The 72,089-nt window shown below is 38.4% G+C and overlaps 1 protein-coding gene across 3 annotated transcripts; it reads left to right on the forward strand.

Annotated features, from left to right (window-relative positions):
* The first annotated feature begins 974 nt into the window (after positions 1 to 974).
* On the forward strand, positions 975 to 46,385 carry Vgll3 (vestigial like family member 3). Of its 3 annotated transcripts, none has more exons than XM_052740979.1 (4): positions 975 to 1,121; positions 13,014 to 13,296; positions 22,262 to 22,792; positions 40,620 to 46,385. In XM_052740979.1, exons 1-4 carry the CDS (start codon positions 996 to 998, stop codon positions 40,661 to 40,663), a joined length of 984 nt encoding a protein of 327 aa, XP_052596939.1. In that variant the 5' UTR covers positions 975 to 995; the 3' UTR covers positions 40,664 to 46,385. The 3 variants fall into 3 exon arrangements, with proteins under 3 accessions (XP_052596939.1, XP_052596940.1, XP_052596941.1); XM_052740980.1 differs by having other exon boundaries at positions 13,017 to 13,296; XM_052740981.1 differs by having other exon boundaries at positions 13,179 to 13,296.
* Positions 46,386 to 72,089: the final 25,704 nt, after the last annotated feature.

Consider the following 72,089-nt stretch of genomic DNA (forward strand, 5'->3'; position numbering starts at 1 on the left):
TGTTGGCCTGTGGGCACTCAAGGCAATGTTAACTTTCACTTTGGCTTATTTTTAATGTAGGAACTAATTCTGTATTTTAACCCTGGCCTGTTACAGAACTCTCTTTACACTTGGCCTCCCTTTGATCTTGTTCAATCATCATCCGGGCTGATGCTCCGTGAAAAAAAGCTCCTAGGACTTGGGCAACTTTGGCCCAGCGGCCAGGTGACCGAGACTGGGTGGGGACCCGCAGAGTTTTGTGGGCGCGGAGCCTCTCGCATACCAATCTCCTCCCACCATCATCGCTCGCCGGGAGGCGGGGAGGAAGGGCTGCAAACTTCGCTCCAATCCGCTGCCGCTCTCCCCAGGGTCCCCCTGCTGGGCGACCCGCCCGCTGTGGACTGGAGTTGGTGGAACTTTGCAGATAAACTGCTCCTGAGAGCTAGGGAGGGAAGCTCCCCGCCTCCCCACATTCCGGCTCCCCGGCCCCCCCGCCTCCCGGTCCTCGCCCAGCCGCCCGCTCTGGTGATAGGACGAGCCCCGGGCGTGCATTGTGTGTATGCAAAGCATCGCCGGGCTCCTGGGGCAGCTCGAGCCGGGGACTCGGCGGCTGCTGGGGCGGCTGCGGCTGGCGCTGGGGTGTATATATGCTGCTGCTGCTGCTGCTGCTGCCACGGGTGCCACCGCCCGAGACTGAGCCCAGCGCTGTCATGCTCCTGCCGCGGGGCGGGCGGCAGCGTCGTCCTGTCGCTATATAAGCGCGAGCGGAGGGGCCACCCGGAGGGGCTGAAAATGAAGGTGCCCGCGCATGGGCCGCCGCTGATTGCCAACCCCTCCCGAGCTCGCTCCCGGCGTGGAGCCCGAGGCCGCCGAGGACCCGCCTTCGCCGCAGTAGCAGCAGGAGCAGCGCCGACGCGGACAGCAGCAGCAGCTGCGGCGGCGGCGGCGGCGGTGGCGCCCCTCCCGCCAGCGCGCAGAGCGGCGGCGACTCCGGGGCCGCCGCTGGCCCCGCTGCCATGAGTTGTGCGGAGGTGATGTATCACCCCCAGCCGTATGGAGCGCCCCAGTATCTGCCCAACCCCGTGGCAGCTGCAACCTGCCCCACAGCCTGCTATCATCCGGCGCCCCAACCTGGCCAGCAGGTGAGTCACCGGCCGGGCAGCCTTCCGGGGGCGGGGACGAGGGGCACCCGGTATCGGTGTGGGTCTCTAACCGGGTCCCGCCCGGACCCGAGGCGCTGAGGATGCTCTGGGACCTGCAGGGAGTCACAGAAAGAAAAAAGACCAAAGGGCAGGACTGCAGGTGGCGGGGCTGGGATCCCTGGAGAGGCTTTACCTGGCCCGGGGCTGCTTTGAGCTGTGTCACCTGGACACAGAGGCTGTTAACTCCTAGCTGCGCTGGTCGTTGGGATTCAGTTCTCTGAAGCTCACCAAAGGCATCTGTCTTAGGACTGTGTGAGTAAACTTTTAACCCGAATACTTTGTTTCCTTGGGCAAGTAGGGTTTTTCAGCGTTTTCTGGATTAAGAGGTGGAAGTGTGTGCCATGGAGGTAGCAGAGGTTACCCGATCAGTGAGCTTCATGAAATGATCGTTCAGGGACTTTTAGGGTGGAACTGTGTGCTCTGATGGAAGACACATTCAGAGTTAGAACTTATCCATTGCCTTTCTCTCCGGGGCTGTGATTTAGATGACGGGGTTGCCCAAAAGACTCTTCATTCATTTTCTATCCCCAACAAAGCACAGAGCTTGTCTGTGTCCATCCGGGGACCGGGTGTTTCTCAGCCCAGAGGTAGCCTTGAGTATCAGCATGCCTGGGCCGCACCCAGCCAAGACATTGAAAATGTCAGTAAAAAGGGCCGAACATCTAGGAGATGATAAGAAAGAGTAGACACCGGAAAATGTGACACTGGGGATCCTTGAGTAGTACTTTGTGGCCACATAGCAAGCGCACCAAAACGTAGTTAGCACTATCATAAAATCAGGAAAACGTGCATGTGGCAAGAGACGGTACTGAAACAGAGTCCTTGGACTCCAAGGATTAGAGTAGGGCTAATTTTATTGAAACTTAAAAACTACAGCTAGATAGAGTTAGAAAACAATGATTTACAGATTTTATTGACTTGTTTTCATTTCTTAGGAACTGTATGTTTTATTCTGGCCTTCAGGGTTTGGCCCTTGGAGGAATCTGACCTTTGAATTCCTATTTTTCCTTTGCCTCTGTCCCTTTTCTACAAGTACAGGGTTACTCGTTGGGAAAGAGACTATTGCCCTCGGATTAAAATGTACTGGCTATTAAATTCAGCTGAATCTGAAAGGGTACAAATTCAGGATTCTCCATTAAACAGCCCCGTCTTAATGAAGACCAACAGGGCACACGAGAGAAGAGTCCACCTTCTCGCTAGTCTTTATTTATTTACTTTAATATTTGATAACTTTATCATTTCAAAGTGAAAAATGACCTTTGATGGGAGAGATGGCAAGCATTTTTCTAGTTTGTGGTCAAGGGTGATAACTGAAAACGTTTGGGCTGCTGATGTTTTCTTTGACATATACAAAACAGTAGTATTGTAAGTTCAAGGGAGGCAAAAAGATCTTGGATATTACTAACACCTAGTTCTGTATGAAACACCCTTTGCTCCATCTCTGATGCTGTAGAGGCCTTCAATTATCAGTTGCAATGTGGATGAGCAACAGACTGAGATGTTTCTAAATATTCAGAAAGACAACTTTCTCTTCTGAAATGTAAAGAATAGTAGAAGTTGTGAATAAGGTTGTTGCTTATGGAGTTATGAAATTAATTCCTAAAATAGGTGTCTATGGTAGACATCATCATTGTAACACTCTTTCAGCTAAAACAATCAAAGGCTGTTTTAGACAAATCAAAAATCAGTAGTCAGGAAAGCTAGTTTTCAATGAGAACCGACTACAGGTACTTTATCTTATTTTGTGATAGCCCTAAGTTTCAACCCCAAATTCCATTCTTTTGCTAAAACTATCAACAAGCTGACAAATGAATTAAAAATAAAACACCAGAAGAGTCTAAACTATCTATGTTGAGAAATTACACAATGTCCAGCTTCTGCTATATTCTGAACTATATTCTGTAGACTTCTTTTAAGTAGATGTTTGGCTGAGTTTCTTGGAAGGATTTAGTTGAGAGGTGTGCATGGAAACTTTCATACTTCTCTGGCTAATTGGCTTATTTGATATTTAAATTTTTCCCTAGTAAATAAACTGTTGGACTGTTATTGGTTGATGGACTAAAGAGACTTGACAGTGTTGCTTTCTTTGCTCTTACTGTCGGAGTTTATTTTGATGACCTATATTTTCTATTGGAAGAAAGAGTAAGTCAGGAAATTCTTATCAGCCTGACAACATTTTTAGACTATGCAGTGCGTGGGTGAAGTGGGACTAATATTGACTTGGCCCTAATACAGTCATCTGAGAATACATATTTTGGTTGTTTTTGCATTCCATAAGGTTTTATCATTATTGTCCACGAAGGTTGTTTTCTCAGTACATGGGATTTGACCCCTAATAACATCTTGCTTGGAAAGCAAAAATGAGGACTTCAACTCTTGCTGCATTAAAACACAAACAAAACAAAACAAACACTTGATTTGTTGATGAGGGGAAAAGAAAAGAAAAGGAACATAAAAAATGACAGTGTAATCAAAAAACGTAGTGGTCATTTATGAAGTAAGTGCCGGATGTGAGATTTTGACATTTAGTAACTACTTCTGCATTCAGTTGTCGTAATGTGTCCTTAGTTGTTCTCTCTCTTCAAAACTGGCTGTCTAGAGTTCTTGTACATTTGTTTTTATTTTTTTATTTTTCTGGAAGGAAAAGGAATCAAATGCAGAGTCTCACACGTGCTAGACAAGCAGTTTATCACTGAACTACACACACCCCTACCTCTGAAGTTCTTGCAAATTAGTATATCAAAATAGTTCATTATGATTGATCTTAAGCATGGGTGCACTTTCATTGTCTGAAAATTCTTTTTAGAAATGAAAGACCCTCATTTTCCATCCATATATACTACTACCAGCTTTCCCTCTAAATCTGAAAGTTTTAAGCTTAAGTTTTTCATTGAGCATATTGTAGGTGTAGGTAGGTAGTAGATGAGTGTTTAAAAAACCCAGTAATCTGCCTGCATACAATTGCCGCACTACAGGGTCTTATTCCAGTTAAACCAATCAAACTAATCTGCACGTGTCTGATGAGTAAATTCACGATCCATGGAGTTAATTCCTTGACACTGTGTGCTGGGCTCGAATCTTCCAGTGAACTTTACAGAGGCAGAACTTTGTGAGAGATTCTGAGCACCTAGTCCCCAGCCTCACCAGCTCTCCATAGCCTCCAGACAGCCCTCCTCCCTATCTCCCTGGGAGAAGCCTTGACTCAGTCTCAGCACATGCTCTAAGGCTGATGACACTGCAGAACGTGAACAGAAAGGAATGCGCTTGTAGTTGACCAGTGACAGTAGGAAACAGCACAAGGTTTCGAAATACGTGTCAGGAAAAATTGAGGGCAACGATATGAACTCACAGATTCCCTTCATACCCAGTGGACTTCTCATCTTAAAGGCAGACAGTCTGTTGTCTAAATCCTCTCCCATATTAAGAATGTTAAATTAGAAGTACACTTAAAGTCAGGCTTCTGGATGAAAGGACAAACAGACAGCAGTAGCTGAAACTTCCACACCTATATAGATTTTTTTATGGTCATTTTCGGCTTCTGGTAAGTTAGAACCAGTTTACTCTCTCTTCTTCAAGGATAGCAGCTGGGTGAAAATGCCCACAGGCCATCTCTAAAAAAAAAAAAAAAAGTTTCTTTGGGAGGGGAAACTTCTTCAGTAATGTTTATAAGGAGTTTTTGAAACTCATTGTTTGCCTGCTGCTACCTTGGTTCAGTTACAAAACGACCCTGAGATTCTGTTTCTCATATGGGAAAATCCTAGAGGGTGGGGAACATACTATAAATGGGAAAATTCAGGCCCGTGGGGTTGGAATTCCTGGCTAAAATTTCCATGCTCATTGGTAACAGAATCAGGACCAGCAGATCTCTTTTCCTGGAAGAGCTTCCTTCTGCCTTGTCATGCAGTTTCCCGTGCATTTCCCCCTCCTTATTACACAACAGGTTAATTTTTGTCTTTAGTACCCCAATCAAATTTTTTGATAAAGAAGATTAATATGCAGTAGATTCTTTGGCCTTGGAGCTTGATATTCTTTCCAAGTCCTTGGTAGTGTACTTTTTAAAGTTTAAAAATGTCAAAGCCTTTGTGCAAACTGTTGTAGTGTGCTAATGACTTTTGCTCTCCATGTTACATACTTTTTGAAAAAAATTGTGTACCTACTTAGCAATTGAACATTTGCTTATTTAAAATAAAATGCAAGCCATGGCATTAACTATCACATTTAGGTGCCTCAGTTTTATTGGTACTCAAACATAATATTAGATTCATTCAGAGGAAAGAACTCAATTTTAACCTAAATAGTTTCATTTACACAGTCAAATTATTTAAGGCTGGGGATTTAATTTTCTTGTAACTGTAAGCAAGGACTTAAGTATATTTGCAAGGATTTCTACCGGACTTCTTTGAAAAAGAGCAGCCTCTATAATCCCATGATACACAAATTAACTTGACAGCAAAGCTTTAAAAGCTTAAGTTGTCCAGAGTTTCATGTTCCTAGTAACTTCCCAGCAGAAGGAAGTCAGACACAGAAACAGTTAAGCTTTAAAGTAACCAAAGTATCCACAGGGCAGTGATTCAGAACGGAGATTACAATGATACCAGAGAGGGTGGGATTAAAAGCCACAAAAGTTTTACAGAACGAGGATGTATTCACCTAGCAATCAACCACTAGGAGATGGTAGGGTTAGAAATTTCATAAAAAAAAGTATTGGCCCAATAGGCAAAGAGCACCACTTCACCCAGCATTTGGTAGACACCCCACAAAGCTTGAAGTGGTGCAGGGGACTCCCATTCAAGGGAAATCAGAGAAAAAGCCCTGCTCCTTTGCTTGACATCTCTTCCAGTACTGCAGGTGAGACACTGAACTAACCCTGTTGGACCATCTGTGCAAAGAGAATTTTCCAAGAGATAAAAAGCAATTATGCACGTGATGCCTGGGGCAGGTCCTGCAGTCCAATTGTCAGGTAGAGGAATGTCATTCTAAAAGGTGTTGCTCAGCTGGATCTCATCCCCCACGAGCCCTGTTTCCAGTGAATTTCTTTATTTTTAAGTCTCAGAAAGCATACAATATTGTCTCTAGAAGAAGGTTCTAAATATTTTCATTTGAAAAACTAGCATTCTGTAGTAGATGAGATCCAGCAAAGGCAGTCATTTTGGTCAAGGCTCTGTTTTGAGTTTTTCAAAATGCACCTCTTCAAACAGCTGGTTTTGTGCTTTGGCGACTCATTTAGGCAGAGTCAGAAAGTGCCTTGAACTACTAGACCCACACAGCTGTTGTTAGATCAACTCATAAATGCCATATTTGTAGATAGTTTAGTGGATTCTAGACTTATGCCAATAATTTACAAGTAGAGTCTGACTGGGGAAACAACTATTTTTCACCCATCTCCCAAAATTAGCAGAAAGAGAAGATGACCCAAACTCAACAGGTATCTTTTCTTTTTCCATCTATCTTTTTTTTTTAATGCCAAATCACTTTTTCTTGAGAGCTGGAGGAGGGCTGAAAAGATGTATTCATCCTTTCTTGTTTATGTGGTGATAGATAAAAGAAGCATCCTAGCTAATTCCTAGGAGCTGAGCTAGGTGACAGCTGAAAAACAAATGAGGCTTCCATGGCTTGTAGATTTTGTGTTTTGGCTAGTATCCTGTAAATTCAGAAGATGTAGCCAATATAGGAAACAAAATCAAGTGTGAATGTGCCTAAAGAACCAACATGTTGCTGATTAGAATATATATTCTAATTATATGTGTATATATATATATATATATATATATATATATATATATATTATGAGACCTATAGACCTAATATTCACATCAGAATTCCCCATCTTCAGAAGTGGCAGCCAAAGGCTACCAGGTTCAGTTACTTGCTCAGACTTGTGGAATTACTTTTGTTCAAGTCATCTTTGTGATTTTGGTTTCTAGTGTTGTTTTTCTAAATGAACCTCCATAAAAAGTTGAAAACAATTCATGGCTAGCCTGATGTTATTGCCTTGCTTGTCTTACTTTCAAATTTTGGAATAGTAGATACTTGCAAAAATAATACAGTTTACCTCAGGGATAAACCACAGGGTCAGTCTCTATTGCTTCCCTAGCAAGGCTTTTCCCACCATGTGAGCAGATTCAGCTCTGGTCCTGGCTGAGCTTTTCAGTTTGCATATCTAAGTACTTGCAAAGTTACTGACACAATGTAGGAATGAATGAATGTATGAATGAATGATAATAATTGTAATAGAGATTGTATCCTAAGCTTAGTTAAAGGTTTATACAAATATAGCAGAAATTCCACATCGGAAATTTGTTTCATTCAAAGTAGTTGCCTTGAGAAAGAACACATTCCCTAATGATGTGATCATAGTTTAAAACATTTTGGGAATGCAAATTTTGAAATTGCTTCTAAGCCTGTGGCACATTTTTTTTAAACATCGTAAAAACTAGAAAATTTTCATTCTTAGAGTGGGTAGGTTAGATTTTTGATAATGACTAGATTTATTTGGGGGTTATGGATTCTAACTCTTATCAGGTTGAGTAATGATGTTTTGGGATTGCCTTTTCTGCTATTAAGAAAATAATTGAAAAAGAAAATAAGCAAATACAACAGACACAGAATCCTGAAGTATGACTGGCTGACTCTGTTCACATTTCCAAAATAGGATTTTCAGAAAAACTGGAAACAAATGTAGTATAAATGTTTCCAAAGAGATGGCCTCTATAGACATAGAAGTTAATTGTCATCTAGGAATATATATACATATACATATATATGTCATTGTATTAATTAGTAGTTATATCTCTGATACATTTTCACTTTTATCAAAAATTTTTTTTTGTGGCATCAGGGATCAAATCTAGGGCTTCATGCATTCTAGGCAAAGTGCTCCAGTTACATTTCCAGCTCGTTTCTTGATGTCGTACATAACTGTAGACTGTCTTAGTCAGCATGTGATGTCATATTGTTGGCTTCTATTTATTTCCTCAGTCAAAATAAATGTCCTATAGAGACTCATGCACATTGGCATGTTTTCTCAGCACATGATTTGGGAACAGATAGAAATTGGTTCTAATCCCTTGACCGTTACTAGTCAGGTGATCCTAGATATGGAAAGAAGTTTTTGCATTTGTATATTGTAAATAATCACACTGTAAAATATTTGCAAATGTGAGGAAATTAAGTGAAACAAATGATAGATGGGACAAGAGATGGCTTAGCATCTAAAGGTACTTACCTCCAAGCTTCATGACCTAAATTCCATCCATATTATACTTCCACCAACTCTTGTAAGACATCCCCTGATCTTCATATACAAAGCATGGCATACATTCATGAGAATACAAACACATACACATATACACACACAGGCACACAAACACACACACACACATGCACACACTTAGACACACACAAATGAATAAATGTTGGTTGAAAAATCTGAAAGAGAAGTTCTCTGTCATATTTTCTTTAAGCCAATCGAACCACATATTTCCTGGTGTACCCACAAATCTCTAAGATATTTTAAAGATATGTTTTACAAGTAAATTTTTAAAAAAATGATAAAAGATCAGTGGGTGATTTTATGGACTTAATGCTTTTGAAATAGACTAACGTTTTTTTCTACAAATTCTAACCTTTCCCTTTCTTCTTTTAACACAAAACAGTCACTTCATTTAAAAGAAATAGTCAGTAGAATTTTTGTTTTTCTTGAAACTTTTTTTCTAAATATCCAGTGATTTCAGTGATTCATTAAAATAGTTTTGTTTCCTTAGGAAGAAACTTTCCACACATACACAATAAGTGCTTGGCATTTTGCGGCTTACGCCTTGGGGAGTTAGTGGTATTTGGCTCCTGACCTGGAAGTCTTTCTCCTGTCAGACAAAATCCTTCCCCTGCACATTCCTGTTGAAGTTTGTTTCTGTTGTGCATGATGGCAGGCTCTGAGGTGATCACTAGGGTTTGCACTGCCCAGGCCAACTTTCCTTCCCTTTTCTACCTTTCTGCTTTGTGAGCTGGCCTCAACTCTGGCCATTAACCCCTTCATTGTTTCACCAAACTGGAATGGTACTACCTGGAGAAAATGGTTTCTACTGTGCAGCGGCACCGAAACACTTACTTGTGAATTATCTAAACCAACTTTCTTGTGTGTGTGTGTGTGTGTGTGTGTGTGTGTGTGTGTGTGTGTGTGTGTTATACAAATGTGCATGTGTGTATGTGTTCCAATGATTGTTGATGTACATGTGTGTAAGTAGGTGCTTGCGTGTACACACAAGTGTGTGTGTAGGTTAAATTTGAGTGTCTTCCTCCATTTCTTTCCCCCACCTTAGATGGTGAGGTAGGGTCTATTGCATGAACCAGAGCTCTTGTATTTGGTGTTTGGCTGCTCTAGCCCAGCCAGCTTTCTCCAAAGATCTTCTGTTACTGCCTCCTTGGTGCTGGGATTATAGGTTAGTTACTAAGCCCGCCCAGCTTTTACACAGATAACTGGGGATCCAAACTCAGCTCTTTAGGCTTGCTTGGCAATTGTTTACTCATTGTGTAATCTCTCCAGCCCAATTTTTTTTGCAATCTCGTGAGAAGAGTACAGACACTTATCAGATATTCGGATATATCCTGGAAAGGGATTGTATTTTGAAAAATACACAAACTGGGTGACATTTTGATCTTGATTCTGCAAATCTGTGCTCTGACACCTTGAGATTTCATCTCATCCTTAAGATTTATATATACTTCCCCAACAAAAACATGCATCACTGGGAGAAATAGCATGCAGGAATAAAGAGCAAGTGCAAATCGAACATAGCTAAAGTGTGCGTGGTGAGGAATATGTTCTAAGAAAAGGCACAAAGAACTAGTGTCTGAAAGCGGTTGGTGTTCGAGTCTGAAAAGTTAGGTGGTGTGATGGTGGCGTGTAAGTCCCGTGATGTTTAATTGATGTGTTTCTATTTCCTTCCTGCAGTCACTTAAGTTAAAATACTTCAGCAAATTCAAACTTAGCAGTTTTGGTAACTATGAGACCACTTGGATGTTTGGAGACTCTTCCTTTAACCAGGGATTATCTTGAGATTACATATGCGTTGGAAATGTAAATACTCAAATAGTTTCACTACAGAGTATGAAAGTTTCAGCAAACTATGGGGAGAAAGTACAAGTAGAATCATACACGTTTGTGTGTTCTGTGGTTGGTAGATCATAGGCTCACTTTGAATTGAACTACAGGCATCCACAATGTCAAAAGGGTATATTTTGTCATGCATAGTGACACATGCAGAGACATGTTGTTTATGTGTGGATATAAAAACACAGAGAATCAATTAGTAAATGCACCGACAAAAGAGTGATTTTTACAAATTAGACTAATGATGGTTATTTTGGCATAAGACTTAGCTTACTTCTTACCTCATTGCCTATGGATAAGGACGGGATTTTAAATATTAATTTATTTGTAGTTAGCCATTCCACAGATGACAGAAAAATCCCCCGTGAATTATGCGGCATTAACAAAGCTGTGCAACCTTAGATTGAAAAGCTATACTTTCAATTCAACTACCAGCAATTGATCTTGAGATACTTTATGACTGCTATCACTTACAACAAAGCATTTTTAAATTTATGTTGTTTCATAGTTTTTTTAATAGTTTGCTTGTATTTTATTTATTTAATTTAAGAGGTAGTTGCTGATAGCTAGCAGTGAAACAATTTCTTTTGTTTATTTGGCTAATTAACAGAATTTAAAAACTAAGGAAATGGAAGAGATATATGCAAAGCACAACTCACAAACTGAGGCTGTGAAGGACACTGACAGGAAAAATAAATCATTTTCGTGGGTGACGGTGAACACTCTGAACAGAGAGAGAAACTACTCTGTGGATCAGACTTAATTTCCTTTCAGTATAAAGGCGGTATTCCAAATAAGCTAGAATAGCCAGGACAGAGTTATGTATAGGTATAACCATGCAGGTTTCTAGTATATATGTATTCACCCAGAAAAATAACACTGTGATTTGACCAATAAATCATAGCATTTGTTTGATTTTATAATGAAATTTAAAACTGGAAGTCATTGAACTAAATTCCTGCATTTTGTATAACCCCTTTTAATGCAGTGTTTTACTTTTGAAGTCAAATTTGAACAAAACCAGATCATAAGCAGTGTAACCCGATAGCATTATAACTACCTATTCATCAATAAGATACATGTATTCACATGGAATAAATTATCTATTCATAAGAAAATACTAACTACATTGATGCGAATTTTAAATAAAAATGCCACATATATTTGTAATTAATGTTTCCCAAATAATAATCAGCTCCTCATCATATGCCCATTTCAGGAACCACCTGGAATAAGAACAGTATTATTTGTTGCTAGAAGAAAATGATTGATTAATTGAAGGTGCGCTTACAATTGGTGATTATTGGTTTCCAAACTAGTAATTATATTAGAAACATAAAATCTGAGTTATATGTTGCTAACACATGCAAAACTACTGAGAATTCTGGAATTATCTGTATTTGTTATTCATGCTCATTTTGCCAGCATGCATAATTTCTCCTGAAATAAGACAAATGATATGATAAGAAATTGAATTTTGCTGTTATGCTACTCCTATCAAATGTTTATGTGGCCTCCAGGAGTGTATTCTTATGTATCATTTACAGTGAAGTTGTTGGTCATCTTTAAGTCATACATGTTCAGTGAAAATGTTTGGAAAGGTTGAAAAGCAGGTGTGAGGAAAATAACAGTTAGCTACCAAGTTTCTATTCAGTAAAACAATATTGGTCATAATTACTTTGTGACTGTTTCCCCTATAGTAGATACTGCTTCCTTACCTCCCAATATGGCTTGCACATGAACATCTACACCTGCTTACTTTCCTAGGCATTGTCTCTGTCAGTCATATACTCTGTGACTGTTGGCAGCTTACTTAGCTTCTTGGTCCCTTGGTTTCTTTAAGATACACACAGCAACAATGACCATGTTATAGGAATTTACCTCCGGTCACGGCTGTGAGGTTTGAGGAGAGATTCTTGGATAATATGTATTTATGATCACTGTAGGTATGACTGTATCTTGACATATTTTAAGATATCAAATTCTGATACTGTTTTTATTTGAAGAGTTAATCCTTGCTAGTATTTTATTTTATTTTCAGTAAGCCACAATAAACCCTTTCTCCCCCTGTGTGATAATAGTAGTGAGTGGAACATATGGAAAACATGGTCCGTGTAAAATGGATCTTCACACAGGCTCACTCTGTCATTTCAGTTTGAGTTTTAAGAAATGAGTTCGGCACATCTGCCAAGTCCTTTTAGAAGATGGTGCATTCCTGTTTTTATTTTAGTTTATTTCATTTATGAAAAACTATTTTCCTTCTCCACCCTACCCTGGACAGTTAGTTCTCCTGTCTCCTCTCCTGTCCTAAAGTAGAATGTTACTGTGCATTAAATCTTTAAATGTAAATAAAAAATGAGCGTTAAAAAAATCTGGAAAGAATCTGTCACTTTAAAAAAAAAAACATTCATTTAGTATAGCTTGGTTTAAAACAAAAGCAAAAGAATAAAAAAGGGAAAAAAAATCTGTCTGACATGCTGAAATTATACAATTTGATAATAGCCCCCTTTCTTTGCCAAATTTGGAGTAACAGACTTTTTTCTTAGTGTGGGAGGGAGGTAACTGGTTTGGGGAAGGAAAAGATGGAATACAGCAGATGACGGAGAATCAGTTTGCAAACATATGTTAATATTTAGATTCTTTTTTTTTTAAGTGAAAAGTTAACTAGTTAACGCTTTTCCACAAACTGTCTTTGATACTATGTTTTGTTTATTCTGTCCCAGAAGTTAGCGGTATACAGCAAGATGCAGGACTCACTGGAAGTCACGCTTCCCAGCAAACAAGAGGAGGAGGAGGAGGAGGAGGATGAGGAGGAGGAGGAGGAGAAAGACCAGCCTGCCGAGATGGAGTACCTTAACTCTCGCTGTGTCCTTTTCAATTATTTCCAGGGAGACATTGGGTCAGTAGTGGATGAACACTTCTCAAGAGCTTTGGGCCAAGCCAGCACCTTGCATCCAGAATCTGCCATTTCAAAAAGCAAGATGGGGCTAACCCCCCTATGGCGAGGTAAGAATTCGAGAGCAGATGCCCTTCGGAGCACGCTGTTTCGCAACTGGCCTCTACCAGGCTCCAGCTGGAGGCTTGCCCCTGGAGAACGGATATCCACTTGCTTTTTAATTTTTAAGGACAGCAAGGAATTTCTTTCAGACAACAGCTGGATCAGTTTTGTCACATGTGGAATGCAGGGTTGAGAAGGATGCTCTCACACCCCTTAAATTCCTCATGGAAAAAGCAGTGATACAAGTGGCCCCAGTTTATAGTGGCCAGACTGAGCTCAGAGCTCCATTCCTAAAGCCCCGGTGGCCCAGTGTGGAGCTCTAAATAATAGGCGTGCCGGAACCAGCTTCTAAAAAACATATTCTTGCTCACCCCACTAGGTGTTACGTGGTGACATAGCTGAGTTCTGATTGTGATCCAGGAACACAGACTTTGAAAGCTGCCTGTGTTCTCTTGGTGGCTTTCTCTCTACTGACTTGCTGTGAGCAGGGTACGGTCCTCTCAGGTAGTGTCTTGATGACTTAATCCATTGTTTTACCTCAGTAAACAAGAAGTTTCAGACTGAATGAACTCTTCTTTATTTCCTTCTTTTTGGCGAGCCCAGTGATTTGCTTAGTTCTGTGCTCTAGCTTTAAAAAGTCAGTGGGTGAGTGGCATGCTAGAAATAGTGATTGACAGGGCTGGGAGGAAAAACAGTGCACACTCTAAAGACAGTTTCAGAGAAATGTTTCATATGCAAGTGTTTTGTTCCAAACTCACCTGACTCCAAGAAGGGTCTAGTAGAATTGTTATAAAATGCCGTCCTCACCAGGGAACCTTTTAGCAAGCAACGTTCTGGCGCCTCATCCAAGCCTTGTGGGATGAGAACCCGGTGTGGGTTAATTTGTGTTTACCCAGCCCTGCCAGGGAATGAGAACCAGGCTTAAGTTTGGGAATCAGTGACCTGAAGTCCCTGTTTGTGAGGATTCTATAGGGTCAGAACATCAGCAGGAAGGCGGAGGGAATCACCAGTAACAACGGTCTTGAGTAGTATCTGAGGAGGCAAGGCTGTCCACCTGCCTTGGGGTCTCGTAATCGGTGACTATTGGCTCATGTCGTGATCACAGGCGTGGCTCTGCTGTTGGTGGAGAGGATCTCAGCTGGCACCACTGACCCTTATCTACAGATACACTGTTCTTCTTCCTCCGCATGGTCCATTTTGTCATTCTGTCCCTTCTGCCTGCCTTCCTACTGTCCCTTCATTCTTCTCCTTTTCTCTTCCTCTTCCTTTCCCTCACTACTTTTTTCTCTTCTTTATTTCTTTTCCTTTCTAGCCAATGTATTCAATATGAAGCAGGCATTGTAAGAGGGCAATAGAATATAAACTCAAATAACAGAGGCTGGCTAGAGTAGTCACCCACATGACTACTGCTGAAGTGACAAGTATGTGCTGTGAACTTCGTTTAGGAACAGAGAGCCCTTCAGAGTTCACGATACTTACAGAAGGAGCCAATATTCTATTAGCTCGCTCCTGAGAAATCACATGAATAATTTGAAGAAAATTTCTGTGAATCAGATGGTTTTAGGTAAACAATTTTATATATCAATAATTAATCACACCAACATAATTGGTTCCAGGAGAGTAATGATACAGTGGTTCCTTCTTTCAGCATGTTGGCATATGTAATCCTGTGATGATCTTGTCTGGAAAGGAGAAAGTAGGATGCCAAATTACCTGGAGCATAAAGCCTACTATAGCGCCAAAGCCAGAAGACTTTTAGTGTGTGTGTGTTGACTCTTAAACAATTCAACTGTTCTACGTAGAAATTAGAATCAACAGAGGAAAGCTTTGTCTAGCTGTCTGATTTTTATACAGAAGGGGAGAATGGGAACCATGTTTTAATAGCTACTGCTAGCCTTGTCTTGATGTCATCTTAAATTTGACCTTCCCACATGTATGCTGACTTATTCATTGACATTGCCACCAATGTTTATTAAGCTTCTATTATGTACTATGTAATTTTCAAGGTCCTGGGCTCTATATTCATGGAGTTACTATTTTAATAGTAGAGACAAGTAATATACAAGGATACAATGAGTGACATGTAAGGTGTTACTTTACTGAAAGTGATGATGAAAGCCTTCACAAAGGTAGTTATATCTGAGCATAGACCTGAAGGAAATGAGGGCATTCCTCATGTGAATATTTCTGGAAAAAAAAGGATCTACACAGGACTATCTAGTGCAAAGCCTGTAAAGATGAGTGGAGCTTAGAATGTTCAATGAGAATGTTCAATATACATATGCAGGAGGAGTAGTATGCCCAACCAATGTCTCGTGCCTTTTTGTCTCTTCTCCCACCAAATCTACAAATACTACATCTAGTTATCTATCCATCACTTCCCTCACAACTCAAGGTAATGCTTTTCTATGTGAATATTCTAAGATAAATATAATTCAGTGATTAAGGAATGGAATTATGTGAAGAAAGTTCATACTGTGTATCAAATATTAAAAAAAAACCAGTCTTCACAGAAGCATTTTTTTATTAATCAGTTTTATGAAGTCTTTGGGTATGGTTTCTTTCATTCCCTTTTCCATTCTCTCCTCATCTCCTGCTCCTTCCCTCCCTCCTTCCTTCTTTCCCTCCCTCCCTCCCTTCCTCCCTTCTTCCTTCCTTCCTTCCTTCCTTCCTTCCTTCCTTCCTTCCTTCCTTCCTTCCTTCCTTCCTTTCTCCATCTGTATGTTATATGTTTCCCTGGCAAATGTGCACAAGTGTCTGCTGGTTTATGGTCAGAGGTAGACTTTGGGTCCCCTGCTCTATCAAGTTGTGTCTTATTCTCTTATGACAGATCTACTGTTTAAACCTGGAGCTGGACTGGCAGCCAGCAAGCCCCAGGAATCCTTCTGTCTGACTAGAGTGCTGGGGTTATAGGTGTGCATATTGATTGCAGTTTTATTATTTAAAATTAAGGCACAGGATCAAGTAATTATTGATATAAGGTTGGGCAAAAAATGCATTGTTTACTTTCCATTTGTGAACTGAATACTGCCATTGCTGCTTCTAGTAGCAAATTTCTTTCAAATCAGCACACAACACTTGACTAGGATTCATGGGGAAGCCACAAAATGATATTAAAGATATAGAAACCTTCTTAAAGAGGAGGTATAATGAATGAAATTCACATATCCCATGAAGAGAAGTGGTCATAATATAAATATTAATTGACAAAGCTATACAGGATTAGACAATTCAGTCTTTGGATCCTATTCATTATGGATTCTGGTCATCATCTAATTCCTTGCTGTTTGCAAAGTGGTATTGGAACAACAGCTTAAAATCTCTGTGAGGCCAACTTCTCCAACAATAGCATATTTTCATTACTACTCATTTTAGGTTATTACATAAAATGTATTGAAGAATATATAAATGATTTCATGCAGAGCTTGAACCAACATAATGAGTGAAGCAGATGCTTCTTTTTCCCTTAACTATTTCCACTTACTTGTAGATGAAAGACCAGTGTTGAGTCTTTACCTAGGAGCTTTGTTTTCTGGAAGCTCATATTTTTAGTATGAAGCCATATCTTCAATATAGTAAGAACTGAAGATTATTGATAATGTTAATGGAACCATAAGGGATAGTTTTGAAAGAAGCTGCTGGCCACCTCACCTGCATAAAATACTCTGGCTTGTAGCATGGAGTTATTACAGTCCCACTGATGTGTTACATATGAACTTACAGCTGGATTATATTTGAACAATGTATTTCCATAGTAAATTTTTAGACAAAGAGCATATATCAGCTAAGAGAAGAATAATCATAGTTGAATTCATGTCTTCTTGATAGGGTTAGGAAATGTGTTGTGACAAGTGCATCTGTTAGAAAAACAGTTAAAGTGAAGAAAGTTTTGTACCTTATTTTGGTACAATATCTTGTGAGTTATATCACACCTCACTTTGCATTTCAGTTAAGAAAACAAAATAAATCTGATTACCCCTTAATCCCATTTAGCATCTAGACTGAAACCACAGTTTTAGATACACTCATGCTTTGTTTGTTTTACAGAAAATGTGTGAGTCAGGGTGTGTGTGTGACTCTGTGTGAATCTCTCTCTCTCTCTCTTTCTCTCTCTCTCTCTCTCTCTCTCTCTCTCTCTCTCTCTCTCTCTCTCTCTCTCTCTCTCTCTCTGTGTGTGTGTGTGTGTGTGTGAAGAAGGGTAGTGGTCAGGTAAGATGTAGCAGAGTAGGCCTCTGAATTAACAACATTGCTCTATGGCAGTTACTGCCATTTATTTTTCTTGCACCTTCAAAATAAACTTGTTTGTCACTTAGCTGATGCTTAGCTGATGCGGTTTGGGTTTGCTTAGGAACTCAGCCACATGGGAATGACCCCTCAGAATGAATAGTACAGATCAAGCAGAGCCAAAGAGAAAGGGAAACAAGGGCTATGTCCTGAGGGAGTGCAGGTTCGGAGGAGCAGACTATCAAGGAAGCCCTGGAGGCTGCTTCTTCCAGGAAGTGCTAAAAGCAAGTGAGAGGAAGGTGAGGCCTGACTCACCTCATGATAGTGCCCGCAAGGGTTAGCTCTCATTGCAGTCAGGAGGCTGATTTTTGAGCAATGCTACAAAACCGGAACTGGAGGACAGACTTTGGATACCATGGCAATGCACAATTCCTGGATGACAGAAATGATTGAAGCACATGTCATTCTTTTTCTGACCTGACAGTTGGTTTCTGTAGGAATCAGAAGAAACCAGGGAAAGGGCCTTAAAAGGTGTCAAGAACCCTTAGGTTAAGAGTTGAGATTAAATAGTCTTCTTGCTTTTTTTTTTTTCTCTTTCTTCCTCTTCCTCCTCCTCCTTTTCCTTTCTGAGGCAGGGTCTTGCTCCCAGGTCTGCCTTACCTGGTAGATACTCTTAGCCCAGGTTTTCAGTGAATTTGCAGACTCCTCCAGCCTCTTTCTCTTTTTGAGTGCTGAAATTACAGGCATGCATCCCGATGCTCTAAGTATTTTTTTCTTCATTGTGAATTTTAAAAGAAAATGTTATGTTGGACACCAATATTTTTCATCTGTATTAACTCTAAGAATGTGTCAGCAGTAGATTATTAAAGATGACTTATGATAGCATTTCTCTGCCTTATTTTCCATTTAATATTGTTTTTATTATCTAAAAAAAATAGAATTTGAGCTTTTCCTAAACTGTTTCACAGTTTTTGTTCTTGCTTTTTCTTTCTTTCTTCGTGTGTGTGTGTGTGTGTGTGTGTGTGTGTGTGTGTGTGTGTGTGTGTGTGTGCAGGGTTGCTATAAAAAGTACCCCAGTATTATGACGTTCTAAAAGAAGTGCTTGGCCTCTGTCATCTATGTCCAACTCCTCTGTTTCTCTATGAAACATTTTTTTCCCTGAAAGTCAGATGATGAGATTACTGTCATGCTTTGGAAAGATGATATTGGACGACACAATTTGCTTTGTCTTTCAATTTTTAGAAAAAAAAATGTATTCCTAAAAGTGAACTCAACAAAAATCATATATAGTTTATTATTATTATTATTATTATTATTATTATTATTATTATTATTATTATTTCTGTGTATGAGACTATCAGTGCTGGCACCATCCGAATGCTAATATTGTATGAATGTTGAATAATGACGACTCCAGAATCCCAGTTGAGTCTTAACGTTATGCAGCTCTGAATCGTCCCCACTAACCTTAGAGGTAACATTGCATGGAAACAGCTCCCACAGCTTTTCATCTGCTTTCTTATCCACCAAATGTGGCTGTGATTAAGTACTCGTAAGCAAAGAGTCAGATAATGAAAAAAATTTACATACATATGAAATAAGCATGCTGTTGCCAGCTCAAAGCCCCTGTGTAGCATCTGTTTCTTTGTGTCACATTTTTTTTTTAAACAAGCAAAATACCAAATAGCCATCCTGAAGCAAAGATTTCTTCATAAACATGTTTTCCATTCAGTATCACTTCTCTTACGTGTAAAATGCGACGGTGTTTGTGGGAAAGGGCTGCCGAGATCCCTACAAACTTTATATTAATCTCAGGAGACCTTACACAGACTGGGAAAATATTAAGTTGCTTTTAATTTTATTTTTTCCCTGGGGAATTTTAAAGAGTGGTTCAATTTTTATTGAGTGCCTTTAAAAAAATGATAACATGTTCACTCATCACAATATAGTGCTTCATAAATAGGACAATAATACTTCAGTAAGGAATGTGTTCATTATGAGAATTTGTGCGTGCATATATACAACGTTTATACAGCTATAAGAATAAAAATGATTCCATCTTGGTAAGAATCAAGAGGAAGATAGATATCAGAGAAGTTAGGTATTATTTCTGTACTTTGGACATTATCCTCAGGAGGTTGAATAAGAGGAACTTTTGTCCCTTTCACATCATTAGGAATTGTTAGTTTTCATAATTCAGGTTCTGGTTGTGCCAGGAGATACAAATTATGAGAAGAATGGTACCAAAGATGGGAGGTGTGCCAGCAGAGTGGAAGATTGCTGGTTGGCAAGCTGCCCTACAATGCCCATAAGGCTGACTTGTAAGTGCTATCCTTTAATCCGCGGTGATTGTCAGGAGTGAGTCATTCATTGAGGAGATGACTGGGAATGAATGAAGGCTTCAGCAGCAATTTCTGTCCTTCTCCTCTTGAAGAGCATCAGAGGTTTCTTCAAGGGTTTTGAGGTCCATAGTAATGCTTAGAAAGAGATGATTATGAAAGTGTGGGTCCCTGGCCACAGGGTGAGGGGGTGATTCATGGCAACACTGGTGCAGATTTGAAGGGGAGAGAGTGGATGTTCATGCCCTGATAATACCAAAATCATTAGGGAGCTTAGAGAAGGTGCCAGAATATGGCAGAGATGGACTGATTTGGTTAACCTCATGATACATGTGGTAGTTTATTCAAATTATTTATTTTAAGGTTCATGCTCTGGAAGTGTAAGAAAAGATAAACATGCTAGATTAAATATTTCTAATAATGGGCACCTCTGAGAATACCCTTTGTTCAGTGGTAAAAATCTAGATTATTTTATATGTTGAACCTGGCATAAAAATGTCAGCAGTGCATGTACATAAGTAATGTCGAACATCAGCAGAAATAATCAATAGAATATTTGACAGAATGAAAAATATTGAGCAATATAGTTGCAAATGTATGAATTAAAGTGCTTTAATATTTTTAATGGAAGAAAGTGACAAAGAGATCAAGAAGTCCACCTATGGTTATAAAATGAGAAAAGACATGTCTGTAATGAAAGTGAAGATTCACAGGGCACAGCTTCTATAGATACACATTGTGATAAGAAGCTGACTATGGGGTGGGCAGAGACCTTTCTACATACACATCTGACCTTGTCATTCCCTAGATTCAAACCTTTCCATGCTCCCTGGGAGGCCTCTTATGATAAAGTTCATTTCAGTTCTCTGACCAGGAAGGCCACACACTTGTGAGTCCTTCATATCTCCGTTCTGTCACCCTCCCTCCCACCTCCCACCACTCTCTCTTTCTCCCCAAATTTTGCCTATTGAATTTTATCCCTTAAATGCTACTGATGCTGGTGGTATTGTTGTTGCTGTGTTTGGCGAATCTGTGTAGATTGTGTAGATGTGTTAATATTTCACCTGCTGGTCCATCAGTCTAGAACTCCACCTCACCCCTTCATAAGCCTAGCTCCTCCTCAGCCATTCAATTTTGACACAGTTATCACTTTTCTGGCTCATTTTGTGAGCTTGCTCTTGAAGACATTTGCACGTCTTCCTCCCTTGTGCGTCTCCTGGTGTGATTAACAGTGACAGGTGTCTACACAGCTCTGACTTTCTCTCTGACCCATGTAGGTCACCTGTAAACATTGAGACGAGACAGTGAATTGAGGGAGCTGATGGAGGAGGATGCTCCTTCTTCCTTCCCTGTCCTCAAGTGTGTACTATAGTTTCCCACAGTTCCCTAATATGGCCTGAAAAGTATAGTTCAACTTGAACTTTGCTGGTTATCAATTCTAAAGACTCTCCAAATCCAGGCGACCTGGTTGCAGTCATAATTGTTCCCTCTAGTGGCCATTTTGAAGTCTACCATCCTTTGACTATTGAGGCAGGGTGTCTGGTTTTGAAGGGTAGTCTTGTACTTGCCAACACCTTTTACATTTTCTCATGGGACTGGAGTGAAAATTCTATGAGCTCATGAGCGGCTTTTGGGCTGGTGTTGGACATTTGGCATTTCTCATTAAATGTAAACCATTGTTATTGCCAAGACCACAAGGCTCCTAGGTTTTCACAAAAGTAAAGATAAAATATATTCCTTTTAATGATCAGTGATTTGGTGGGGACAATCACATGTGATCTTACTGCCATTTCTTACTTTTGGCATGGAAATGTTATTTTTTTTTTGTTGGTTTTTTGAGACAGGGTTTCTCTGTAGTTTTGCGCCTTTCCTGGAACTCACTTTGTAAACCAGGCTGGCCTCGAACTCACAGAGATCCTCCTGCCTCTGCCTCCCGAGTGCTGGGATTAAAGGCGTGCGCCACCATCGCCTGGCTGAAATGTTATTTTTAAATAAAAATTTTGTTGGCATTGAAGTTAATGAAATTATTTCTAATCTACACACACCCCATCAATGGTACAAAGGTTCACCAGAGAAATATATCGTAATGACCTCTGTTTAGAACTAAGAGCCACAAGGCTCCCAACAGGAAATGAAGCTTTTCAGTCATGAAATTGAAGCAAAATTCTCAGCTCAGACTGGGACAGAGGAAGCCCAGCAAGCAAATACAGGGGCTCACTCAGTGCTTTTAATTTTGCCCTGTTGCCCTGGCATGGGACCCCAGAGGCTAACCCTGTATCAGCTGATTCCTCTTTGTAGAGAAAAAAAAAGCGCATGGTAATCCACTTGCTCGTTAAACATTACAGGACAAGCAAAGGCAAATCTATCTCAGAACTCTATCTTATGTAAATAATGTGTTTTGTCTTCTCAGACAGCTCAGCTCTCTCAAGCCAGCGGAGTAATTTTCCAACTTCCTTTTGGACCAGCTCTTACCAGCCTCCACCTGCGCCCTGTTTGGGGGGAGTTCATCCTGACTTCCAAGTCACTGCACCCCATGCCACCTTTACAACAACAGACCCCAACTCTTGGCCAGGACATGGTCTGCATCAGACTGGCCCTGCCCCACCCCCTACTGTGTCTGAGTCCTGGCACTATCCTCTGGCATCTCAGGTGAGCCCGTCCTACAGCCACATGCATGACATGTACATGCGGCATCACCACCCTCACGCCCACATGCATCACCGCCACCACCATCACCACCACCACCACCCAACTGCTGGTTCTGCCCTGGATCCCGCATATGGGCCCCTGCTAATGCCATCAGTGCGTACTGCCAGGATTCCTGCTCCCCAGTGTGACATCACAAAGACAGATCCGACTACAGTCACCACTGCTACCTCAGCATGGGCTGGAGCCTTTCACGGAACAGTGGACATCATGCCAAGTGTGGGCTTTGATACAGGTGAGCTGATAGATTTCCTCCTTTCTAGATAAAGAAGAAAAAGTTGAGACATAGGTTTTGGAAAATACTTTTTGCAAAGTTTTCTCTTGAAGCTAATATGCTTGTAGAACAGAGGCATTTTGCAATAATTCCTGCATTCCTGTGGAAAGTTGAATGACTAGCTCATGAAAGCTCTGCCTAAGAAAGGTCTCAGCACTTTTCTTGAATCGCCTATGTGGGGGATCTGTTCCTTTGAACTGGATTTCTCATACCTTATGTTTACAAATAACTCAACCCTTCTTTAAATCTCCCATGACTCTGCACTCTACACCATGTGTTCTGCCCAGTAGATTTCAAAAGTAGTGGTATGCTTCAGTTATGCATTGTAAAACAGATTGTCTTTTGGAATGTGGTCTACAGTCCAGACTTAAAATAAATAGGGACCATATTTGAGGAGTAGATGTTTTTCTATTCTTTTCTCTCTTTTTTTTTTCAAATTTTTTTTGTTCCTTCTTTGCTCTCTTTGTTTTCTTTCCCCTTCCTTCCCGTTCCTATTCTGTCTGAATTAAGTAACAGAGGACATCAGTGAGTACTGTAAATTTATATTCAACATACTTAGAAATAGTAATGAAAATGTTTCTTTATAGAGCTCTTGTCTCTGGAGTCCCTATTCCTGGAGATCATGGTTTTAGCCTTTCTGCCATCATTGTCCTCCTCTACCTGTTTTAGTTTCCTGTTGAGTCTACGGTGAGGACTGGGTTAGCTCTCCTGCTGAAGAGCGTCTGTAGTGCTAAGCATCACAGGCTGCCCTTTGTCCATTGTCATATATTAACAGAAGAAAGAAGCTGACGTTTTTTAGTGTCTGGGGACAGATATTGTTGGGGTCTCAATGCAGTTGCTGCCACCTGGAGCCGTGTGTCTGTTGGAGGCTTGCTCTGTTTCACATCTGTGGCCTCTGTGGGGTCAGACTAACAGTGCTCCTGACAGGCAGGGGATGACTTTGCCTTCTGTATGTTCTGTCAATAAAGAGGAAATGGGCATGATTCCTTGTTGCTTTCTGTTTCTAATTCCCTGCTAATTTTTGCTTATTTTTGTACTTGTGAAGTTGGGAATGAGTCTGGTGCATGCATTTTTTTTTTTCAGAATTCCAGATTGAAAAAGTCTCAAGATTAAAAGCCATGCTTTTAGCTTTTAGAAGCAGACAGGAGAGAGGTTTTGTTCACTAGGATATCTTGAGAGGATCTCCTTTGCTTTATTAATCCATGATTTAATTTAATTTGTTAAGCATTTGCTGTATGCTATTGGCAATTTTTCTTCCCTTTTCTTTATATACATATGTCAACAAATTAGTATGTTTATATATTATAGATAATATTTATATCAGTATATAACATATATGATAGGTTTCTCAGGCCCCTATGTAGTGTTTCAATTTCCCAAACTGATCTTTGTGCTTGCTCCAAGAGAATTCTCAGCTAGAAGTTCTGTGGTTCCCTGTGCGGTCAGAGTAACAGTGCTGTAAGGAAGCAAAGTGAAAAATGCTAATGTTACAATGATTAGCAGTATGGAAGGGAGGTTTCCTTATTGGATGTACAAAAGGGTACTCATGGTTAGTGAAAGCTAAGTAATTAAATAGTAATTCAGATTCATTCCTTGTCTACGTTTTCACCCAACTGGAAAAACAAAGCAACCTAACAGATTAAGATCATTTACTGGCATAATCATTTGAGATCTCTGATTTGACTGCCTTCAACAATGGACTTTTTATTAGCTGGAACTAAATTTGTATCCTATACCAGGGGAAATCTGGACTTCAGAGAATCTTCGCATAGTCATCTCTGTCACATTTCAGAGTGCCATGACTATAATAAGAGCTGTTTTTTTTTTTTGCTTTATAGTTGCCTCTGAAAAGAATGGCTTAAGGCACAACATGGTGTGTTAACCCTGCAAACTGCAGTAGAAGGGGGGGCCAGCCCCTCTGGCCCGAGCCAATGATGATAGAGTAGAAGATGCTGAGTCATATATGGTCAGTTTCTACTCCCAAGTTCAGACATAATATCAAATGACACATTTAATTTCCAACTGGAAAAGCATGGCAGGGATAAATTTTTACAGGAAACAGCCTTTGAGCCAGTTTCTGGGATAATGTTCTAGGGGATCATATCTTTGGTGTGAGAAAAGTCCTTGAGCCCAAGGGGTTGGCTTTTATGTTTCTGCATTTACAAGTTCTTGGTTGTGGCTTGCCTCTGGGAAAAGGAACATGACACTGGATAAGGTGTCTTTGCTTCGTTGAAGCTACCTCTCAAACAGAACTGTTCCTGAGAGAGTCTTGAGGTGACAATAGGAAAATGGATGCTTCAATCATGAAGGGAAAGGAATTGAGTGGTACAGCATTCATTCTATGGGACCAGTAAGAGAAGGAAGTAACTACCCTTCTCCTACTCAGACTGACTGTGATAACAGATGTTTCCATGTAAAATTTAAAAGCAAGGAATGAGTTGTGTAGCTGGATTAGGGATGAGGAGTGTCTCTTTCTGAAATCCATGCCATAGTGACCTGACTGTGCAGGCAGTCCCCAGTGTTGAGAGACCACTGAACAGTCAAGCTAAGAGGGAGATGAGTCAGGTGAGGCCGTCAGAACTTTTATCCAAATCCATGTATCTGAACCAACAAAATATAGATAATTTTCATGTTTCATTAGATGGCAAATAATCTAATTCAACTACTTTGAGAATGTTTTGGTAAAGGACATAGTAGTTTCACCCATAAAAGACAGGACTTAGGGTGGCCATCACAAAAGACCATAAGCAGGATGACTTCTGGACAGCAGAGAACTGATTTTCAGACTTCTGAGACATCTGAGATCAAGGTCAAAGTATTGATCATATCCATGTCACAGGAAAACCTGCCTCCTTGTTCACAATTGGTCATCCTTTGGTATCATGTTCACATGGTGGTAGGACCATGTTAGCCTTGTAGCTGCTTTTATATGGCACCAATCCCATTCACAAGGGAGCTTCTTTCTTGATGTAATGGACTCATCTCCTAATACTATTACTTTGGGGATTTGGATTTCAGTACATTAATCTGAAGAGAACATAAACATTCCATTAGTGCCAGTGAAACGATAATTACAGCTGCAATTCTATTTTGCAAAATGTAGAGAAATTAAGGGGCTCTAAGGAGGAGGATTGAACTTGGTATAATGTTGATTGACAAAGGAATTTCAAAGCATTGTATATAGTATAAGTGGATACCATTTTTTTATGTGTAGGGACCGATAAGAACATTTCATGTTTTTCTGGGTCTTTTACCCCTTTTGCTACTGCTTGGCTCTCCTTTGGTGGCACTCAACTATAGAGAAAGCCTAGGGGAGGATGTCATCACTCAGAATTTTCTGGAAATTTGAGTAGCTCCAACTTGTTAAAGGGTATTACCTCTGCAAGTTAGTGGATATCCCGAGTATGGAGACAGACTGCCTACTTTTCTAACTCAGCCTGGTCTACAAAATAAAACAAGGTGGACGCTGAGCAAGGTGCCTCCACTTCGTCACCTATAAAATATCTAGCATTATTCTGAGGGGAGAACAAGTCAGTTCAGTAAAGCAATTGATTACAAAGGTGCTATCACATAGAAGGTACTCTATACTTTCTATAAAGTTGCTCTTTAACTTTAAAAGTTATTGTGCAGTTACAATTTAGAATAACATATGCTCTATTTTAATGTGTATGACTCAGTGGTTTTCAGTTATTCACCATCTTGTGCCATAATCTGTAATGTCTAGTTCCAAACATTCCAACACCTCAGTAAGAAACTGTTTGCTTGTTAGAGTTTACTCTCTGCTTCCTCCTACTCTCCATTATTGGTCGCTGTTCACTTACTTAATACCCCTACAGAGTCACCCCTTTCTGTTCACTGGAGAGAAATAGAATCCTACAATATGTGCTTTCTCTCACTTAACCTGATGGCTTCAAGTGTCATCCACCTTATGTGTGAATAGAATTCCATTCTTCCCAGGAGTTGAGCTTACTTCATTGAATGACAGTATCATTTTTATTTTCCCGCTCATTATTTGGTAGGTATTTGATGCATCCTACATTTGCTTTAATATGATTAATACTGCTGTGAGTTATCCTGTACAAATGTTTGTATGAATATATTTTTTAAAATATCATGATTATATCTTGTGATATCGAGAGAACCTCACTTAAAATTTTTATGTGCTTCTGTATTTGTGGGGTTTAAAAATAATTTACTGTATTTGAAATAATTTTTGTTTCCAACTGTATCTCAGTTTTTAAGTTAACGATAGCATAGAATAGTAGAGTTCTGAAGTTGGTAGATAGCATTCTTCCATAAGAATGCAATGAGGTGACACCATATTTTCTGAAGGAATGGACTACCTGAGTGCAGTCACTTGTGTGCACAATTTAAAGTTCTCAAAGCTAGAGGTGTGCACACCACGTATCCTTGAAATTTGTGCTGCTGTCATGCTTGGCTTGCTTTTGAGCCACTGTTGTCTCTGTTGAACAGGTTTTACATACATACATGCTGATACAATCACCAGTCACCTGTGTCTGCCCTCTTTACAGAAATCCCCACCTTTACCCAAAGCCCGTTATCATAAATCTCACGTTAGCCTTTTTCCTTTTTGATTGGCAGTTTAGACACTGGGTTTGGCAAGTCCTGTGGACCAGTACTTCTAGAGTGTGGATTTGCCTGAAAACAAGATCTACAGTCAAATGAACTTTTGGACATAGGATACTTTGTAACTCTCTTAGCAATCACCATTAATTTCAGCATTTTGAAAGCTTTTATTTATTCTTCAGTAAGTGCACACGTTAAGTTTTTTGCAGGAGGAGATTTTCACACTGTGTTTTTAGGACCATACTGTGTTTTAAGCACACTTTTCTCAGAATGTACTTTGAAAATTTCACTTACCTTAACTTTTTCCTCATAAGAAACCTCAGTTTTCAATTTTTGTGAATAATGATCAGCTTACATTAAGCTACTGTGAAGGAGTATAGGCTAGGAATAGCGGGTAGTCTGAAGATAATATGGAGAATGATAAGATCAAGAGAGGATAGGAAGGCGAACTTCCAGCAAACTCAGAGTAGTTGGCCTGGGTTTCTGTATGTAAGGAGGAGTTAAATGTGAGAGTGTTTGCAACTGTGTGCATCATATTTATTATCAGACATAGATAAGATAGGATGTCACAGAGCAATCCTCATCGGCTCACCTTTCACTGGTCACAGTGATTCTCACAGTTCAGTGCATTCCTGACATTCGAATTTACAGTTTTTGTTCATAATTTACCTAATGTAAGATGTATAATCTTGCAATCCCCAGGCATTCTGTGTTAACTTTCCAAGTAAAGCTTTGCTAATGAGGCTTCTTTACGGAAATACAAAGCTAACTTCGTTTATAGCTTTCACATCCTTCACTGCCTTTGAACTTAACACAGCTAGAAGGAGTTTCACTTTGTGATGTAGCTTCTCTATAAACACAAGCTGTTCCTGGCTTCAGCTTGTGTTCATCTGGAGATCCACAGATTTATTTCTCTTACAAGACCTCATGTTATTTCTGCTACAAGTTTGTTATGATTTTGTTTTTTCTGGTGATGAATGTCATAATGCCTTATATAAGTGTGTGTGTGTGTGTGTGTGTGTGTGTGTGTGTGTGTGTGTGTGAACATGATCAAAAACTGACATTCAAAGGAAAATAAAGAACATTTTGTACTAAATCATATTTTCATAAAATCAGATATATATGAAAAGTAACAAAAACATGTGTTGATATTATTCTGACTTCTTAAAAATACATCTAAAGACCATTAGATATAAATTTATATAAATTGCTACTAAATATTTGGAGTCAGTGAGAGAATCTTTAGATGAGCCTTCCCCAAAATATAATGATAGCTAAAATATGGTTCATCTCTCACTAACCAAGTTATATATCTTCAGATTTCCAATCAAGATTGTGTGTCATATGGCAGGGTTTTTTTTTTGTTTGTTCGTTTGTTTGGTTTTTGTTTTGGCCAGGTAGAGAAACAGAATTATTCTAGATATTAGAGACACAGATTACTTGAGAAATGAAGACTGCAAAGTTTCCACAAGCACAGAAAACTACATTTATATGACTCCATCAAGACATTAAGGCATAAACTAGATTATTTCTGAAGGAAACTTTCTTGAGCCCAGTGTGATGAGTCCTTTGGGTAAAGGCAGCTTACCTGAGTCTGATGATCTGAGTTGGATCACCATGGCCAACATGATGGAAGGACTCAACCAACTCCTCAAAGTCTGTTTACCTCTGCATGTGACATGTATTCTCTGCTGCTCGCTTTTGGTCTCCGTGGGCACTGCACCCACATGTACAAACCCACATGCAGCCATACATGTACACACATAAAGAATGCATCTGCCAGGTGCATGTCTTTGATCCCAGCACTCAGGAGGTAAAGCTTGTGGATCTCTGTGAGTTTGAAACTAGCTTCATCTACATGGTACACTCCAGGTCACCCAGGGCTACAAAATGAGCCCTGTCTCAAGAACAAATTATTTCAAAAAAAAGAAATAATTTCTTTAAGAACATAAATTTTCAGAGGATAGGTATTGAATAACACTGGAAAATAGTAGACAATGTCATTGTCTGTTTATTTTTTTATAGGCACTAAAGCTGATAAAATATACAAGCACAGTCACATTAGTTTTCTGAAATTTTTATGACGTTTGATGACAAAATTCTGACTTAAGATGAATTTTGTAATCTGAATATCTAGGGAAAGTGGGTCTTGTCCACAAATGATGAAATGTCTTTTAATATAATTCAGGTTGGAATTATTGTTGCTCAAAATTGTAATATGCTGGAACTCTGGGAAGAACTCAGTAACAAACTGTGTGTTGAGTGTGTATAAAACCCTAGGTTCAATACCTAGTGTCCTCCCAATCCTCCAGTCCTGCTCTGTGTTGCTACTTAATGTGTAGTGTTCCCTTTTAATAGGCTACACTATGTGCCTGGTTAAGATTATGGTAGTCAGTACTACAAGGCTGCTTTGCAATGGAATGGATTGGTGAAGCATATCTTTGTTTTCATAAAAGACAGAGCACTAGGATGAAAATCGTTTATAGAAACAAATGAGAAAACTTCTGTCTATTGAAGAAAATTAGGGAATCAGGTTGCATTTTTCTTTTTCCAGTTCATTCTGTAAATTTTGTATCTGTAGATTACATCCTGAAATCTGTGCCTGTTTGTTGGCAATTGGTAGTCATGTGCCAGCAGAACTAGGCTACAAAGATTGGATAAATGTTTCCTTCATGACTTAGTGATCACTCCTAGCCATATTATTAACTCTAATTCAGTTGTAAATTAGCTAATTTATACCTAGTAACTTTTTAAAAACCATTCACATTCATAAAAAAGATTAAAGCAAACCAAGCATTACTCATCCAAGACCCATGAATATTTATTGATCTCACAGTGCCTCAATATAAGGCTTTACAGTAAAGGAGGGATATTACAAGTTTGGAGAGGAATTGTCAAAGAGCCACATGAGTAACAGGTGCTATAATTCAATTAAAACACAGAGGAACTGTGATATTTTCACCCTAGAGCATAGAAAGCACCAAAGAGACAAATATTGTAGATGCTTTATTCAAAGCATTCACACTATTTCACCTCTTCCCAAAAAACATATATTAACCATCTGGATTCTGGATGATTAGAAATTTTTATAAACCATTAGTGAGAAAATTTGAAATTGTCTTCAGTATTTGTATCAAAAGTATAGAAGCTATTTCTAAATATTCTATTTCAGCATAGAGAATGCAAAAACCAAATTTTGATGTAGAAGCCAACCCTAGGACTGTATGATTTTTCAATGGCAATAATACTGCTCACTAATGAGTATTGGATAGTAACATTTTGCTTCTTCCTTTTTTCTGGCCTGACCCAATTATGAAAGTCAGTGACTCAGGGAACATGGTTATGTTTCCGGATGGAGAATTGTGATATGAAATGAACTGTTACAGGTAATAAAGACTTGTAACAAAGATGAAACACTTCAAACCAAAAAATTCACACTGAATGTGTGAGTCATCTTGAGAAGTCGACGCAAGCTTGGAATACTTCTATCACATTGGGACTATCTAACTAAATCTGTTTATATATCGGCGGTAGTGGCGCACGCCTTTAATCCCAGCACTCGGGAGGCAGAGGCAGGCGGATCTCTGTGAGTTCGAGGCCAGCCTGCTCTCCAAAGCGAGTTCCAGGAAAGGGGCAAAGCAACACAGAGTAACCCTTTCTCGAAACCCCCCCCTAAAAAAATCAGTTTATATTCTAGAAAATTAGCTGTGATGTTTATTAGCCAAATTCATCAAAAGTAGGAAGCAGTGAAAAATTTTTTTTTTATTGATTGAGCCGAAAATGGAAATGGTGAGACAAAAAAGAGGAAAAAAAAAACAAAAGAATTTGAGAGGTTATCAGTGCATACATCTTAAGAGATTTTTAAGATATGGCTTTCTCCTATACTCTATACTCTACATATAGACTGAAGGAATGAACACACTGGTCTCATTGCTATGTACTTGTGTACAATGAAGATATTTACCTTATGTATTCGTAGAGCTCAAAAATTGTATGTTTAGCAAGAATGTTAGTCTATGAATTAGACTCAAACAATCCCACTGGTTAACAGTATTCTTTGAAAATGTTAACTTTGTGTTCATTGATCCATTTTCCACCTTAACATTAATTTTGTAATTGAGTTTCAAAACTCATTCACCTTAAGGATTGCTGTATAAATTGCATAGCATCACTTGCTTCTGAAACATAATTTCTCAAAGCTACAAGCAAAATTAGTCACTACTATCTTTTCTCCTTTTTATTATAAAAAAACTTGCTTGCTTAAATAATTATACATATCTACAGATTGCAATGTGATATTTTGACAGCCACGCAACATGCACTAATCAATCATGAAATTATTTTATCAATTCTGTGTGTTTAGAAACTCTTCAAATGTTTTTGTAAGGCAGTGTATTCTACTAGCTGCAGCTGGGAATTTGGGAAGTTTTCAAATAATATTATGGTTTCTTTGGGGAAATCTTTCCTTCACCAAAAAGAAGCTGTGTAGGAAAAAAAAATACCTACTAAACAAATACAAACAAACAAAGAAACCCAGATGATTATTGCATGACTTTCAGTGGAGAACGTGCAGGCACTGAAATGTGTTTCATGGGTCAGGGTTTTTGGGGTATCAGCAAATAATCTTTTCACGATTGTTCTGCTGTTTGAATAGCTCACATTGGAAACCATCTAAAGGAACAACTCGAATGAAGAAATCTGTTTCAGAATTCATTCTCAGCCAATTTTGCATCAGCTTTCAAGTAGGCTACAAGGATTCTGGGAAAGAATTCTCCATGGCCTGAGGAATTTACAGCTATCTTTATTCCCTTTCAGGCTGCCGTACTTTCCTCTTATTGTTCTATTTATCAACAATATAAGGTTTCACAAACAGTTGTCTGTGGCCAATATGTTCTGAATTCCTTGGTGAAAAGATGACATGCCAAAAAAAGTCTTGCAAAGGACTGATGAGAGGCAAAATGTGCCATTTTTTTCTTGTGGATACAACCTGATATGTGAGAAAGTCGAGTTTTTTTTTTTTTTTTTGAAACCACAGGCATGTGTTCTAAAGTTTATTTCATGCTGGCTTTACTTGTGAATATCAAGTGGCACCTAGCATCTTCAGTATCACTGAAGCCCTATTTACACTTACTAGGTTTGAATAGACTTTTCTGGAACATATCAGAGAGCAAGTTTGCATCCAGGTCACAAAGGCAGCAGAAAACCCCACTGATGTCACAACAGGGATTTATACACATTCAGGGCATCCTACGGTCGAGTCTCTTCTAATACATTTTGCTTCAATGGAGAGATTGATGACTTAAGCCAAATTCAGATTAAAATATGCTTGTATTTAAGCAGTTTTGAAGTCATTTTAAAATTTTGGAATCTTTTAATAATTCATATTCCCAGATATAAATGTTCTCTTTTGGGAGAGTGGGGGCCTCGGGCAATGGTCTCAGATTAGCTCTTTCTCTGGCTGGATGATCTATTTTCTGAATCGTAAAGCTGTCATGGCATAACCTAGAAATCTCTTTAAAGATGCATATTTGGCTGCATGTGCATGTGTTATCCAACAGATGTCTGGATAGTTAGAATCTCTTGAGAGCATTATAATGTGTGGTTTTAGTTACAATAAGTGATCCAAACTTTTTCCTCTCTTTGGTCTTGCTTTTCTCAGTTCTGAGAGAAAGTCTGTAGTTTGTAGAGAATTTACAAAGGAATATATTTCATTTCTTTCTTTCTTCCTTTGTTAATTTTTATCCCTATGTTTAAGATGTCTTTCTATCTGCTTTTGAAATGAGTTTCCTGAATGGGTAAGCAGTGTCTACATTCCCTATCATGCCCATGGTCCTAAGATTTTATCACCCAGGAGGTGCTCAGTCACATTGACATTTAGGCTTAGAACTCAGTATATGCACATTATGATAATTAAAAAGAAAGAAAGAAAGAAAGAAAGAAAGAAAGAAAGAAAGAAAGAAAGAAAGAAAGAAGAAAGAAAAAAAGAAAAAAAGAAACTACCAGTCACTGTGTATAGTTTACATCAGCCACAGGCGTAGTTTTGCAGAGGTTGTCTCATATTTGTAATGCTGTAAGTACCTGCCAGATGTCCATCCAGGTGGACATGGTATAGATGCCAAAGGCAAAGGCTGGAGGTCCCTGGGCAGCAGGGTCTGTGGTTTTGGAGCAAGGAAGGCTCTAAGAGTGGAGTCTGACTTCCGGGGCTTGTTGTCTGGCCCTGGGAAAACCAGAGCAATTGGAAACACCTGGCAGCAAATGGCTTTGTCACCCACAGTGTTTGCCTCAGGTGTACAGGTGCGGGCCCTTCCTAGCACAACATAGTGAATTACTGTCTAAAAGCAACTTTGAGTTTGGTGGGTTTTACATTTCTACTCTTCTTTTGAATCTGAACTTAAAGACGTTTTGACAAGTTCAGGCAGTTTTCACCTCATTGTCCCTGACAGTACTGTTTCTGTGGAGATTTTTAAACAGATTGGAAATGGGCTTCCAGAAAATGTCTCTATAAGTAGAAAGGTCTCCTTTCGCTAGTAAGTCCTTTATGTCCATCGTGAGCTATCATTCATTGTTCATGTGCAAGAGTTGTAATCGTGAGTTGATAAATGTTATTGAAATGTCATATGGAATGAATTTAGCTTTCTATCTGGTTCAAGAATGCATCTTTTATGTATTAAGTATGAAGTTAAATCATCAAATAGACAAAAATACTTAACAACACATGAGAAAAAGTACTCATATCTAATGCTCAAAAAGCACATAACAATCAAGGAGAACTTTAATCTTTGAAAAGCACAAAATTTGATTAAAGACAAAAAGGTGAGAAAGTCATAATCACATGGTGTCTGAAATAATGTATACAATTAGACTTGTTAAATCTATAGTAATAATTATAAAAATAAATATTTAAAAAGTTAGGGTTATAATCATCTTGAGCACATTTAGGCACCACAATTAAATATGCAATTATAAGTGTCTATATATGTGGCTTCAGCAATAATACAAATAAGTTTTCAAAAAGAAGTTTGTAACTCCTAAGGAACTCATGCCGATAGCAAACATATTCATGCTTATGTATATGTTTATGTAAATGCATGTGCATATGTGTATGTATGTCCATTTGCACACAAATGATAGATATCTGCAGAGGATTGTCTCACTGAAGAATAATTGCTATGAAGCCTCCCAAAGGAATAAAGTAAAGGTACATATGCAGTTTCCCAAAGATAAGGCTGCTGTGATCTGCTCTGCAATGTAAAGACTGGTGATTACTCACAGATCTAAACATACCTTAAAGATATTGAGCACAATGGTGGAATAAACTATTACTTAGACATTTTACTCTCTAAATACTATTGATCATAGTTTTAAAAATAAGAATTCTGAGATGTGCTGAGATTTAAGTGATTTGTTTAAGAAGTTGTAAAAGATGTATGGTGATTATGCTTCATCTGTTTTGATATCCACCTGAAATCACATTACAGTTCCCCAGATGGGTAGCTCTTGCTTGTATTCTCCACCCCTCCTCAAAGTTAATAGTAAGGTGCTATGTTCACATGGATCTTATTTAGGAAGCCTTAACTTACATTTAACCTGATTACCCCAGCCTCAGGCAAGCAGATGCAGTTGTATTATCATTTGCAGTGCTAATTTTATAAAGTCATAGAAATGCATATGACTGTCTCTTGAATGTCTCTGTGGTCATTTGTCATTCTGTCAAGTGGGTGAAGGTTGGGTATTTGGCACAGCATCCAACACAGTGTTGTATGTATTTAAGTTTGTAATATGTACTATTTACTTTTAGCATAGCAGAGATGGGGGTTGATTTTAGTTTTGAATACAGGAATAAGTTGCCAGCTTGTTAATCTAATAGCAAGTGTTATTATGTAAATGACTTGCATGTAACCCCTTAACATTGGTGAGATGAACAGTTTATACTTACTAAGTACTTTGTTTCTTTTTAAGGTCATAATGTTTTACCCCAATTCTTGTGTTTTATATCTAATTTCTCTCCTTATTTCAATAGTATGTTTTCCATTGTATACTTACTTCTTTTATCTCTAGCAAAAACAACAAAAAATTGGAAACTTTTTTTTTAATTTAAAGAGGTGTGGTTGATGGCATTTTCCAATGATCGTGCTTCCTTAGATGTGGAACATGTTCATCTAGTGGGATATGACTGGCAACCAGAGAGTTCCCCAAACCCAGCTCTGCAGCAGTATAGAATGTTCACTTCAGTTTATTATTTATGACATCTTCCTAATAGTAGAAAAATGATACCTTCTTTTCTTCAGCTCTCCTTTTAAACATTTTGTTAATTCTTTGATACTTTTATACATTGTATTTTGATCATATTCATTTCCCACATCCAACTCCTTCAAGGTCCATACCTCATTTAGTACCCACCCAACTTTGTGTTCTCATTTTAAAAAATCCTATCAAGTCCTATTTTACCTTTACACTCTGAGGTGTATGGGCATCCTCTGGAGTGTGTTAGACCTACCAAGGGACACACCATTAAAGAAAGCTAGCTCTTCAGGCAGCTATCAATCGCCAGTAGCTCCTCAGCTAGGGGTGGAACTTTGTGCCCACCTCCAACCTCCATGCTGGATAGTCTAGCTATTCTTTAATTAATCTAGTGATTTGCCATTGCTCCCACTTTGAAACAAAAAGCCCATTTATAGTTGAAACTTTTCAAGTTATTCTTTCATCCTCTTTATGGGATTTAGCTCTTAGTTCTAGGCAGTTATGCAAACACCTAATAAGTAGTTTGCAATCTGCCTTTTGGTGTTGCCATTTCATTCCTGTTCTGCCCCTGATTTCAAATCTTTCCCTCCTCCACCCTTTCCTTTATGCATTCTCTACTGCTTATTAAACTTGGCAGCAAACTCATCTTTGCATTTGTGATCCCTCCAAGATGCTCATCCAGAGTTGCCCATGCCACCTCTTCCACTGTAGGGTGCAGACGTTCCTATAGACTTAACAGAATCCTCTCTGAGCCAATTCCTGTGTCCTCCATGGGAGTTTTTGGGAGCTTCAGTATATTTCCACAAAATTCTTTGGAGTTGAAAGAAGTTAGGGAGGGTGAAGACTTTAGATTTCTCATGTTTACATACATATAGTTGCTATTCTGATTCTTATGTCCATAGCCTTTGCCAGACACCAACCTGTGAAACTGTTGCCTCTTGAAATTTAGAGTATGACTTTTTCCCCCAGGGGTGGAGAAGTTGGTCCCAGTAACATCCTTGTAAGATTCAGTCATTGCTGTGATGTGGATGTTGGTGTCCTCTCCAAAGTTTGTGTTGAAATCCTGACTTCTATGTTGTTGATATTAAGTGGGGACTTTGGAGGGTGAAATAAGTGACAGGGGCTGAGTCCTCAGGAATGGGATCCATTCTCTTCTGAAATGCTTGAAAACACACACATACACACACACACACACACACACACACACACACACACACACACACACACACACACACACACACACACACACTTCCCCTTTAGGATACAGTGAAAAGGAACCACTATGAACCAGGAAGCAAGCTTTCATCCAACACAGAGAGAGTCTTCTGGTGTCTTGATCTTAGATCTGAGCCTCTAGAATGTTGTTGGAGCAAACTCTACTGTCAATCAGCTTCCCGGTTTGCAGCATTTGTTTCAAGACCCTGAACAGACAGACTTCCAGACTCACAGACATTGAAATGAAAGCAAACTCTGATCCTCTACCATGACCATTTTTTTCTCCCGTCCTAATTACTCCAAGTTTGTTTGCTTGAGTACGATCACTCTTCTGTGGTGATCAGGTGGTGTTGGTGTTGGAACTGAAATGAGGAAATGTGTTTCTGAGCTTTTAGTTTCTTTCAGGCTCTTTTCCTAAGCACATCTCCCATTCAGTCTCTGAAGTCAATAATGTGATATCTTTGTTTCCTTGTTTACTTGTGATTTATAATAAACAAGCAAAAGGCCATGAATCAAATGTTCTCTATTTTGAAAAAGTTCACACTAGGGAAGTGGATAGGTCTGGAGCAATTACATTACAAATAAACACAGAAGAGTCCATTAGTTGATGTGACATAGCCTATTGTACCAATGTAATGGTCTAAAGCAAAACCGATTATAATGTAATTCTTTATTATGTTTGAGAAACAAATGTCAAGTTAATGTAGTTGTTAAAAAGAGATTCATCTTAGTCTTGATATCAGTTCAGAAAAATTGGGATATATATATATATATATATATATATATATATATATATATATATATATTTAAAGAGTTGAAAGGGGATTATAAAAATTGCTTAGCATTTTGTGTTCTTATTTTGTGAGACACTATTTACTTAGAAGTTAGGTTGTGTGTGGGTACTGTCATACTGCCAATACTTACAATCAGCACCGTTCACATAAGGTGCACATATATGCTGTCATTAAGACTATCGTCTCTGACATCAGAATGCTTCTTTACTAACCTACCTCTGCCATCGCTTCCCCTGATTTCTACACTCTTGTTGAGTAAGATGCATGTCAAAGCATGACTGAGTCATTTCATGTAAAATGCCTAGCACAGAGCTTGGCATATCCAAATCCTAAGAATGTTAGCTAGCCTTGTCCTCATGCTTTTCATCTTCCTTTCTACAAAAATATGGACTGAAGAATGAAACCAAAATGGAAAGTAAACCTGGGGATTTCTGACAGCCAGTGGAAGTTTCGGAATGTTTTAGGACCTAATTTCCTATAGATTTGATTAGAACTGGACAAGCAAAGAGAGTCCAAATACGAGCAAAGATTGTAGCTCGCAAAAAATTTTGGAAAATGGTGGTACATATGTAGACCACATAAGGATCATAATTAACAATTTGGTCTCCCTTCATTTTGTTGGGTAAAAACTAAGTGACTGGTTCTTAAGCATCCTGAATCACCACCTGCAATTGTCTTTACTAGAAAAATGGCAGTCCTGCATTTATGAGGCAAACAATGTATTAGTAAGGTCTTTTCTCACTGTTCTTTTTAAAATTATATTTATTTTGAAATTTACAGAAAATGATGCCTGGAAATTAAAGCAAAGATTTTATTTATGTCTTTCCACTAAGAAGAAGCTAAACCATCAGGATCCAATAGCTGTTTAATGCCTGTGAGGTTATAGATGAATTGGCAGATGAACTGGTTTTTTTAAACTATATACTCTGGAGTGACATAGAGACATGGAATCAAACATGGAAGAGATGCATTTATAATAAGAGAATGGTTTCTGCTATTCTGGCTGAAAATTTGGGGTCCATCTTAAGTAATTCCATACTTAGCTATGACAAAATGCTCACATGATCTGAAGGAGTCATATATCTTTGCACATCAAACTAGGAATTGCCTTGATTTTAAAAGGAAAAAGTCAAACCATTTGATGATTACAATGGTATTCATGACTTGCAGTGCTGACATTCTATAGATTGATGCAGTCTTCAGCTGGAAATACTGTGTCATCTTGAAGATGAGAAGTACTAATAATGAAAAAAATATTCATGTAGTCAGCAAATTGTCAGTAAAGGTGGCTTAGATTATACAAGTCACCCCACAGAGACTATGTCAGGTTGCAAATTATTCTACCCACAGTTATTTGAAAATGAGTAAAGCAAACGAGTGTCCTGATACATTCCTGATCCTTTATTTTTCTTCCTTCCCCCTCACCTTCTTTTTTATCCTCCTCTTCCCCTCTTTTTGAAACTGGAGTAGAAATTCCGCCCTAGGTGAAATGCCAGTAATCTTAGAAAATAATAGACCATTCTTTTGAAACCCCTGTTGCCTTTAGTCCATACTCTAGTGCTTTCTTCTGGGTAGACTAGTCCTTGCAATTCTGATGTGCTTCCTGTGTTCCTTTTATTTATTCTCTGTCATATTATGCTGTTGTCTTAATATCTGCATCCAATGACAGTGTTTGTAATGATATCATTATTTGATAAAAATCCCTTGATATTTGGAAGGACAAGAAATACTGTTATAGTAACAATCAAAATGTAAAACTATCATTTTTTTTCGTATTTTTAGATTTCTAATATTCAACAAAGACTGATATCACTTTTAAATAAAGGGTCAGGAAAATAGCCTAATATCCTGGCACCCACATAACAATTGTCATATCTTCCTACCCACATTTGAAGGCCTCATTTACATTTTGATACTTGGTTCTGAATGACTGAAGAATTCATCTAGAGTGTTCACCCTTCCAAATTATATGCCTCTGATATAAAAGTAAAGGAAACTGAAAGCTGTGGTAGACATGATAACTGACTGTGGTAACTGTTTCAATATATATATGTACATGAAAATATTTAAATATGTGCATTCAATATCTATGTGTGTGTTTATCAGTAACATCTCAAAAAAAAAAAAAGCAAGGAGTATCTACAAAAACTGAAACTTGACTTCAGGTGGGTTTGAGGGGCAATTCCTCTGCAAATTGCCTGTATCAGAAATGAGTTAAATGACTGTAGTAGAACCAAGTCAGAATCACATTTTCTATGTACCCTCTTAAATCAACTTTCTATTTTACCTGTCAGTTGTACGTTAGATGTGTTTACACATCTGTTTTATACTTCATTTAATCTCATTTGATTGCAATGCCCCTCAGGCTCTCCTGAGCCCACTTTGAATTCATGATGAGAAAGATGTTAAAAGAAGTAAATTAATAAATATAATAGCGGTCTGTACTAGTCACAATATGGCCTACTAGCTTATCAATAGTACTAAACTCCGTATTTAATCATATTTAACCACTTGCTGTGATTTTAATGATGCTCCTCTGAATGAAATACATTTTAAAACAACTGAATATATTAGTCCACAAGTCTAATTGCTGGAAGTTTTAACTGAAGCATTGTTCAAATATTCAAGTTGTTTATGTCTGTTTTCTTTTACACTATCATCTCCTCTTAAAGTTAAGGTACCATTTCCAATTTTAATGCACTCCTAATCCAAGAAAATAAAAAATAAACATAGCAAAGAATTTCTACTGTATTAACAGCATTATTCTAGTGCAGCATTCTTTTCACATTCTGTGCTCCTGCGTCATTTTAGAGACCAGGTTATCCTTTGGTCATTTCTCAGGATTGCCAGGGTTTTACTTTCTGTACTCAGTGTAGTGCAGGTCATGAGCATTTATGACTGCTACATGTGTATGCTTGTTCTTCATCATTTTCCATTCTCATCCTTTTTAGGTCTTCAGCATCAGGACAAGAGCAAAGAATCAGCTTGGTACTGAAGCATGCTATTAGCAGACCATATTGCAGCCTGAGTCCCAGGTCCCACTGGGAAAAGATGCCATGGGGATTTCCTATCCAGCAATGGGACACAGGAAACATGGATGGAGAAGGGGACATATGAGGCCATTGTCTTTCGATTTGAACCTTTTCTGGAGAAAACAGAGTGGGTCCCAGTCATTGAGGAGAAGCATTTTGTCTGTTCTCCCTCATCTGAGCCTTTGTCAGCTGTGCGGCGTCTCATTTCACTCGCCTTTTACCAGTACGTTGGGTAGTTTTTGTTTGTTTCTTCTTTTTTACTTTGGAACCAGCCGCCTTGTCAAAAGATGAGCCACCAAAAGAAAATGCTCATTCTTTCAGGAAAACCATTTTGTAGCTCTCTCTTCATCTATTTTTGTAGAAATACAGAAACTTTGGTTGAGCATGGAGGGGATATTTTGGAGGGATGTAATTTTTTTTTTTTTTTTTAATATTGTAACAGTTGTTGAGTTCTGTTTAAAGAACTTGCTCTCAGAAAAGCACTGGCCAAAACGTGTTGAAGCACAGATCTTCAAAGTGTCGGTGATGCGCTGGGTCTGTGCTTCCGAGGGTACCTCAAGGGTTTCAGCCTGTAACAGGGGCACTGCCATAGACAAACCAGTGCAGCGTTGCATTTATATTGAATCTCAGTGAAGATTTAAATCCATGCTATCTCCCTTAGTTTGCAGACACATATGTGCAGCTTGAAAAGGCACTTTCTTTGGAAGGGCCACAAATGATAGGGTATTTTATTACTTTGATGTCTCCCAAAGAGTTCTAGGAGGTTGGCTAACAAGAAAGTTTAGGTTAATGAGCCCAAACTTTACAGTCCCTCCCATCTTAATAATTAAGAATAGAGCTTATGCATAGCTCAACACAGGAAAGACAACGCATTCAGCCATGATACCTGTGGATACCAGTAACTGATTTTTCTAATTTCTAACCACTCATTCGTGGCAATTTTGGGAAGTCATACTTGGAATGAATTCATTTCCTGGAATGAATTCAAATGACCAGTATTAGGAGAGGACGTAGACACGTGACAAAGCGCTGACTGTCCCTCACCATTGTGACCTGACAAGTCATGTATTCTGTATGTAATGGTATAAATGGAGGATTTGGCAATATTTTAATTTTCTTTTAAGTGTAATTAGTTTCTCAAAAATTACAGAAAAGTAAAAGTGGCAATAGATTTAAGTTTATACTTCAATTACAGAAACTGGATTAGAAATGGAAAGCTTGAGAAGTGAGCCTCGCATGGCACACAGATAAAGAGAAAGTGAAGTTGGGATTAACCTTAAGAGATTAGGTCAAGGTTGGGATTATGAAGGTAGTGCTGACTACCAAATCAAGGACACAGTCTGTTGTTCCTTTCATTTGCTCCCAGCCATCAGTGACATTGGAGGTGATTGTAGTGCAGATGCTATCATTTGATAATGTTTCTCAAATTTTCCCATCTCTCTCAACCCACACAAAACAGAATGTTGAGAAACGTGCTACTTTCTGGTTTTAATTGTGTACATCATGGGTGTGAATACTTTACACATTAACGACCAAACAAGCGGTTCAGCAGAATTCTCACAGCTCGTTTCCTAACATTTTCCTTGGCTGTATCAGGGACATTAGTTTCTCCTCCAGCTGCATTTGCATTATAAACCCATGTCCTTGCTTGTCTCCATAGACTCCATCATTTCTTCATCTTGATTTTCCTTAACACAGTCTTCATATTTTTCCCAATACAGTCTAGACTTATGGCACCTTCCACTCACTGGTATATAAACTTAAATGTCCAGACAGTGGCCTCATTAAATTCTGTGCATTTTTATCTGGACTTTGATAACAAAAATTGCTTTATTTGTTATCTGCACAAATATGTGGACCATAGAGTTGAATGAATCTGTCAAATTCATTTTGGCTTGAGTCCTCCTAAGTTTTGAGAACCAAGCTCTCAGCGACTCCCAGGGAGGAGACCCACTGGCTGTTATCTGGTCTTGCCTCGGAACACACTGACTTACAGTGCAGTCCCTTAGAACAGTGCCACAGTGAGAACTCAAAGAGCTTCTTCCGTTGGCTATTGCAAGTTGAGATGAGGCTGAGAGAGCCAACTCTCTGCTTCTTTCTTTGCCATCAAATTGGACTGAAAGAGAAAACAGATAATTTAGTGGTTTTGCTCTTATCTCCTCATAATGACAGGCAAAACATTTGGCATGAGTCCTAAGGAAAACGAAAAATCTGACTTCTATTGCATGCAACAAAGACATATACTCTTCCTTAGAGAATAAGCATGGATATCAATGGTACACTGTCATCAAAGGAATATATCAAAATCTAGTAAAAGGAGAGGGAACCTGTCTATTGTCCAAGCATCACTCAATGTTTTGACATTACTGTAACAAGCAGAAATAATAAAGGGAGCTAAAACATAGCATAATAAATAATCTGAATTCATGTGCATGTAAAGTGCTATTACACTCTGGATCTGGATTTCTCACTTCAGAGTATGACTGCTGTATTGTAGGGTGGGTACCACCTGCTTCACTCACTTCATTTGATCCACCACCTGCCTCACTCACTTCAGTAGATCCACCACCTGCCTCACTCACTCATTAGATCCACCACCTGCCACACTCACTTCATTAGATCCACTCTTCCTTTGCCTGTTTTACAATGTTAGTTTCTTTCAGTCTGTCTGAAAACCTATAAACTTGACACTGGAAAACTATAATTCTATATGTAATCTATTATTCCACCAATGGACTATCTAAAGTAAGAAACACAGGATATTTGATCTTTCCTTGTGAATTTGTAAAGAGCCTCTAACGTTTAGAGTCTAAACATTTTCATAAATCAAGAAAGTTAGCTAATTTTTCAAATTTTTCTCTTAGCCACTTCTTTTTAAGATTTGCATTATCCTAACTCCCCAAAATAGTTATATTGCCCCCAAACTATTGAAGAATACATTTCTTGATTTTGGAGGATTAAAAGAATGTTCTAGAGGATGCCTATATGAGCTTGTCATTTATTTTACAAATAGTGTTTGTCCATTTCTAAGCTTGCAGAATATGGGAAAGGAAGTAGCTTTAGGCTCACTGTATGACTGACAGTGGTAGCTGTAATTTCAAGTGACAGAGATTACATTTTTATAAATTGCATTCTGTCCCTTATGAAAAGAAGCCCGTGTGAACTAGTGTTTGCTGAACTAGCCAGTGGGAGTGACAGTAAGTGATGGACAAGGCAGGGACACATGTTATTGTTTTGACTGATAGGAGAGTAAGGGAGCAGGAGGGTTCGTGTAAGCTTGGTTCTTCATTGAATTCTGACTTAGCCATGGTTTATTGGGTGATTTGGAACTTCACTTATTTACCTCATGATAAAAATGGGGTAATCCTACCTAATAAGAAAGTCTGTGAAAGTTTGAAAACATACAGATGTACCTGACTTACAGTATAGATGTTCAAATAACTGACAGCCTCCACAAATGACCATCAGTTCAACAAGTTGCTGATTAAATTGAACTCATACTTCATGTTGCATAGTCATTCTTCAGCAGCCAAATAAACCAGTGACTGCTTTTCTGTAAGGAGTCATTGCAAAGAGAATGCATCTCTCTCATCTTACGGGGGAAAAAAAGTGTTAACTTCTTAATTGACTCTGAGTTTTTAATATGGTGTTTCTGAAGGAAAGTTAATTCAACACTTAGTGGTATGTAGGTTGAGTCTGAGTCATATTCATTCACAACTCTATACGTTGCTGTCTCCGAAGTTAGGAGGACAGTGTCGTCAAGCCACCTAACTTTGTATTTGACAGATATACATTGTGTTTCCGTGGCACCGGACTAAGAATGTTCCTTTTCATTTACCTCTCCCCCCTTGTTTTGACTTGCCTGGGAGAAAAAGTTGCACAATATGGTGGAAAAAAAATCGCTTGCATGGAAAGGGAGGGGGAAGCACCCCCTTTACGGTCTCAGTCAGCGGATTTACTCTATTTGAGGAAAAAAAAAAACAAAACACAACTTTATTGGAAGCAGATGTTGACACTGTGTTGGTTATTGAAGATGGAAAGAGTTCGCTCAATCGCTGCAGTTACAAAGGGGTATTGATGGCAGGCGGGATTCCTGTGATGGATCTCCTTCCCAGCTGTGGCAGGACAGCAGAAGCTGCGTGGAACCAAAACTGAAGTCAGCCTGGGATTTTAATGTGCAAGAGACACCGAGGACTAAGCTTGTTTGGTGTCTTTTTTTTTTTAACCCTCTCCTGCAGAGTGCATAATGGACATCTTCCAGATAATATTAAGGCAAGAGGGACAAGTGAAAACCAAATCTCTTTAAAAAAAAATCTCCAGTTTGAGGAATCCTTTAAATCTACCATTTCAACGTGAAAACTTTGATGAAAATGATTTCAGAAAGAATAGGCTAACACTTGTGTCACAAACTAGCTGAAACTCATATATAAACTATAAAAGAAGGATGGCTTTGGTGTTTGAGGGATGAATTGAGCCAGCCAGGCAAACTCAGTTTCGAGAGCTTCACAATGCTAATTGCCATGGTCACGTGGTCATGGCAGTAGGTCACAGGTCAGACTTGTAGAATATTGCATAGCATTTTTACACTTAATGCTTTCTGGGAATTTTTAAACTATAAAATTAGTCATTATAGTTAAATGTATTAACTTTTAAATTTCTGTTATGAGCTTTTATTTGCTTGAAACATTTTGTGATGTGAAATGATTAGTCAAGGAAATATTCTTGAAGTTTTGACCAGTTTATATTTGATCCAATGACATTTTCTACATCTGCCTTTTAAACCACAAGGAATTCTAATAGGTTTAAACGTAATTTACCAATTCTCTTGTGCTGTGTAAGTCAATAGGGACACCTGCTCTTCTAGAAAGGGCCACACCAGCCCCAACAAGTTTCTTTTTGAATAATTTCTGACTACTAAATTTTAGCCTAAGATTAGTTCCTTTAGAATATAAAATTCTTAATGAGGTTTTCTTCCTTTTTGCCTAAGATGTGAACTTTTCTCTTTATACTAATAGAGGTAGATTTTGTTTTGTTTTGTTTTGTTTTGTTCTGTGCTGTGGCTAGAGCCAAAGGTAATGATTTTTACACTCTTGATTTTTTGTGTAGGAGATGTATACTTGTGGACATCCTATCTGATTTACAAACACTATTCCATATAGGTATTTTTCAAGATGTATGATGTAGGGAAACCTTCATGTGAGTTCTTTGTTTCATTTTAAAAATGCATATATTTAAAGGGAAACATGGATTCCTTTTGTTTTCATTGTGTACAGCTAGGTAAGGTGAAATGCTTTTGTAAAGAGAAAGATACACAATATGATAAACTTTATATTTATCACTCGATAAGGTGAACTGAAACTAATAATAGGACTCATATCTTACAGCATTGACATACAGTGAGATTCCAGGTTTGTTAGTTCGGCGAGAAATCACCACACCTTGATTTTACATTTCCAGAAAGGGAAGTTGAGTAATCTCTACTATGCTGTTATCGTTAACTAATGAATAATGTATATTTCTTAAATCTTGACTTTATTATTGTAAAATCATATGATTTTTTATTGTTATACTTCAAAAGCAGGACTCCTCTCTGTGTCACTGATATAAAATCATGGAAACCTTTGTAAGAGAAAACAGATGTCATTTTCTGTAATTTGCTCAATAAATAATTTAATGTGACTTTAATGATTGGGTCTGCACTCCTAGTAACTAAACCTGTTTCCTCTGTGTTTAAAATACTTGCAGATATCGTTTGAAAATCACAGCTTAGATTTTATAAACTATGAGGTTAATTTCCAGAGCCATGACATTTATTTGTTACAGTTTGGAGTGGATTATGAAACAGATGTTTATAATGGAAGAGCAAGTGAAATGGATTAATGACATAACAGCAGGAGTCTTGAGAAGTTTTTCAGTATGATGCTTCTAAGGTATTTGTTTGACCCTTTGGGAAACATGTCCTTACAATTTTGTTTCCACATTTGTCAGCATAGAATTTTCTATAAGCAATATCAAAAGACAAATCAGCAACAAACAAGGGAACTTTCGTACAATTGACTGATGTGAAAGAAGTGGCCCTGGAGAAGATGTTTCGAAGAGTTTCTATTATGACAGAACAATACTTTTCTTATTAATTGTTCTTTAATATGGAAATGTGAATTTGGAAAGCAGTCTTAAATCAGAATATCCTCCAGCAATGCAGGTGAAATAACTTGGCACAGCTTCCATTGCAGTCCGACGTAGACTAGGGTAATATAAGAGGGATTTATGGCTGCTCTAAAAATTTACTACAGATATAATGACTTAAGACAACACAAACAGATTATTTTACAGTTCTGCACCTGTTGGGCATCTTGCACAGGATTTGTCGTGGCTACAAAGCACAGGCTGCAGCTTGTTCGCATGCTCCTAGAGAACATATGTGTCCTTTCCGATTTCAGTTTCCACAGTCCTTCAGCATTGGTCCCTTCATCCTTATTCAAAACCAGTCCCCCTCACCTGGTGGTACTCTCCCATTCTCTTCCACCTCCTTCTTGCATAGGTAAGGCCCCTTTGTGGCTACAAATTAGCTCTACTTGTAGAATTCAGAATAGTGTTTGTTATTTCACAGTCCCCATCTGCAAGGTCCCTATTTCTGTATAAGATACATGTTCTCAAATTTGGGGGAAAGAATGTAAACACATCTTTTTCTACCACAATTATTTATCGCCTTTAGTGGTTTTCTTAAAGTCAGTTTAGGGTCAGGGAAGACTTAGGACTTCATCAGAAATTAACGGATCATTATCTTTGCTTAGGTGTTTGTATGGGCCTTCCCTTTAGATAGTTGGGCATCAAGGACATTTCTGCTGTTTCTTCAAATGTCTCATGAAGTGTTTGGGACTTTTTGTGGAGCTGGAGAAGCCAAGAGGTCACAACCAGAACTCAAAGGAGTGGAAAACAGTCTTAGAGAGAGAGTGTAGTTTCTTGCTTACCGAAGTGTTTTCTCTGAGGACAACCAACAACCATTTAGGCCTTTTGTTGGGGGGGGGGGGGGGGGGGGGGGGGCTTAAGCCCATCCTGTGATGTGCCAATTCTCCAAGCATCTCATTTGACTAAATAGTGGAAGATAACCACATTGATGTGGTGAAGTCGTAACACTTCTGTCCAGATTGAATCATTCCATCTGCTATCAGTTAAACAGTGGAAAACTATTATAGAAAAGCATGCATGGTTTGATAGATTTAAAAAGCAAAGTAGGAATCCATACTGTGAAATGCTGCTGATCAATAAATGAGCTGCAAGCCTGTTGGAATCAACAGGCAAACACAAGTGCTCCACTTTCCATACCAAGTTTGGCTGTGGCTGAATGAAGAACACCAGCATTGATCCTTGCCTTGCACTTGTACAAGCCACTATTTACAGAGAGCCAAATATAGCAACAGAGGATTTAGTATGTTGCCAAAAAACACAAAATCTGTTCCCTCTTAAGCATGATACTCTATCCTTTTCTTGTGGATCTTGCTAAAAGGAAAATACCCAATCTCTTCTGTTGAAAGTTCCCTAGCCTTTTTCAAATGAGTTATGTGTTTTTGTGTGGTTTTGTGGTGTTTTAAGTTTCCAAAAGAAATCAGTTACATGAGAAATCTATGTAGTGCTGGGTTTTCTTACAAAAAACAAAGCACTTTTAGTGATAGATGTGTTAATGAATTTGACTGTAGTAATTATTGTTCAATGTGTGTGTGTCAAATTATCCTGTATACACTGAATATATACAATTTTTGTTTTGTCAATTAGATCTTAGTAAATTTGGGTGAAAGTATTTAAAGTCAAAGATTAAAGATAATAGCAATTAAGAAAATTCAATTTTGACAGTGTAGGACTAACCAAGGATTACTGAATGATGTTAATTTGTATTTTGTTTTGTACAGAATTATAACTTGAAAAAAAATTTAACTTCAACTAATTTTTTTTCTCCATTTCTTTGATCTTAGGTTCTGTCATTTTATTTCTAAGCATGAGACAAAAAATAGATTAATCCAGATCTCTTTACAATGTGGTTAATGACAGTGACGCTCTTGATTTGCACAAACGTGTGCATGTGTGTACGTGTGTGTATGTGCATGCGTGTATGTGTGTATGTGTGATTTTGAAAACAGCTTTGTAAACTTCACTAAGCAAATAACTTTCTACAATGACAAATTTACCAGACAGCTCTGTGGGGGATTTTAAACAAACACAAGCCTGTGTGGAAATACTTGGTGTATGTAAATATGCAAAATATGTTGAGTAGTGCAGCCGTGTTCAACAGCTGCAGGGTATACTCCCTCATCCTTGAGGAGAATATTTTGGTGGTAATGGTATTCATTTTCCTATCTTGGCCTTGCCCTTCTCCCATGAATCTTCTGATGGCACAAATCTAACACCCTCTCCCACTTACACACTAATTCCAAGAGGATCGTTTCCCTGGATTCCCACTGGAAAAGATGGGTGGTGCCTTGAAGAAATGTTTTTGAGTTGAGCGATGTTGTGAAGGCTGCACTTCGGAGAACTTGCTTGGACTTGCTTTGACACCAACCTCACACAGAACCCAGACACTCCGCAGGCCAGATTCCTTTAAGGCTTGTCACAGCAAGGGGTGGTTGAGAAAGTCCTGTTGTGAGTGGCCTTCCGGCAGAGAGGGTCCAATCTTTCAATCACAAAATACCCGCTTTAAGTGTGTCACCGCCTTCTGTGACATTAGACACTAAACTGTTTATGAAAGTAAACATGTGCCTGTTTCCTGAGAACCCAAAGTGGAAGGGGGGACCTCGGAGGAGCTGTAAATGTGAGTCTGTTATTAAAGCATTTTGTTGAAAGACTATAGAGAAAGGGCTGAGAATATGAAGAGGGACAGCCTAGACCCTAGAATTAGGGTCCATGGCAACATGTTGCTATCGCAACACTATATTTCCTCAGTTTATATATCATTGAAAATCGACAGAAAGAAGTCTAAATTGGTTTGGGAAAACTAAAATTACTGACAATTACAAAGAGAAGAGAACTAAAAATAAAATAACAACCCCAAATTTCTCTGTAAACAATGAGTACCACCTGAACTTAAGAAATCTTCACAAATAGGACTATGAAGATTGACATTGATTTTTAGCAAGGTAAAATGGGGGTTTGAATTTAGAAAGTGTTATTTATTTAGAAGCTGTCTATTCTTGGTTAGTTTCCTTAGCTATTAATGTGGCCATTTGGAAAATGAAGGTACTAAGGGTCACAATTTGGAGAATTATAAAGCTTAAAAAGAAAATAAAAAAACAGCCTGTGATTCAGTTATCTCCAGGTATATGCTGTCTTCTCTCTTTCTCAAACTGAACTTATTGTGGAAATCTTCAGTTAAGTCATTGCCAAGGGTGCTCAAGTGCAAGGGACCAAGCCGGGGCTCAACCTAGGTGTAATCAAACCTCAAGAGCACCATGCTGCTTTCCCTGGTTTCTTCTACTGTCTCATCTGTATGTCTTTGCTATAGAGACACTGAAAAATCTCATGGCAAGTTAGGAAACATTAATAGAAGAATTATTAATTAGAATTATTAATTATTAATTAGAATTAACAGCCCGGAACAGGATGCTTTGGGACACCGAGAGAGGGCAGTCTGACTTTTGTGAGCCACTTAGATTTCTAGCAGACTTGGGATGGCAGAACATTATTTCCAATTTGGGGATGCAGAACCAGTTCTTTCAACATTCTGGTTTGAAAGATTCGGGTTGTTTTTCTTACAGGACCAACCTCAATTACTAAATAGCAATGGGTTAGAAGAAATGCAACATCATATTTTTGTTGAAATTTTGTCTTTTTTTTTTTAAATCTGAAATTGTCAATCCCTGATGTCTTTAATTGATGAATAAGATCTTGTCAATTAAAAATAACAAAATGAGGGGCTAGAGAGAAGGCTCATCAGTTAGAAGCATTTGCTGCTTTGCGGAGGAGGGGTGTGCTCCTTGACACAGTATGGAGGCTTACAACCTTAACTGTAGTTCCAGAGGATCCCACATCCACTTCCAGCTTCCCCTGGCACCAGGCAAGCACGTGGTATACCTACATATATGCAGACAAATCCCTCATACACAAAGTTAAACCTTTAAAAAATGCATTTTAATTCCGATTTTCATACTAAAGAAAGTACTTTTGAAGAACTCTCTTTTCTCACACTGTGAATACGCCCTAGAGTAAGATGATACATGACCAGAGATTAGCATGACTCCTGTGAAAGAAGGACACACTAGGACCTGAAGTATTGCATGTTTGTAGGAATAAAAGAGGGACAGAGCAGGACACCCCAAATGCTCTTCAGGCCTTGGTGAATTTGGGCAGAGTTGGACCCCACTCCCCACCTCCCCCGCCATGCATATCAATTCCCATTTCAGTAGCATTGATGTGTGGCTTTGCATCTTTATCTTTCCTATCTGCTGTGGTACATTCAGCTGGAAATTTGCATAAGATAACACAATTACATTGTGAATAAAAACTTTAAAGGTTACACTTGCAGGGAAGGAGAGAGAAAGGAAAGCTAAAATGTTTTGACAGGAATTTGCACAGATGAGGAGAAAACTTGTAAAAGTGACACTAAATGAAGAGTCTGAGTGTAAATATCTTGAAGGTGAGCAGAGGGAGGCCTGGGTTATCTTCTGGGTGGAACAGTCCTGTCTTTGTTTCTGATGGAAAACACACTGTTGATGACTGTGTGACCATGAGCAAGAGCAATTATAATGTGCTTCAAGTAATAATGACTTTTGATATTGACATAGTCCGGAAAGAATAAGCTCTAGATTGTATGAAAAAAAAGTTCCCGACCTAGTTGTGTTGCTAATGACCCATGCACTCCTGGAAAAAATGACCAAATGTCCTTGTTGTGTTTCCTCATCTATTAAATTGGGAAAGTAAAACTAGGCAGTCTAGGCTTCTTCCCCTTGAGAGTTCAGAGATCACATGTCTATTTTCTTTTGATATACAACCAAAGCCTATTTAGACACGAGAATTAATTTTTCCTGGGGCTAGAATAGTTTGGAAAGAGTAGTCTAATTGGAAAACAATATTTAACAACAACTTTAGATGCTAATGGGAGTCCAGGCTACAACAGTTCGGTAATGACAATGTGCAAAATGGAACAAAGAAAAATTCCAAAGAATCTCAGCAGCAAATGCCATTGGTATTTATGTAATCTGAAAAGGGAAAAACTGAGAAGTAAGAGAGACATGACTCCCTTAGGGATTTGACATTCTGGAATTTGTATTTTTAACACAGTTTATCCTGCAAGGAGCCAATATGCGAACCTGTGTGTAATTTAGAAGTTTTTTTTTCTCATCCAATGTGTCCCACATGCTGGTTTGAATTACTCAGGATGGAAAATAGAATAAAAAACATTTACAGCATTCTTATTACTAATTATGTATACAGCACAGTAGACAGTTACAGATACGTCACTAAAGACACATCAGGGTATCCAGACTCATCTCCCACTCACTTAGCTTTCCCTCATTTGAGAGAGTCAAAGGCTTGTTATTTTTCTAGCTTAATTTTCATAATCTATATTGGCATTGGCTTCCATAGTTCCTGCTGGTAAACTAAGTTGGACAAGTTTTAATTTTTCTGCATTTGCTAACTGCTTAACTTCTTTAAATCTCATCTCCTCACGGCCATCAGGAAGATAAATTTATTGCAGTAATTCAAAAATATTTAACACCTCTTTAGTATGCCATATTATATCCTGGATAAAAGTTAGTAGTTATGACCACTGTACCCTAAAGGAATCCTTAATCAATTTGATCTGGCTGCTCCATGTATTTGAATCTCAATCACATTCCCATTTATCAATAAAGTCACCAATTATTCATATTTGACTTCACTTTTTATGAGTTGAGGTCCATTTCCTCTTCAGTCCTTGTCAACCATCCTATTCTATCCTTAACCTGTTTTCATTCTTCTAATGTGTTTGTCAGATACATATAACCCATTCAGCTTGATGTTCTCTTTGCTGAGCAAGGGAGGTAACCCAGTGTGGCCAAAGAATTCCAGTCTGAAGTAGAGGGAGGAACAGTTTCTGTTGTTTGGATCAATCACTCAGCTTTGTAGAATACAACCACATGTCCTGTTCTTTGCAAACTTGGGGGCTATTTGATCAGGGAGGATCCTTATCCAATTCTGAAAAGATGCAGGCAGTATCAGAGGTACATAAATTCTTAGCATTGGTAGGAAAATGGAGGCTAATACCAGAAGATGGGAGATCAATGGTAGTACTTTTTCTCCTGCCTTGCTTTGAATACCATATGTAGTAGGAGCTGGTCTTGGTCCCACAGCTCAAGCGCCTCTGTCCTAATCTTCTGTCACATAGCCATACTCCCCCCCTCTGCCTGGTACCCAGGAAACTGCTTCTTGGTTTTGCTCCTCATGTAGTAGGATTGTTCTCAGATCACTATTCTCTGGTTGGCTTTACTATCTTCTTAGATTTTCTGTCAGGATTTCTCTGATTCACATTACTGTTTTAGTGTAGCTGGGCAGACTGTGGTGGTGCACACCTTTAACCCGACACTGGGGAAGTAGAGGCAAGCAGATCTCCGTGAGTTCCAGGACTGGCAGGGCAACACAGAGAAACCCTGCCCTGAAAACCAATCAACAAATAAATAAAAAAAATGAAAGTAAGGATAAATAAATAATAATGAAACTTAGGGTGTATTTGTTTATAAGGTTCTAATGTACAGACCATTTTTGTCCATAAGGTGTTGTCCCAGAAGACAAAGTCTCAAGAAAGGATTTGTAGCCTGAAGTTGTTTACCTGTCACATCATGAGAGTAAGAATGCCTGCTTGCAGGAAGAAAGAGGGATTATAAGTACTCTACGGCACACAGTAGCAATGCAGCTACCTTGGTTATCAAGGCTCACGAAAGCTCAATATTCTGCTGTGCTCTGTTGATACAACAGTGACAAGGATTGTAAGTTTGCTAGAGTTTGGAAAAATGTTGGAAAAGGCACTCAAAGACTTCAAAGATGAAAAAAGTCAAATCAAGGCTTTTAACTCTCAGTTCAAATCACAGATAAAGTATCGATGGACTTCATTACAGTGTTAAGTGGTCCTTAAAAATGTACTATAGATGTGGGATATGTGTAGTCAAAGGTCAGCTCAAGCCTAAAGTCTTATGGTACAGTTTGGAGAATTTTGAAGAAAATTGTTCAGATATCTTTACTAAATTTCTTCCGTTAATGTCAGAAGACTAGTGAGAGAACAATGATTCATTTAGACATAGAAAGGAATACTTGAGGGTGGGCAATGATTCATTGCAATGAACACTTGAAAGTAAGGATATATGGACTAAAGGGTATACTGTATGACTCACTGTATCACACTACAGCTTCCACAATGAGATTTTTCATTTCTTTTAAATTTTATTTTGTTTTGTCTTGGTGGGAAGAGGTTGCAAGGACAGAGAGTGGATGTGGAGGGATAGGGAGACAAGTGGGATTGAGATGCAGATATGAAAGCAACAAAGAATAAAGAAGTTAAATTAGGAAAAAAAAGTTGAGCAATGCTGAACTTTTATAAGGAACTCTATCCTAAAACAAAATTCATCTTCCAATGTAAAGATTCCCTTTTCCTTATGGTCTGTATCTTCCACATCGACTTCTAAACCACATTTCCTTACCTATAATGGCCTAAAACTCAAGTCACATTCCAGCAAGGTAACTAGTTACCTTTGGAGAAGACAGCATATATCCCATAAGGATTGCAGGAACCACATATATATGGTGGAACTTAGAGATCCCTATACACATGGCTCTTTAATTTAGATTAAGTTTTTAGACTATAAATGGAATATAAAGACTATATTTAGTCTACGAAGTTTAGACTACAAATGGAATATAAAGTTAGGCTGGGATTTTCTGTTGACACCAGTATTAAATTTACTAAGTGGATCAGCTGGAAATGGCCCTAACAGCTTGCTTGGTTAACTGACCAGAGCATTGGTTCCAAGAGCTGTGGTTAATGAGGTTAAGATGCTAGAGTTTTTCTCTATTTATTTAGAAGAAGAAATACAACAGACTTAGAAATTTGGCAATGTTAGGAAAACAATATTACATATAACTTGTTTACTTTCCCTCTCAAAATGTGACATAGCAGTTGTAGAAAACACTCCCATTCATGGGGCATTGATAAATGCTTTAAGTGGAAACTAACAGCCATGTTGTATGATACTTCATCTGTGTTCTGACAAATAAAGCTTGCTGGGAGATCAGATAGCGGAGCTAGCCACTAGTTTACCATAGAGGCCAGGCCATGGTAGCACACACCTTTAATCCCAACACTTGGGAGTAGGAAGCAGGAAGATAGTTCAAGGCCTGGGCTACATGAGATTGATCCAGTCTAAAAGAGAAACAGAGTTAGGCAGTAATGGCGCACGACTTTGATCCCATCACATACATGGGAGGCTCATGTCTTCAATCTGAGCACTAGGCAGGTGGAGACAGGAATATAAAGTGGGTGGAGACAGGATCTCTGCAATTCAGTCTGAGGATTTGTAAAGACAGGATCACCCCCATTTTGATCTGAGATTTCATAGAGATAAGAAAGTTCTAGGTGGCCAGCTGTTCTGCTTCTCTGATCTTTCGGCTTTCTCCTCCCAAGTGCTGGGATTAAAGGTGTGTGCCACCATGGCCTGGCCTCTATGGTTAACCAGTGCTAGCTCCACCCTCGGATCTCCAGGCAAACAATATTTGTCAGAACACAAACAAATTATCATACAACACAGCCTTCTAAAGACATTGTTGCTTACTAGAAGTCTGGAGATGGTGGTGAGAAGTGCCGTCTTCAAGGTACCTTATGCAGTTTTGACATTAATTTGGGGGCTAAGAGTGACAGAGGTCAGTTAAAAGGTAAGAATGGTTCAATTACTGTGACTGGAAGCGAACAGCATTGTCATGCAGTCTGTTTTAACCTAGAGAGATCTGGGCCATTGATAGTTAATGACTGAGTTTTGACATTACTTAACTTGTAGGTTTGAAACCTCATGTAATGTCTCTCACCCAATTCCCATAGCCAAGTAAGATCATCCCTCAGATTTCTTTGACTGAAGTGGATACTCAGTGCTATTGAAGAAGGTCCTGCGACATTTTCCTGTGTCCTGATTGTAGTTGTCTCCCCAAGCATACCCTTGAAGGAGCTGCAACCATTTGGCTTCTGAGTCTACACTAGAGAAATGAGAGTGTCCAGGCACTGGCTCATGGTTGACATTGTTCTCTGTGGATGTGAAACACTGTTACAATACACTAAGACTTTTGGAAGATGGCTGATGAATGAAATTCTGTGCCAACCCCCCTCAAAGTGTGTCTATGGGTTCCATGGAGGCAAACTTCTGTCATGTTTCTGTGTCAGAATCCTCATCTTCATGTTCATGTTAGGGCTAAGTGTTAGCTCCTGGACATGCCATTCTCGGTTAAATAATAAATCAAAAACAGAACCACAGCTTAGTCAACTCTGTGCATGGAAATTTTTCTCTCTAAGCATTAAATGAAACAGAGATAGAAATTTGAAGATCCTCCACAAATGCCCCACAAAAATGCAGAAAGGGGGCATGAGAATGACTGTGAGTTGTTTTCAACTTTTACAGTTATTCCAAGCCTAACTCCAGGTCCAGATACGTCCCCTAAGTAAAATAAACCAAGGCAGCCTTTGGCACTGAGTGCAAAGCTGTTTGTTAGAAAAAATGATTCACTCTTCACTGTAATCATTTGCAAGGATGACCCAACAGCTCATTTTCCATCTTTATATACATTAGAGTACTGTGGATTGAAGCATGTTCTAAAAGGTCTGGGTATGCCTTAGAGTCCTTTCAACTTTCTTGTGCTATGTTACGCTAGAGTTTGCAGGGTCTTCATTCGGGCACTCTGTAGCGCTCTCCCCTACTCTTGAACATTCATACTGATTGAATCTGGTGAATTGGATGTAACGACAACAGGCAACATTGCTTAATTCCTAAGTGTGTGCAAAGTGGGAAATGAACCCTATCAAAGTTCAAGGTCCTACCATGCAAGTGGACATTCTAAAGATTAGTAGGAATAGGATAAAAACCAGTTGCTATGAATTGTGCATGGAGCTTCTGAGAGCAGAATCAACATTTGGTGCAGAAAATTCGCTTTTGCAGAACTTGGGTAGATGTTTCAGAATTGGCTTTGTCTGTGCATTTTACCTCATCCAGAACTACCAGATACACAACAGTACAGCATCTTATGCTCACCCCATTTAGTTCCACATTGCCTTAGCTGAGAACCCCAGAAAAGTGGCAATGAGTCCATATCAATATTCTAAGTGATTTGGCAGATAGTGGAATGGCTGAATATTCCATTTTTGAGGCCACTTAGGAGACCACACATTCCAAACTTGGAGTTGCCACAAACAGTGTGCAAAAGTTGCTTTAAAACAGTGAATAGTATGTAGCTCCATTATTCTTTTCTTTCTTTTAAAACATCTTTTGTGTGTGGGAGTGATGTAGGTGTGTGCCTGTGTATATGTTTGATTGTGTGTGTGTGTGTGTGTGTGTGTGTGTGTGTGTGTGTGTGTGTGTGTGCCAGTACATGTTTGGTCGTCAGAGGACAACCTTAGGAGTCAGCTTGTCCTTACATATCTGAGGCAGGGTCTCTCTTGCTGTGTTTTTTTTTTTTTTTTTTTTTTTTTTTTGCCACTGGCACTTTAGCTTCTGGGAGATTTTCCTTACTGCTTAACATCTCTCCAGGAATTCCAGGATTACAAATATATACTATAGATCTAGCTTTTACATGGGTTTAGGGGATCTGAACTCAGGTCATCAGGCTTTCATGGCAAGCACATTTATGAAGTGAGTCATTTCTTCTACATCACCTTTGTTTTTTTCCTAGTCAGAAAACTGTAATGCCAGAATTAAACCAGGAAAAGAGGAGCACTGTGTGCAGACTCCACTAAATTTCTTATTGAAAGCTAACTACTGTTCCTAGGTACAAATACTGGATTCTTCTGACTTGAGAGTTGGCAAAGTGGGTAAAGTGTAAGCATGAGAACCTACATTTTAATGTAGGGAACTGATCAAAGGCCACAAATGTGTAATTGCAGTGCTGAGAGATCCGGGGAGACAGGTAGGTCCCAAGGAAATACTGGTAAGACAATCTAACCTGTAAGGTGGGCTTGAGGTTCAGTGATAGACTTGGTCTCAAAAAAAAGTAGAGTAGACAGCAATACAGTAAACACTTGAAATGAACCACTGGCCTCTAGCTTCCAGAAGAATACTTGCAGCAAATATGCCCCCCAACATGTATATAATTTTATATACTACTTGCATGCATGTATACACACACACACACACACACACACACACACACAGAGAGAGAGAGAGAGAGAGACAGAGAGAGAGACAGAGAGACAGAGACAGAGAGAGAGAGAGAGAGAGAGAGAGAGAGAGAGAGAGAGAGAGAGAGAGAGAGAGGTAGGGGAAGACAGAGATCAGAGACAGAGACAGAAAGAGACAGACAGGGACAGAAATAGTAAGAGAGAATTTAAAACATGCAAGTTAGATTCATATATCCTTTAAGAGTTAATTGAATCATTATCAGAACTCTTCCTTATGCACCCCTTTAATCCAAGCACTTGGGCAGGTAGAGGCCAGTAGATCTCTGTGAATTCAAGGCCAGCCTGGTTTAAAGAGCTAGTTCCAGGACAGCCATGGCTAGAGAGAGAGAGAGAGAGAGAGAGAGAGAGAGAGAGAGAGAGAGAGAGAGAGAGAGAGAGAGAGAGAGAGAGAGAGAGAAGGAGGTAGGGAGAGAGGGAGAGAGGGAGAGAAAATGAACTCTTTCATATATTAATGACTTAAAAGATATAGGAGGAATGTTTTGTTGTAAAAGGAAGGTCTTTATGAATTGCTAGATGATACTGTCTACCACATAAGGTCTGCACCTGTTGTTGCTGGGCGGATCTTAACATAGTTCTTTTACATGTCTTAGACTTCAGAACCATAAAATAACTTTTTTTTTTTTTTTGCAAATTACCCATTCTGTGCTATCTAATTAATAATATAAGTGGAAAAAATTAATAACATATAAGTTACCCTTCTGTTACATCCTTGAACCCTATGGCAAAGCTAATACCTCCTCTGTGCTGGAAGGTTCTGAGACAGATGACACAGCTGGACTGAACTCTTACACAGAAAGAAGTCCTTTGACTCACGCCTGCATTCTGCAAACTTTCAGATCTGGATGACTGAGGCTCATTCTATGTAGTTCATACCTGGGACCAGCAGAGTTATCTTGCCAAGCTTCTCATTTCTTATGAAAAATCAGTGTCTCCTAGTCCCTCACAGACTAGCATTATTATCTCAAGGCTCATTTGCTGTCTTAACATGTTCTCAGACTTTCAGCCTTCTGGTCCCAGTAGCCCTATGGCCAGGGAAAATTAAGACCATGTATACTCTGCCTTGGCAATAAAATCATGAACTTCAGAGAGGGCACATGCTCTACTACTTTTCTGGTCTGAAAGCTCTCCAGTAACTTAAACATGCATGTTTCTTCAATAAATTCTCTTCTATATTTACTATAAACACGTGTGCTCATACTGTGTTTGTGACTTTTTTTTCTTTAGCTCAGTTTGTGAGTTTTCACTTCATCTCTCTGTAAAATCAAGTGCTGCTTTGTTAAAGGTCTTCATTTCTTAGAAAGGGAATGAGTTCACTAGCAGATATGAAAACTATTACACTAAAGATTAGGAGTAGGTGTTGTCATCTGTTTATTTCAGCTTGTATCACTGTGCCTGCAGGGACGGAGGAGGAAACAGATCTAAGGGGGAAATACACCACTGCTAATGAGAGCAAGAAGAAATATGTATGGAATCCAGGGATTTCTAAGAATGCATTTTATGACTTCCATATTTTATAGTAAAGATTAATGGAAACCCTTATGAATCTAACAAAAGCCAAGGAACAAAGGCCACTCAGAAACGTTGGTTAGCTTATCTCAGAAGATAATGCACCTGGCCATCCGAGGTCATAATTATAAAGATTAAATAAAATAACTTGAGCATCAAGGACTTGATCTCATTCACTTGTCCATGGTGTGTGGAGTGTGTGGTTTCACAGTCTCTCTTGCTGTGTTTTGGTCCTTGAGACCAGTTTTCAGAAATGAGAAATGATTTGGACCTACATTCATCTCCCAAGAGCTGAATACTTACAAAATAGGAAAACATGTTCGATTTGTTTGCTCCTATCATTCAGGCTTGTTGCAAGGGTCAGTGTGGTCATTTTAGCACAGATTCTGAACCAGCTGCTTTCACTCTTCATTATAGATGGAAGGTCTAGAGATCTTAGTTCCTCCAAACAAGACTAAAGGAACAGATCTTTCATATGAAACTCATTTTTCTCATGATTGTTTTAAACACCAAAAGAGCCACAAAGATTTCTATTCTGACTCAGTGATGGTTTTGACTTACTACATGAAAATTTCTCCAATTATAACATTTTGTTTCTGAATAAAGGTTCAGCCTCTTTTCTTACTATTTGAATCATTCCTTTCTGAGCTAGAGTCCCTCTCAACTTTGTCTTGCCTTTTTCCATTGTGGGCAGGACTTCAACACATTTCTCATTTTTAAAGGCATGGTCAACTTTAATTGAAGCCAGAATAACCTAGTCCTTAAGTTTATAAGTACACAGTTTGAAGTAGATGTATGCTTATTTTTATATTTTATGTTAACATCTTATTGTTAGTTGATATGAAGGACAGGGCCATATTAATTAATTAACTAGTTAATTTTATTACTACAGTATTTACATGAAATTTTTTATTAAAGTAAAGCTTTAGCTTTTGATGTTAAGAGTTCTTGATTGTATATGATTAGAACCTCTTTTAAAATGTTATTAATGTACATAGTTAATGTTTGCTGAATGTGACTACTTGTGGTGGCTACTTGGATTCCTGCAAACAAAGGTTAATATATTACTTTGAATGCATTATTTTATGAAAACTAAGAGTAGCTACTATTAGAAACTCAGACACATATGCATATGAACACTGGAATTTCTAAAAAGTATAAGGAACTAATCTATTTCTTGAGTTACTCTTTTGGTCTAATTGTTGTGTAGCAATTTCTTCTGAACTGAAACATTCTGGCTAAAAAGAGAGGGGAGATTCCTGAGATTCAGGGAATAAACTATTAAAACTTTTCAGGAGTTCTCCAGACTAACTAGACTTACAAGGCTCCTCTCTAAGGTTCAAACAACAGAAAATGACAGCAAGGAAGAGGAGATTCCCCAACTACAAATCCACCTGACTTGTGGAGTTGCCTGGAAGTCATACAGAGAGCTCTGGAGTTTCAGCCTGAATGAATGACTCAGGTTAGGATAAGCTTTTCAGCCATCTAGTCATCTGTACTTCTGTAAAAGGCTTTTCTCGTGGCACATGCCTTTAATACCAGCACTCGGGAGGCAGAGCCAGGCTGATCTCTGTGAGTTCGAGGCCACAGCCTGGTCTACAGAGCAAGATCCAGGACAGGCACCAAAACTACACAGAGAAACCCTGTCTTGAAAAACCAAGAAAAAAAGAGGCTTTTCTTCCGCACTTTTGTAAGCAACCAGTGCCCTATTGGGGGTTAGTAGAGATTTGTTTACAACTCCCAGGAAATTCTAGAACACAAAATGTGCTCCAAACTTTTATAAAAAAGTGATTTTTTTGTAAATTACTTTTGATGGAGTAATATGTGGCTTGCATTTAATACTTATCATAGGGTAGTGTTTGCTACAGTTTTTTAAAGGTTGAGCCTACCTAACAGGAGGCCAGATTCCTCACAAAGGATTGTCGGATTCAAGTCTTCCTTTCTTCATGATTCCAGATGAGATTTTTAACTCCCATAAACTCTTATGTCATTGGCATCTGCCGTTAGGGGAGGCAATGAAGTAGAATCATCTTAGAAGGTGAACTCAATGAAAGATCGTCCAAATTAGCCTAGTCTGTGCGTGTGATTGCTGGATTATCTTGGTTACATTCATAGAAGTGGGAAACCCTGCCTGTGCATGGCATCCATCCCTCGGCCAGAGATCCTGGGCTGTGGAGAACAGGGAAACTGAGCCCTAGAACTAGCGTTATTTCATTTTCTCTGCTCTTGACTGAATATGACTGACTACTTGCTCCAAGTTCCTACCACCTTGATTTTCCTTCAGTGATGGACTATAAAATGGAATTGTGAGCCAAATAACCATTTTCTCCCTTAAGTCACTTTTGTCTGGTGTTTTATTACAGCCACAAGATGCAAAATTAAGACAATGACCCAGTAAATGCTTTGATACACATAAATTCTCCCTGAATCTAAAAAAGGAGATATGTACCAGTCAGCTTGAGGTTTCAAACGGCCTAAGAATTGTTCTTCCTTGAAATATTCTAGGACCCCAGCAACATTTTATTTCTCCAAAATTAGCTTGGCCTTGTTTTGTATGTGGAGACAACTCCTTTGAAGTATAGTGAGTAATGAAGTGATATCCTTCAACTGCTCTGCAAATCTCAGACGAAAGATCTTGTTCGGAGATTATTTAATTAAAAAAGTCCAGATGCACATAATAAACAGAAACATGTTGGTTCTGTATCATCCTGCTTAGCTGAAAGATATTTTTAAAAAGAAAAATTAAAAAATTCTAATAGTTTTGCAAGGGCTGACTTCCTTCAGCAATTATGGTTGGCATTTATGACTATTATCTGTGGTATTATGACTGACAGGTTGAATAAATCTAAATGTAATATTAGCAATCAGCCCTCAAATAGTGTCAAAACCTCCACATCCAGAATGAATGTCAAACTCTCAACATGATCCACAATTACCAGTTCTTCTGCTAATCATAAGCTTGTCATTTTTTAAATGAGAAATCTACAAGCACAGAAATTGCCTTGTGGTAAGATTTTTGTTGTTGTTGTTTTGTTTTTGGAGGGGTCAGATTTGAGCCATCTGTAGACCAACGGAAGGGGAAGCAGAATGAGAGCTGTTACCCAAAACTCTGCAGCTGTCGCTATGTTTGAGACAGCCCTAATGGTTCATTAGCAACAGGCCATGCTACATCCCGAGAGAGAGAGAGAGAAGCAGGGCCAGCATAGAGAGACTGTCAGAGGTATGTCTTTCTCATGACTAGTTGTTCATGCAAATGTGGGTAATGATGGCCAGATTCATAAACACAAAGCTGTGTTCTTATTGGCCAGGACCCAGACCCTACTCATAATTGTTGTAGTTTTCTGTTCAGCTACCCTTTTTCAGGGTTCAGTCCCATCAAGGGAGGACTAGCTGAGGCTCTGGGCACCATAGTTCACACATCTTATTCTCACATTTGTCTTCCTGTGATCGCCAACCAAGTCTTTTAGTTTTAGCCTTTGGAGTAGAAAAGGACCGAATCTAATGCATCAGAGGGAAGAGCTTGAGCATTTCATGAAATTCAACAGTGACAAATAGAGCCAGAAGCTGCTTAAAGATGCAAGCATCTATCTATTCTAGGCTGCACGTTGCATACTCCACACAGACTCATCTCAGTGTCTGGCTTCTTCAGGTGATCATGTTTGAGGGAGTTATTTATTTATTTATTTATTTATTTATTTATTTATTTAGCTTCATAGGAACACATTAGCTGTGATCTTGATAGGGATATCATGTAGCTGGCTAATTGATTACATTGCTATGGTTACATTCATAGAAGTGGGAAACCCTGCCTGTGCATGGCACCCTTCCTTAAGGGATCCTGGGCTGTGGAGAACAGGCAAACTGAGCTCTAGAGCTAGCATTAATTCATTGTTCTCTGCTCTTGACTGAATATGACTTAGACTATTATTAGGCTGACGTTATAAAAGAAACACACAAGAATATTTTCAAGCACGTTCGTGTAGTAGCCATCACTTACATAGTTTGTGTTGATGTTCTTTATCCTTAAATATAAACTAATTATAGCTTTTGGTAATGTTAATAATGATGCAATTTTAACTTTCCTTTTGACTTAGCTGGCCACTATTGTTTTTTGCAAGCTGCACATTTCCCCCAATACCACGTGCTTACTACAGCACTCTCTATCGACGATGCCATGATGAATGTTCTTACTTGTAACAATTTGTTCATCTTTTAAAATTCTTTGGAATCTTTTTACACTTTACAAATACTATTTACTTTCTGCTATACTTATAAATACTGTGGAAGAAATTCTTGCCTGGGACTATAATATTTTGAGGCTTGCACAATTTTCCTAAGCTTCATAACTCAGTGATCAAGATTACTTGATATACTTCAGTACTTATGATATCTTTAAAGTATCCTACATGGAAAAGGAGTTCCTGCAATGGTTATCAGGGTAATAATTTGAAGCTCCATTTGGAATATTACATTTGGAATGGAAAAAGCAGCTTAAGAATACTTGTGGAGATAATTGCATCACAAAATATTTTTAAGATGTCAGAGTGAAAATATGTTCAAAGATAAAAATCCTGTGGGCTTAAGTTACTCCATTTATCATGACTAAGTAGTATTCAGTATTGTCCTTTTATGTAAGGGCAGATCCCCTTTCAAGCAAGAGAGTGGAATGCAATATAGACAGATCTCAGAAAAGGGAGGGAGGGAGGAGAGAGTAATTTAATCCTTGCAAAGCTGAAATGAAAGGAAGGTCATTAATGGAAAAGCAGGCAGAAAAACAAAGGGAAACAGCATAAAGTGTTTGTAAACAGAAAGTATGTTGCTTCTAATATGCTATTTGAGCACAGGATGAAAATGTAATGTTACATCAGAGTTGAAGGGGAAGACATTAAAGGGAGCTAACTTTATCCATGGGGTCATTTGTGATTTGTGAGTGAGTTATCGATGCCACTGGCTGCCTGAGGACACAACAGAAGTGCACCCAGTGCCAATAAGCTTCATGATTACTTAAAAGCAAGCATCATTATTAATACACAGTTATTCATATTAGCTCGCAGATTCAGTGATTAGTCAGAAATGTATTGATATCTGAAAAGAATAATGTGCTCATCAACTGTTTGTCAACATGACCAAATACCCAAGAAAGTGAAAGGAGATAGGATTTATCACAGCTCATAGTTTCAGCTGATCAGGAGAGAGCAAATATTATTAGCTTTAGTCAGTAAGCAGAGAGGGAGATAATACCCGCAGAGTTTATCTTTCTCTTTGTGATTCCATCCAGATGGCCAGTCTATAGGATATAGACTTACTGAGTAAGTTTTCCTTTCCTACATAATCATCCCTAGACAAACCCACACAGATCCATCAAAAAGCTAACTTCCCTAATCAGCTAGAATTTCCCCAGTCTATTCAAATTGACAATCATCCAGAGCAACCACCACAAATCCACCCCTTGATAACTTGACACCCATTTGTATCTGCTTCAATTATAAAATTCCATCTTTGGTTGCCAAAAGGCTCTTGTCCACATCATAATGCAAAATGTTTCCATTATCAAAGAGAGGAATGGAATTGGGTCAAAGTAGGATCAAATTCAAGCAGGGAAAACATTAGATCCTATAGCTTCACGCCTTACAATGCCCTGTATATATGTGTTATGATCTTAATGTTCATTTATGACCCAAATTCATGTTTATGTTATAACTTCCAATTTCATGGTATTAAGAGGGGAAGCCTTTTGAATAGTAACTATGTTATGAGATTAGTAAGAGGTGGGTCATGTGAAAGAAATTAACGTCCTTAAGAAGCAAAAGAGTGATACACCCACTCCTGGAGTGATTGAAAAGAAGAGCAACCACAGGAGCCAGAGGCCATACCTGCACAATTGGAAGAAGAGGCACCTGGAGCTCTACCTGTTTGGATTAAAAGAAGAAATGGGTATATGGCACTGTAAGACACATTAAACAGCATAAAGAGCAATATTGTATCATCAGAACCTAGTAATCCTACAACAAGACCTAAACATCCCAAAGCAGATGATTCAGAAGAAAACAACCTCAAAAACAACTTTGTGAAGATAATAGAGGCCCTAAAAGAGGAAACAAAAAATTCCCTTAAAGAAATGGAGAAAAAGACAAACAAAAAATTGGAGGAAATCAAGAAACCTCTTGAAGAAATTCAAGAAATCCAAGAAAATACAATCAAACAGGTGAAGGAAACAGTTCAAGACTTGAAAGTTTAAGTAGAGGCAATAAAGAAAAACTGAGGGAATTCAGGAAAAGAAAATCTGAGTAAATGAACAGAAACTACAGAGGCAAGCATAACCAAAAGAATACAAGAAATGGAAGAGAGACTCTTAGGTGTTGAGCATATGATAGAGGAAATAGATTCATCGGTCAAAGAAAATATTAAATCCAGAAAACTTTTAACACAAAACATCCAGGAAATCTGGAACACCATGAAAAGACCAAACCTAAGAATAACATGGATAGAAGAAGAATAATTCTGGCTCAAACATGCAGAAAATATATTCAACAAAATATAGAAGAAAACTTTCCCAATCTAAAGAAAGACATGCTTATGAAGGTACAAGAAGCTTACAGAACACCAAATAGACTGGACCATAAAAAAAAGTCCCCTTGCCACATAATAGTCAAAACACTAAACACGCAGAATAAAGAAAGAATATTAAGTGCACCCAAAACATATAAAGGCAGACCTATCAGAATTACACCCAACTTCTCAATGGAAACTTTGAAAGCCAGAAGGTCCTAGACAGATGTCCTGCAGATACTAAGAGACCAGGGATGCCGGTCCAGACTAATATTCTCAGCATAGCTTTCAATCACTGTAGACTGAGAAAATAAGATATTCCACGACAAAACCAGATTTAAACATTGCATATATACAAATCCAGTCCTACAGAGAGTACTAGAAAGAAAACTCTAACCCAAGGAATTTAGCTGCAACCACCAAAAAACAGGCAATAGATAACACTAGCAAATCCCAAAGAAGGGAAACACACACACACACACACACACACACACACACACACACACACACACACACAAAACCACCAAAAAATAACAGGAATTAACAATCACTGGTGATTAATTTCCCTTAATATCAATGGACTCAATTCGCCTATAAAAAGACACAGGCTAACAAAATGGATACAAAAACAGGATCCATCCTTCTGCTGCATACAAGAAACATAACTCAACCTCAAAGACAGACACTACCTCAGAGAAAAAGGTTGGGGAAAAACTTTCCAATCAATTAGACCTAAGAAATAAGCTGGTGTATCTATCCTAATGTCTAACAAAATAGACTTCAAACTAAAACCAATCAAAAGAGATGAAGAAGGGCATTTCATATTCATCACAGGAAAATCCATCAAGAGGAAGTCTGAATTCTGAACATTTATGCCCCAAATACGAGGGCACCTACATTTGTAAAATAAACATTACTAAAGCTCAAATCATACATCAAACCCCACAAACTAATAGTGTGAGACTTCAACACCCCTCTCTCACCACTGGACAGGTCTGCCAGACAGAAACTTAGCAGAGAAATAAGGGAACTAACAGATGTTATGACTCAAATGGACCTAACAGACATCTATAGAATACTTGATCCAAACACAAAAGAATATACATTCTTTTCAGCATCCCATGGAAACTTCTCCAAATTGAATACATACTCAGTAACAAAACAAATCTCAACAGAGACAAAAAAATATTGGAATGACCCCCTGTATCTTATTGGACCACCATGGCTTAAAGTTAGAATTTAATAACAACATAAATTGCAGAAAGCCTACAAACTCATGGAAACTGAATAATGTTCAAGTGAATCACCACTGGGTCAAGGGAAAAATAAAGAGAGAAATTAAAGACTTTCTATAATTCAATGAAAATTAATGCACAACATACCCAAACTTATGGGACACGATGAAAACAGTTCTAAGAAGAAAGTTCATAGCACTAAGTGCTTACATAAAAAAGTTGGAGAAATCTCAAACTAGCGACTTAACAGCACACCTGAAAGCTCTAGAACAAAAAAAACAAAGTCACTCAGGAGGAAAAGATGACAGGAAATAATCAAATTGAAGATAGAAATCAATGAAATAGAAACAAAGAGAACAATACAAAGACTCAATGAAACAAAGAATTGGTTCTTTGAGAAAATAAAAAAGATAGACAAACTCTTATCCAAACTATCCAAAAAGCAGAGAGAGACTATCCAAATTAACAAAATCAGAAATGAAAAGGGGGACATAATAACAGACTCTGAGGAAATCCAGAGAATCATTAGGTCATACTTTGAAAACCTGTACTCTACAAAATAGGAAAATGTAAAAGAAATGGACAATTTTTTGGATAGGTACCACATACCAAAATTAAATTAAGATCAGATAAACAATTTAAATAGACCTATAGCCCCTAAGGAAATAGAAGCAGTCATCATAGTCTCTCAATAACAACAAAAAAAAAGAAAGAAAAGAAAAGAAAAAGCCTAGGGTCAGATGGTTTCAGTGCAGAATTCTACCAGAATTTCAAAGAAGAGTTAATACCAGTACTCCTGAAATTGTTCTGAACAATAGAAACAGAAGGAACATTGCCAAACTCCTTTTATGGGGCTACAGTTACCCTGATACTCAAACCACATAAAGACACAACTAGGAAAGAGAATTACAGACCAATCTTCCTCATGAACACTGATGCAAAAATACTCAATAAAATACCAGCAAACCGAATCCAAGAACACATCAAAAAAATCATCTCCCATGATCAAGTAGGCTTCATCCCAGAAATTCAGGGATGATTCCACATATGAAAATCTGTTAATGTAATACACCATATAAACAAACTGAAAGAAAAAAAAAACACATGATTATCTCATTAGATGCTGAAAACTCCTTTGGAAAAATCCAACATCCCTTCATGATAAAGGTCTTAGAGAGATCATTGATACAAGGAACATACCTAGACATAATAAAGGCAATATACAGCAAGCCAGGAGCCAACATCAAAATAAATGGGGAGAAACTCAAAGCGATTCTACTAAAATCAGGAACAAGACAAGGATGTCCTCTCTTTCTGTAGCTATTCAATATGGTACTCGAAGTTCTAGATAGAGTAATAAGATAACAAAAGGAGATCAAGGGGATACAAATTATAAAGGAAGAAGTCAAATTTTCACTATTTGCAGATGATATGATAGTATATATAAGTAATCCCAAAAATTCCACCAAGGAACTCCTATAGTTGATAAACTCCTTCAATAATGTAATAATGTGGCAGGATACAGGATTAACTCAAAAAAAAAAAAAACAGTAGCCTGCTGTGGGATGTTCTGTATGGCAAATGTGTTGCTGATTAGTCAATAAATAAAACATTGATTGGCCATTGGCTAGGCAGGAAGTGTAGGCGGGACAAGGAGGAGAATAAAGCTGGGAAGAGGAAGGCTGAGTCAGAGAGACACTGCCAGCCGCCATGATGACAAACAGCATGTGAAGATGCCGGTAAGCCACGAGCCATGTGGCAAGGTATAGATATATAGAAATGGATTAATTTAAGCTGTAAGAACAGTTAGTAAGAAGCCTGCCACGGCCATACAGTTTCTAACCAATATAAGTCTCTGTGTTTACTTGATCGGGTCTGACAGCTGTGGGACTGGCAGGTGAGAAAGATTTGTCCTGACTGTGGGCCAGGCAGGAAAACTCAAGCAACAGTAGCCCTCTTATGTAGAAATATTAAATGGGCTAAGAAAAATATCAGAGAGACATCATTCTTTACAATAGCCACAAATAACACAAAATATCTTAGAGTAACTCTAACCAAACAAGTGAAAGATCTGTATGACAAGAATTTTAAGTCTTTGAAGAAAGAAATTGAGGAAGATATTAGAAAATAGAAAGATCTCCCATGTTCTTGGATAGGTAGGATCAACATAGTAAAAATGGTAATTTACCAAAAGCAGTCTACAGATTCAATGCAATCCTCATCAAAATCCCAATGCAATTCTTCACAGACCTTAAAAGAACAATACTCAACTTTATATGGAAAAACAAAAAACCCAGGATAGCCAAAACAATCCTATACAATAAAGGAATTTCCAGGGGCATCATCATCCTTGATTTCAAACTTTACTATAGAGCTAAAATAATAATAATAATAATAAAAACAGCTTGATATTAGCATAAAAACAGACACATTGATCAATGGAGTCAAATTGAAGACCCTGAAATTAATCCACACACCTACAAACAACTGATATTTGACAAAGAAGCCAAAATTATACAATGGGAAAAAGAAAGTATCTTCAACAAATGGTGATGGCATCACTGAATGTCTACATGTAGAAGAATGCAAATAGATCCATATCTATCACCATGCACAAAACTCAAGTCCAAGTGGATCAAAGACCTCAACATAAATCCAGTTAGACTGAACCTGATAGAAGAGAAAGCAAGAAGTAGCCTTGAACGCATTGGCATAGGAGACAGCTTCCTAAATATAACATCAGTAGCACAGACACAGAGCAACAATTAATAAATGGGACCTCCTGAAACTGAGAAGCTTCAGTAAGGTGAAGGACACTGTCAATAAGACAAAAAAGGAAGCCTACAAGATGGGAAAAGATCTTTACCAACCCTACATCTGACAGAGGGCTGATCTCCAAAATATATAAAGAACTAAAGTAACTAGACACGCAAAGTATCAAATAATCCAATTAAAAATGGGCTACAGAGCTAAACAGAGAATTTTCAACAGAAGAATCTCAAATGGCTGAAAGACATTTAAGGAAATGTTCAACATCCTTAGCCATCAGGGAAATGTACATTAAAATGACTCTGAGATACCATTTTATACCTGTCAAAATGGCTAAGATCAAAAACAGTGAAGGCTTTGCCTTGGAGGAGGTGGGAATGGGGGGTGGGCTGGGGGGAAGGTGAGGGGGGCGAAAGAGGGGAGAACAAGGGAATCTGTGGCTGATATGTAGAACTGAATTGTATTGCAAAAAAAAAAAAAAAAAACCAGTGATGACAGCTTATGTTGGAGAGGATGTGGAGAAAGGGGAACACTCCTCCACTGTTGGTGGGAATCCACTCTGGAAATCAGTATGGTGGTATCTCAAAAAATTGGAAATCAACCTATGTCAAGGACATTTGCTCAACTATATTCATAGCAACATTATTTTTAATAGCTAGAACCTAGAAACAACCTAGATGCCATTCAACTGAAGAATCGATAAAGAAAATGTGGTACATTTGCACAATGGAGTATCACGCAGTGGTAAAAAAAAAATGTCATCATGAAATTTGTAGGCAAATGGATAGAACTAGAAAAAATCATCCTGAGTGAGGTACCTCAGACCTAGAAAGACAAACACATTATGTACTCGCTCATAAGTGAATGTTAGAAGCAAAGCAAAGGATAACCAGGCTACAATCTACAACCCCAGAGAAGCTAGGTAAAGAGGAGGACACTATGAGGGACACACTTGGATCACCCCAGGAAGGGGAAAGGGTTAAGATCTCCTGGGTAAACTAGAAGTGGGGGAAAAATAAAAAAATAAAAAAAGCAAAAGAGCTTATTTGTCTTTCCTTCTTGGGAGAATGACACCACAAATTACCATCTATAAACAAGAAATAGAATACTAGTCAAACACCATATTCACTAGTGCTTCATTGTAGACTTCAAGTCTGTAGATTAAGGTAAAAAACATTCTGTGGTTTATAAACCACCCTTCCTAAGAAATTCTGTTATAGCAGACCAAAGGGAGTAGGATCTAATTACAGAATATCTTTTATAAATTGCAAGGTAAATGTAAAGTTTATGCTTACAAAATTTCCAATAAAAGGTGCCTGTGGAGGTACATATTTCTCTTCCAGAAATGGCAATACAATGTCAGGATGATAAAATGTTTTCTAAAGTGCAGAAAGAGAATCTATTATAAGAAATAATGTTTAGTTTCTTCCTGAATGATTTAAATTAGTAGAGCTATTTGGCCATGAATCATATGATTGCTATCCAATTTGTAGTCAACATAGATAAAATTCTCATGAAATAAAAATTACTATAATATATGAAGAACATAATAGATACAGTTACCAACATGAAGTGTTAAAATAGATCTAAAGCAAAGGTGCCAGGGTGTGAAAATGAAAGAAAACAGTAAGATATATATTGAGGAGATAGATGATTAATTTGTGAAAATGATAACTGAAAAAGGGAGAATAGAGAAATTATAAAGTGTAGTAAACAGAATACATCTCAAAGATGTCGAAGCCACAGAACTTGTGAATATTTCATCTTCCACCAACATGACTATCTAAATAAGAGCTGCAAAAGAACAAGAGTAAACATGCCAAAGTGGACAGGGGGAGAGCAAGACTTCAAGCCTACATTAAGAATTATGAGCAACTAAGGAATGCTAAGGGAGCGGGGGAATAGTCTTCTGCGGTGATGAGCACATCCACTGATTAT

Source organism: Peromyscus californicus, unplaced genomic scaffold (assembly GCF_007827085.1).
Source record: "Peromyscus californicus insignis strain IS unplaced genomic scaffold, ASM782708v3 Scaffold_16__1_contigs__length_79575227, whole genome shotgun sequence".
NCBI lineage: Eukaryota > Metazoa > Chordata > Mammalia > Rodentia > Cricetidae > Peromyscus > Peromyscus californicus.

Bases quoted from the DNA above. Each gene is read 5' to 3' on its own strand.
- Vgll3 (XM_052740979.1), top strand. From the start codon at position 996: ATGAGTTGTGCGGAGGTGATGTATCACCCCCAGCCGTATGGAGCGCCC. The intron at 13,297-22,261 runs GTAAGAATTCGA...TTGTCTTCTCAG, and splicing joins GCTAACCCCCCTATGGCGAG to ACAGCTCAGCTCTCTCAAGC. The intron at 22,793-40,619 runs GTGAGCTGATAG...CATCCTTTTTAG, and splicing joins AAGTGTGGGCTTTGATACAG to GTCTTCAGCATCAGGACAAG.